This window comes from Lontra canadensis, unplaced genomic scaffold, assembly GCF_010015895.1.
Source record: "Lontra canadensis isolate GAN:19392208 unplaced genomic scaffold, GSC_riverotter_1.0 scaffold50, whole genome shotgun sequence".
Lineage (NCBI taxonomy): Eukaryota > Metazoa > Chordata > Mammalia > Carnivora > Mustelidae > Lontra > Lontra canadensis.
This window is the reverse complement of record NW_022631044.1, coordinates 6,391,545-6,463,633: the sequence shown is the minus strand read 5'-3', so window position 1 is coordinate 6,463,633 and position 72,089 is coordinate 6,391,545. Positions and strand designations below refer to the sequence as shown.

General features: G+C 39.3%; 1 pseudogene; it reads left to right on the top strand.

The window, feature by feature from the left end:
- Positions 1-33,655: 33,655 nt before the first annotated feature.
- On the top strand, positions 33,656-35,727 carry LOC116877091 (annotated as a pseudogene).
- The last annotated feature ends 36,362 nt before the right edge of the window (positions 35,728-72,089 follow it).

The window sequence follows — 72,089 nt, the reverse complement described above, 5'->3', positions numbered from 1 at the left end:
TTTTCTGTGTTGCATCTTCAGAAAGGGAAACCTCCACTTGTTTTGGCACCCTCGCTCCATGTTCTTTCAGTTCTTCCTCTAAGTCCTCTAAGTCCTTGACCTTTGTCCTTCTCACCTTGTCCTCAGTACTCATAGTCTGGTATGCTTCTTGGTCTGGTCTTAGCAGCCTTCTTAGCTCCCACAATCTCTCTCATGATTCCCTAATTTATAAATTGAGCCCACACTTTTTTCCTTTTCTCTCTAAGTGCCTAATGGGCTTCTCTACTTGATTATCATAAATACATTTTAAGCAAAAAGTTGAAACCCATAATCATCAAATTCTCCTTTCCAAACCTGGTCATCAGCCTATATTCTCACTTTCTCTCTCCCTGGCCTCCTCCCTGAGCTCCTTGGCTTCATTTTTGTCTCACTTATCCCCACTATATACAGTATATGATAGGAGTTCAGTAGATGTTGAATTAATGAATGAATAAATCCATATGTTAATGGTAAGTCGAGAACAAAGACTGAGGGGTGAATACAAGAAAAATGTGAGCAGTTAGCGTTCAGCTAGGTGTGGTAAGCACATTTCTCTTCCCTTGCCAGCTAGGATCCAATAGTGCTGATTGTCTGAAGCACTATGTTTTAGGGATAAGATGGGTTCAGCAGGTTAGACTACAGCAGTCCAATAGGAGGGCATAGGAGAAGAATGCTACAGCCCTCTTGCCAGGAATTTACCACTTCTACTCTGTGGGCAGTAGGATTTCCTCCAATTTATAGAGTGCTATGAGGAACATGACACTGAGAAGTATCACAGATAAACAGTTGTGTATAGGGTGGGTTGTGGTGGAGAAAGACTGGAGTGAGCTTTTATTGTGTGAATATGTGTATCAGTGTGGATGTTCTTGTTGGGTACAAATGGAAAGGATTCCTTCATCTTGATTCCTGTAATGCATAATTATCATGTCTGTATCCCAGTTAGTTCTATTGTTCCTCACTTCCTAGAAAGTGGTCATCTTATTTCTGAACATTTGTTAATGAAAGTTTTCTTGTGTTGTTCCCTCTTCGCCTTAGTAGGTGACTTTAGGATCAATGGCTCAGGTGGACTGCCCTACAATAGATTCTCCTAAGAAACTTACAAAGCTAGAAATCCCCTTGCTTTATTACTTATGTCCCCCATAGGAATTGGTAGAAAGTGAGTCTTTGTAAACAAAGATGTAAACAAAAATCTTAATATTATCAGAGGTTACCCATGCATCCTGAGGCTAGAAGTTGTGCTGCAACAGAATGAGTTCAAATGGTCTGACATATCCAGAAGTGTGAACATTTACACCCTTATTGTATGCACAGAGATACAACATATTTTATTTGCACTGTAGCCCTGCCAAGAGCATTTGGACTGTGTATGGGCAGAGTCACAAAATGTTGCTGAAACACAGGACAAATCAACACCAAACCTTGGTTTTCCTCTTCTTCCTACCCTAAGAAACAATTTGCCTCCTTTTTAAATAAAATTGCTCTCATGTAACTCATCTAGTTAATACTGGAGGGAGTAAGCGTCCTCTGTGCTTGAACATAGAGAAGAGAGCAAGGCTTGTGTTCCTAGGGGATCTGGGAACTGTCTCTCATCTCTTAGGATTTATAGAACTTTACATTTTTAATATTTACACTGGAAAATCTGAGGATCCAGAGAAGCTCAAGGTTATGGGACTGGGGTATGCTGCTGGTTGAAGGTCAAATAGGGTAAAACTAAGAACAGTCATCTGATATTGACAAAAGAGTTTACTGGTGGCCTGAAGACATGTGACTACAGAATATGCATTTTTGATATGAGAAAGTGTCAAGTATGTCCTGTGCCATCTTGGTGTATAGGCTTGGTATAAAGGCTAGACATCTACTGCTTTCCATCTGAAATTGCCCATTTGGAGATCAACACAATTCTACACACTTCAGCATAATTTTGAGGTAACTCTCATTGGAGTAGAAGTTAGGAGATACAAATTGTATCCCAGATGCTGCTCTGCTTCTAATTTATTTAGAACAAATCACTTAATATTTTATGTATATATGTCCTGATCTTTAAGATGGGTACAGTACCTACTCTATATACTTCACCTGATTATTGTAAAGATGAGGTGAGCTTTGCCTGTGAATGGGTAGTACATGTTGAGATGGACCTAGCCTAGAGAACCTGCAAGTATGTGAGTGGAGAACTAAGAGGTGCCTTAGTGGTACAAATGGAAGACGTGAGGAAATGGAGGCAGCTAGAGAAAGCAGTGTGAGCATAAGGCATGCAGAATATGGTACCACCAAGAAATCACATACCGTTAGAAGGATGCAGATATTTGCCCAACAATATTTGTTTCAGTCAGTCCACTATCCACACACACCATATTATTATGCAGCAGCAGAGGGAAGCAGGAGATAACTCAGTGCCATTGGTAGCCAGACTTGCCTCATTTTCTCCCATTCTAGACCAGTTCATGTGAACATTGGCTCTATTTCTGTGTGCTGGTTTTGACATTTTATTGTAGGCCTCAGCTTGACTCTGCATGCCCCTTGCAGGAATCTGACTTGGGCTTTCCATGGGGCTGCCTTGTACTAAAGTCTTGGCAGCTTCCTGTCGCCTATGTCCTGGCCTGGCCTGAGCTAACCTTGTTCTCCTAAGGAGTGAATTAAAAATCAGAACTACAGGAATTTAGCTGGATCCCTGAAATTTTCTCATCTGTCATTTATTGTGACTATATGGGAATGTTAGTGGACATTCATATTGGGACTTCGAAGATGAAGTGTTCTAGAATTTTGACATGGTGTAAAACGGGAAGGATTTAGGGATCGAGAGCAGAAGGAGAAAGCAAAATATGGAGGCATTGCTTGTTTTTGTGAGTTTTGGGGGAAAAAAAGAAAACCTGTGCAGCTCCTGGGAGGGGGAAAAGAGGGGCAAGAATGAATCTTTGGGGCATATGCTGGACTTGGGTCTTGGGTCTCCCTCTTGAGGCAAAAAGTAGCTACTCAGACACAGTAGAGTGTGGGAACCCTGATTATGAATTCAGTAGAAGGATGCTATTTATAGTGTACATATTTGTGTAGGCAAGGAGTTCACTGTGAAGTCCCACAGAGGAATTGGATTTGGCGTGGAAGTTCTGCCAGGAGGGAAGGACTGATGGAGGAACGTGGCGGGCTTTAATCAAGCAGGTCAGGGTCAGAAGCTCTATTCATTCTATTCATGAATGAAAGGGCAAGTATAGAAAACACTGGGACTTTGTTTAGGAGAGATTTTGCTTGTGGTAGCAGTTCCAGTAAAGCAGCTGGTTTGAGGTTTGAACTTGGCAATCTGAATGGGAAGTTGGGTCGTAGCAAGTTGGAGGATAGTTTCTACTACCTGCTAGGAATGTTTGTTTTTGTTTTTGTTTTTTAAGGGATGGAGAAGGGGATCATAACTGGAACAAGGATGAATCAAGGAATGAAAAAGTGAAATCATTTGTGCATGGCAAAGTACCATTAAATGAAGTGTTTTGGTTATGGAAATTAAGAATACTAGATCACTGGATTTATGTAAGCATTTGAGAAAGAGACACTATATAAAAATTGTTAAAGAAATTTTTGGTTGAAAAATGAGATTAAATGCTTTTAAATCTTAGTTCAAAGAAAAAGAAAAACTATAATTCTTTGGCTATTTAGACATTGAAATGAGATTATCACATACAAAAACTGTCAAAATTAAGACAAAGTTCTAGCAAGAGCTGCTTTAATGGATCACTAGGTTTCCAAAAATATTTTTCCCTGACTTGATACATTTTAACAGCCTTACTTCCTTCTGATGATTGGGTTGATTACCCTGGTAATTCACCACCTGCTGGTCCCTTAGCATGGAGATCCTGAAGTGACCAAATGGAAGTCATAGCTTAGAGTTTAGGGGGATTCTTTCTTGTTACCTAATGGATGGAAGCTTTTCTCTCCTGGGACCCAGGATTTCTAAACCTACAGAGCTCAAGAACAGGAATCACATATTCTCACAAGTGGGTCACTGTGAGTGATGGTAAGTGGTTTTACTCCTCTTTCAGTCATTGTATCTTGAACCTTTATATTCTGTCTGTGGAGATTCAGTGACATATACTCTGCATTGATTTAGGATGTATATTATATGCTGGAGAGGGTGTCCTGTTCTCTCAGTGTGTCATCTCCCACCTGGCATCTCAGTTGTACTTTCAAAAGGCCATCCCCTTGCTCTGTCAGGCCAATAACTTCTGTGTGGTCCAATAGGACTAGTGGATCTAATGACCATTCCTGCACCCAGTGTTGTGCTTTCTTTGCTGTAAAGTAGGTATGTTGGTCCACTGCGATATTTGTGAAACCTTCGTCAGCAGATCAAATATCGTATCCTAAAATAGTGGTACTGGCTGAAGCCTGTAGCCAAAAAAGACAATCTCATACCCAGAATGTGTTTCAAGTCCATTCAAGAAAATCAACATACATAATCATTGATAAAATGATTAACATAATCAGTATGCATGTCTGTTCCTGGTAAGTTAGACATTTGGTGGCAGCAGTAGCTAGATCAATCCTGGTGACTGGGAGCCCATGCTGTTAGGCCCATGCACAGCCCCTGTCCCTGTTTCCATGGCTGCTCTGTTTCTGTACACATTCTGTAGCACTGGGGTGGCTGATGCAGAGACTGGCTAGCATCATCTAGATAAGTCAGTCAGTCATCCTGCTTGCCTCGTTGTTTAGTCCTTTTTCTATGGTAAATACTCTCTGGTGTGTTAGTTAATATGACAAGTAAAGGTCTTCACATTTTGTGTTGACTTCTGTAGATGCATCTTCATTTTTCTTCTCCAGCGCTCTTTGTTTATGATCTTCTAGTCTTTTTCCTTCAGGTTCCCGGCACACCACATAAGCCTGATAACACCATTGGCCTTAAGTACGTATATGTTCTTACCTTGAGTCACTTCTCATTCAACAAAGTGCATTACCAGGTGCATCTTCTGAAGCTCCATTCTTAAGGAGGATTTTCTATACCATTGACTTTCTAGGTCACCTCTGAGTGGGGCTGTTGTATAATAGCTGTTAATTTTCACTCTGAACCCGTATATTGAACAGACACATCTGTGACCCAAGTTCAGCCATTTTTCTATTGTCATTTGGGCATTTTTCCCCACACCAACACCTCCAATTGCATAGTGTCTTCCTGGTAATATTGACTAAGTGGCAGGCCTGCATTTTTTTTTTACAACTTTGCCCTGCCTTGGAGAAGCCTTTCCTGCTCTGGGACATACCTGAAACTGTACATCATGTCACCCAATAGGGTGATCAGAGCAGTATTTTCAAACAGGGAAAATGCTGTCTCTAAAATCTGGACTACCAGGCATCATATGTCCTCCTTATGGACAGGAGGTGTGAGATGCAGAAGTTTGTCCTTTACTTTGGAAGAGCTGTATCAGCATCCTTGGATCTCCAAAAAATGTCCTGATATGGCAAGTCCCTGAATCTTCAGAGATTTTTCCCCACCTTTTGGACACATGTTTTCCTAAGACATCCAACATACTTAGTACTTCTTACTCATCTTGCCCAATATGGTGGTTAAGTGTAATATTCTGAAAAAATTCCAATAGATTCCTAGTTTCTTTAGGTTACAATATGACAGAGGTTGGGAGAGTTAACATAATACCAGGGCAAAACGGTGAATATATTCTTTGGCCTGTTGCGTTGTGAAAGAGAATATTTCTGATCCTCCTTCCTGATATGGATGGAAAACACCACATTTAACAGATCAGTGCCTGGTTGCCATGTATTTAAGGCCATGTTGATCTGTTCTGGAAAAGACATCACATCTGGCACAGTATCTGTAATTAGAGCTACTGCTAGGCTGAATTTAATGTCCTCTTCCAGGATCTGTCTGGTTTTTCTAGTAGCCAGACTACTTAATTAAATGGGAATATAATGGGGACTACTACCTCTGCATTCTCGGTCATGATGAGGTCTTTGGGGTGACAGTATCTCTATCATTTTCCCCAGGACACAACAGTGGTTTTATTTATAGTTTTTCATTGAAAAGGGAGTGTTTCAGTGGCTTTCACTAGATCTTCCCTACTATAATAGCTCTTACTTATCCCAAAGACCAAGGAACCCATGAGGGATTATGTCAACCACCAAGCATGTTCATTCCATTTATATATTTAGTGTCCAAGGACATTTTCATAGAATGGATCTGTGGACCCAGTAGAAGCAAGATTTCAAGCAAGATTAGGCCTATTAGTATTCTATTTATTACTTGGCTCTCAGAAATTCCCATTTTAATGGAGCCATGAGTATGTTTTATGTGCCCAGATATCAACTTTGACCCTTTGTATAATAGTCCTTGAAATGTTGGTGTATTTTACTTTTCCCCAGTATATGATCATCAGAGTAAGTGGCTGTAGGTCTTTTTAGAGAAAATTATGGGAATTATTATTGTGCATATTTGCCTTGGTGTTACAGAGACTTTCCTTCTGAGTAGCCTTTGAGTTAATGGTTTCCGGGTTAGAAAACCAGGACTCTTTGTTTGGTTCTATCATCTTCACCACTACCAGTGAACCTGATTTTTTAGTAGTATTTCCTTTGATTTGGCCTGCAGTGGACAGCCTCTCTTACCAGCCCATGCCTTATTGTCTTATTACTTTGGTAAATGGGTGTCCTCCAGAGTCTGCTGCATAACATTATCACCAGGTGAGATTTCTGGCCCTAAGAAGTATATCCACTCTAGTTGTTTACTTCCCTGGGCTTTTAAACCCCTCATTTTACCATCTGTTAAGGCACTTTTGGTATTTGTACTTCATTTAGTATGACCTCTTTCTTTTTCTGATCTTCCAAAAGCAATCCTAATAGTGTGCTAGTGCCATTTCATAGGCCAGGATATGAAATTAGATCCTCTAATGGAAGAGAGTGTCCTCATGCTGATGAACTCTTTCTTTCCCTCCTTGATGTCCTTTACTCATCTTGTTCTAGCACCCTCAGCATCCAGTCTCATACATGTGCTTCAGCTTGTATTAGTATAAGTTAAGCTAGGTCTTATGGTATCTTTGGGATATAGTTTCCTCCCTTTATAGGCCCAGCACATCATCATCCAGGTAACCTTGTCACTTGACTCTGTACATTGCTCTCTTGCCCACAGGGGATGTGGGGAAAGAAGTTGAGGGAGGGTACATGTTACCTTGCAGGACAGAAGCCTCTGCCTTATCTTTAAATAAGGGGTGCTGTAGACTACTAAGGAGCAGTGGGCCACTTCTACAGGCCCAGAGAGGTTAGGGGATCTGGACTGTTAATGTTTACAAATGTATTGATTCCAGTGATTCATTTCAAATTTCAGGGTCTCACTCCTTCCCAATCAGAGCCCTGAATTTGGTATAGCAGACTTACCAGGGCTGAGAATTCACTTTATCTGGAGCTTTGCAATTCGTATAATTAAGTCTTGGACTTGATTCTTAACCTCCTCCCTTCCCCAGAGATCAGGAATCGCAGCCTCTTTACATGCTGCCAGAGAGGTCCTCTGATTTTCACTCTTAGCTTTTAATTAGTGATTAATTACTGTTAGTCTTTTCTTGTCTCTCTCCAATGCATCAGTGCCACTCAGCAAGCCATTAGATTCCATTGTCCTTATAATTAGTACTTCCTCAGAACCTCAGAAACTTAAGCTACTGCACCTGCCAGTGCATTTTCTTCCAAGGGTATCCTATCCCCAGTTGTCACTGGTGAAAAGTTTTAGTTGCACTGCTTTAACAAACTTGTAGTTTCTACTGCTCCACCTACTGCTAAGAGTGGAGTCCTCATTGCCAGCTGGTTAGCAGATGATCCTGTTAGAAAACTGCATTTTAGTTTAGTCTTCTTCCTCAGATCACTCCTGACAACAGCTATCTTAGGACCGGTTCCTTGGGCAGTATATGCTGATATGGAGGCTTATATATCGGAAGTTTATTGGTAAGTGCTTTTAGGGTGAATAGCTTAGGGGGAGTGGAGGGAGGTGTTAGACTATGATGTAGTTTCCATAAGAACCACATCCATTTCCATGGGGAGCCTTGAAGCTGAGAGGGTTCTTTAGAGTTTCCTGCTTTGATGCATGGGGTCTGGACTTTGATACCCCTAACCTGCCCATCATTGGACAAGGACTGCCGGTGGGAAGAGTGTGACTTACAGCAAGTCAGCCCTCCTGCTAAGGGCAGTACCAGAGGGGAACTCAGGTTAAATCTGCCATCCGTCACTACCCAGCAGCTAGGGATGTGAATGCATAAGCCACAAAGGAGGATCTGAGCATCACATCACAACAGCCATTACAGTTCCTGTATATTACTGATAAGCCAATAAAAAGTATGAGAAAGATGGTCCCATCAATAATAGCAGTCAGAAATATAAAATGTGTTCATATAAATTTAATGAGACATGTTAAAGATTTATTTGGAAAGAAAACTTACTGAGAAATATCTCAATAAATGAAAGTATTTACCTCATTTCTGAATGAGAGGACTTAAAAGTTCTAATTCTTTTCAAATTAACAGGATAGAATATCTAAAAATAGACTTAAGTATATATAAGAATTTGCGTATGATAAGAATGGTTCTTAAATATCACTGGGGAGAAGGAAGGATTATAAATAAATGTTTTTATTTGTTTATTTAAATAATTTATTTGAGAGAGAGTGAGAGAGAGATCATGAGCAGGGAGAGGGATAGAGGGAGAAGCAGACTCCCCACTGAGCAGGGAATCCAATGTGGGGCTCAGTCCCAGGACCCTGGGATCATGACCTGAGCCAAAGGTAGACACTTAACTGACTGAGCCACCCAGGCACCCAATAAAATTTTTTTAGTTTAAAGATTTATTTATTTGAGAGAGAGAGGAAAATATGAATGGGGGGAGGAGCAGCAGGGGAAGGAGAGAGAGAATCCTTGAGCAGACTCCCCACTGAGTGTGGAGCCCTCTATGAGCTCAATCCTAGGACCCCAGGATCATGACCTGAGCCAAACCAAGAGTTAGACACTCAATGGACTGTCACCAAAGTACCCCTAATAAATGGTTTTGAATAAATGGCTGGCATTTGAGGCACAAATTAAGATTTCCTATCTCATGCCATATGCAAAGTAAATTTCATATAAATTCAATGTTTAGTAAGAAAGAAGAATCCATAAAAATATTGGAGGGGTGCCTGGGTGGTTCAGTGGGTTAAAGCCTCTGCCTTCGGCTCAGGTCATGATCTCAGGGTCTTGGGATCTGGCCCCGCATCGGGCTCTGCTCAGCAGAAAGCCTGCTTCCCTTCCTCTCTCTCTGCCTGCCTCTCTGCCTACTTGTGATCTCTGTCAAATGAGTAAATAAAATCTTAAAAAAAAAATATTGGAAGGAAATATGGGTGTTGTTAAAAAAAATAATCTTTTGTTGGGGAAGACATGTAAGACATTATCCAAAAGGCAGATCATATATAAGAAAAAATACATTTCATTTACTAAACAAAGGCTATTGCCTTATTAAAATAATGAAAATTTAAAAGCAAGTGAAAAATAGGAATAAAATACTTGTAAGAATAGGTCCAATATAATTATCAAGGTATAAAAGAACTCCTATATTTTAAGAAAAAGACAAGTACCCTAGAAAGAAAATTTCCAAAGGATTATGAGCAGATAATTCATAAAAGCAGAAAAATAAAGTCAATAAACATATGAAAAATATCAGTACCTACTAGTAATTAAATATATGCAACTGAAAGCAACAAATATCATTTTTTACCTGTAAAATTGGTTAAGATTTTTGGAAAAATTTAACTTGTGGAAAGTATACATGTTCATCTCCAGAGAATGTAACCTGGTATATATTTACAGAGAATATAAAGCCCTTGTGGAAGGGTAATTTTTATCTGTATCCTCAAATTTAATTCATACCTTTTTTAAAAAATTCATACCCTTTGACCTAGCAGTTCCATTTCCAGGACTGAGTCCTAAAGAAACAGTTATTGATATGCACAGAGATTCCCCTACAACAATGTTCAATATATGGCTTTTCCTAATACCAAATGTTAAAAACAGCCTATGTCTCATAATAGGCATTTGTTGAATTAATAATAGCTTATATATATCATGAAATAGTATGTTGCCTTAAAAAATAATGTTGTAGAACAATATTTAGTGACATAGAAAAATGTGCACAGAAAGATGCTAAGTGAGCTTAGCAAGCAGTAAATCAGATGCACAAATGATTTCCCCTTTTCTTTGCTAACACAGAGGGGAAAAGAAGCCCTTCATACATGGGTACAATGGCAGTGGTGATATTCCTTGTTGACAAGGTTTTGGATAAATTCAAATTTTTTCTTTTTGTTTTTGTGCATTTTGTACAGTGTTCTATGAATCAAGTTCACAATGAGTACCTTAAAAGAAAGTGAAAACAATTTCTATGTTAAGTTAGTCCTGATTCCACCCTGATACTATTCTGATGATTTTAGAGAAATGGATCTAAGTGAAAAAGAAAAAGAAAAAACCCCATAGAATTCAGATTGAGTCTACAGGTCCTTCTCTGATGAGCTCAGACTTTTAAAGATGTATAAAAATATAAAAGAATAAAACCTAAGCCAGGCATGCACAAAGTAGAATATGTAGTATTTTTTTTAAAAAAATGAGAAGAAAAATTTAAAGAAGCCAGAAAGCTGAAGCTCAGAGTGAATCTAGGCTTTCAGAAAAGCTTAGCATAGGGAAAAGGATTTAAAACTAAGCATGGAATAAGAAGAAAAGAATCCCTTTGGCCAAGTGCTTGGCAGCGCCAGGGTACTGTGGATGAATGGTCAGTACAGTGCAAACCCCATCAGAGCTATTTTACATTCATCTTTTCTGCCAAAAGGAATGATGCTGGGGCTGTAAAAGGAAGAACAAACATAAGTAGGAAGGAACTGAGACCTAACATGAATGAACAGATCCGGGGACCTCCCTGCTCTGGATGAATTCTAATTTCCTGGCTGGAGCAGATGCCTTTCTATGTTCTTGCACAAGAGAGAGCAGGTCACTCCCAGTGTTCATGGACCAACTGTGGCGGGAAGCAGATGGGACGTGGGCAAGCACAAATCGTTGTTCAAAAAGAAGAGGAAGGTGAGGCCTTAAACTTCAGTCAAGTGGGCAGGATTCTCAAATAAATCATTAAAGAGGGGGTTCTGGGGAGACCCAGAATAGGAAGCATATACTCTCTTAAATAAAAGTGAACTAAGTGGGAAAAAAAATAGTATAAATGAGAGGCATCTATGTTGACATTTTGGGTGATGAGAGATGAGAGCAGGTTAAGGAATAGTAACCTACACAGCTCGTGGGGTGCTAGGAGGTGGTGTATGAGAGAAACAGAGTAGAACAGGAGTTTTTGGTATAATTGTTTTCAGGGAAAGTGCAGGGGATGGGGCAGGGCTGTAGACAAATTCTGGCATTTCAATCAAAGATACAGAAATTGGTGCTTCAATACAGGCATCTAAGCTTAAGCAGTGAATTGGAGAAGTCTGGAGGGGTGCTCATGACTGTGGGCCTCACTGCTGTGCTGCTGCATTTGGAGTTAAGTTTGTTGATGGTCTGGTCCATTTGGGGGAAGCTGTTTTCAGTGGCTAATAGGAGAAAGTTGATGAAATAACAAATCATAAAATGAGGAGATGTTGTAACTTTTATAGAAAAGAAAGATGAAAGCCATTATAAACTCCCAAGTTTTAACCATTTTTCTTTCTTTCCTTCCTCCCTTCCATCCTTCTTCAAATACTTATTAAGCTACTACTAAACAAAGTTATGTTAAATACCAAGATTATTCATTCTTCTAACAAATACCTGAAAATGCTTACTAGGCACTGAAGATTTGGCAGTTGATTAAGACAGGCAGGGTTCTTGTTCTCATGGTGCTTAAAAATTGTCTAATGTGGTGGTGAGGAGGACAGGTGGGGAAGGGGCAGAGGCAGCATAAGCAAATGTCCCTGAGGTTTTGTTATATGAACTGCTGGTAGGGGGAAGGCTGTCTGAAAAGGTGACATCTGAGCAAAGAACTACAAGAAGGGAGTATGCGATCTGCAGGGAGAGATTTCTAAAGTTCCTACCTGAATGATGAATAGAAGATTGCCAGTAATCCAAATAAAATGGAAGAGGGAAAATCTTGCAGCCAGAGGGAATAGCTTGTGCAAAGGGTTATAGGTGGGAAAGAACATGACTCATCTAAATAACTGAAGGAGGTTTGGTTTGAAATGTGATGTAGGAGGGGCTAAAGATGAGCTTGGAAATGAGGGGTCAAAACAGCCTTGTAGCTCTACTTGGGTATATGAACCTCCTCTTGATGGTAATGGGGGACTCATGGATGGTTTTTTTTTTTTTAAGATTTTATTTATTTATTTAACAGAGAAAGATCACAAGTAGGCAGAGAGGCAGGCGGGTGGGGGGGGAAGCAGGCTCCCTGCTGAGCAGAGAGCCCGATGCGGGGCTCCATCCTAGGACCCTGAGATCACGACCTGAGCCGAAGGCAGAGGCTTAACCCACTGAGCCACCCAGGCACCCCATCATTGATGGTTTTAATCAGAGTAGTGATGTGATCAAATTTTAACTTCAGATGTGTCTGCTGCAAGAGGTGGTTGCTATTGGATATGGACAAGATGGGGATATAGGAGACTACTTAGGAAGGTACTGTGGTAATTGAGGAAAGAGCTGTTGGTGGCTGGAACTAGGCTGGTGATGGAGAGGCTTAAGAGGAGACAGATTGAGAGATGAACTGGAGGTGGGGGGAGAAGGAGGGGAGGAATTAGGATGACACCAACATCAAGTATGACATTGGGGTGGGTGGTGGTATATTCACCAAGGAGGCACAGCAGGTTTTGAGGGGGGAAGGAGGAGTTAGGGGCCGGGGGTGGTGGTGGAATGGGGTGGGGGGAAGAGCTCAGTGATGGCATTAGAATGAGTTCAAAATACATTTGGGCCACTAGGTGATAATGTCAAGTGATTTCTGAGTGTAAGACTCAGAGGTGACTGAGCCAGATATCAGTATAAGTTGCAAAGGCCTAAGCTGATGAGGCCTGGGTTTGGATCCCTGCTTAGTCACCTTCAAATGAGACCTTTGGATTAGATTTCATAGGTCCCTTCCAACTTTAAAATCCTATGGCAGGGATGAAGAATAAAAGTTTGTTAAGAAGAATGTTGTTTTTTTTTTCAAAAGATATTATTTATTTATTTGACAGAGATCACAAGTAGGCAGAGAGGCAGGTAGAGAGAGAGGGGGAAGCAGGCTCCCCGCTGATCAGGGAATCCCATGTGGGGCTCGATCCCAGGACCCCGAGATCATGACCTGAGCCGAAGGCAGAGGCCCAACCCACTGAGCCACCCAGGTGCCCCAAGAAGAAAGTTTTTAAGAAGAGTTTGTAGGAAGAAAGACTTTGGAAGCATTTTCTGTACAAATAAGTAATTTCCATCTTTGAAGTTGATGGCTTGAGACTAACATCAACGTATCTTTTCTGGCAGCAGAAATAGAACCAGGGTGAGGAAGGGTGAGTAAATACTTTCTATATAAATCACAAGGAAAATAAGCATAAGTACTGAAAGGATATGGCCAGGAGAAAGGGTTGTGAAGATGAAACAAAACACAATCTGTTGTGAAACATGTGGGCATCATTTGATCAGGGTATGGGAGTATAAAAGAGAATTTTTAAAAAGAAAGAAAAGGAAAATGTGGGGGAGATTTACCATCTTATGAGTAAAGATCCTCAGAGGCAATGAAAATGCAAACCCCTGTACATATAACAACAGTAATAAAGGTTGTAAAAGCGGCAGGACTGATCATAGGAGGGGAGAAAAGCTTTAGGGAGAAGGAAAGAGAAGGGCAGTAGATAGAAAGATCTTTTGAGGTTATGGGCAACTGGCATGTAATGTTCATAGAAAAACTGTTGGTTTGCTTTGCAGTATTAGGTTGACTTTAAGTACACATCTTATTATGGGCTTTAATGCCTATGAGCATCAAACATAACAGCTGAGAGTTCTTAGAATAGTATAAGGTTCTATACACATGTGAAGAATCCTTAAGCTTTTTCAGTTAGAGAAGAAAAATATTCTTTTTGATTAGGTTGTATGACTTGATCTTCCCCACTTAAAACCACAAAGGAGTAGATCAGACGAGTAAAGGTGTGTTTGTATCTCACACAGCCCCCAGAGAAAGAGGCATGTTCATGTGTCTTAAGTGGGGGGAATTTGGGCAATTTATTCCAGATAATTTAGGACAATGATATTCAGGTTCCTCCCTGTGTCTTAGCTGTTCTACAGGGAACTGCTGCATCTGTCAATTCTGTTAAAGTCTCAGTTTGAAGATTGTTTAATTCCTGCGAGGTCCTTTGATAAATCAACAGGTGTCTTAATACTCTGTAGACACGAGCAAATGTAATTTGAAGAGAAATAACATTGGGAGGTAGAATTTGGAGAAGATATCATCCTCCTTTAGGATGTTCCCAGCTGACATTGACTCAGGCCAATTGATTGAGAGAGAGACAGATCGATTATATTCACCTGAGGAAAGAACATATTTATGAATGAATTTTTCCTGTTAGCAGTGATTGCAACTAATAAATTCTTGATTTTTCTTCTTGGCCTTGCATAAACTCCTTCAGGTCCACCTGGGTGACCATCAACTTGGGTTTTTCCTTGTCACCATGTCTTGGGGCCTGACAAAGCTAGTTTCTGTAGGCTGAGTCATGGGCTGCCATGTAGCATTATTTATGGGAAAGAGAAAAACTGATTCTCTGCTTCCAGGTTTTCCCACATAGGTTTCTCTTAGCTTCTCCTTGCTTTCATGTTGTTTTCTTTTCTTTGTTTTAACCTATATTTTTCTAACAAAAGTGGTGTTAACAGCACTGTAAGAACTTTTTCTGAGGAGTATCTCTTTTAGAGAATATATATCCCTTATACCCCTGGCTATGCTTCTGGAAGAGAACAGTCTTGCTCTCTTTTCTCCTTTCTATTCATTATTTTCTGTCCTCTTTCTTTCTTTTTCTTCCCTATGCATAGTTGGATGGTCAAGACTGGGGAAGTCAGTGTTACATTAATACCGGCCATGAATTCATTCTTGATCCTTCTCTTCTCTCCTCTCCCCCTTGGATCTCTGAGTCAAATGTCTGGGCTGTAAGAATTTCCCTGGAGGAATTGTTGAGTAACATTCTACATGTGGCAGGCACATGACTGCACATTCTGCCTTTGCATGGGATTGGATGTTGATTGACAAGGCACCAATAGCAACTTTATTTTATATTCCCAGAGCTCAGCTAAGCCATATTCCTCACCAAGTGGCAAAGGCTGGACTGAAGGCCTGGAGAAACTGGGAGTGTCTGAGTGAGTTTTGATATTTAATTTTCTCTGATTCATTTGAGAGGCTAAAAGGGAAGACTGTGGGTGGTACAGAGCCTCTGGGGTGTAAGTGACACTCTGAAAGCATTCCTTCCTTTCTCAGTGGCTGTTCCCTGATCTAATGGAAACAGAGAAAACTCCTAAGCTTTAAAATTTAACTGGTGTGTTTGGGGAATTGAGGGAGGGGTGCATTCTTCCAAACTGGTAGAAAGACCTCCAACATGGAAGTAAGAAAAGCCCTTTAAAATAGCTGAAGACATATTAAAATAAATAGGGCCACCTTGTCTTTCCCCTTTCTGACTAGAGTTTTCATGTAGCCGCACAAACATGATCACTGTGCCTGGGAGTCTTGGGGACTCCACAAACAACTTGTGAATTGAAGGCAGAGGCTTGGAGGGCTGTGCTGATTGTGGCTAAATCCCAGAGAAGAGATGGTAAAGTATAGTATATTCCCATGTATTATAGCCCCTCTCCCAATGCACAGTATTTCATTTCATCTAAGATGCCATCAAATATAATAGATGCCAATATTTTATTTTCTATTAAGAAAGGAAAAAAGTTATCAATGAAACTATGCTATGTTCTGACTGTAAGATGCATCTTGATTTTAAAGAGTTTTAATATGTGAATAGTCTTAGGTATAGGTAAAATACAATAATAAAAGATTGACAAATCCCAGAAGGGAAGAGAAACTCTTTACCCCTCCTTCATCCAGTTCCCTTTACCAAAACACTGAGCCAATTCCCTTCAATTCCTTGGGATTCTCTTTAGTAGGCCAAGTAGACCTTAACTGGTTTAGCTTGTCTAGCTGGTGAACAGGAGTCACTTTGGCCTTCTGCATATCTTTTACACACTTCGGAAAGTTAGAATTATCCCCTAAGCCCAGAGGTGAGTAAATTTGTGAAGCAGATGGTGTATGCTTTTCAGATGTCTCTATCTTTCTTAATCCAGTTCATTTTTGTGACATTTATTTATTTTTTTTATTTTTCTCCCCAATACTGCATGCCTTCATGTCCTGTAATGACTGTCTAGGCTGCACTGTGGAAACCTGTAAGGGTGTGTATCTTTGGAAAGTACCCCAAATTCCTTTATTTTTCATTTTCCATGTCAAAACTTACCTTTCCTGGATACCATTCCCATAGGCCCTTATTAGGTGACTAACTAGTTACTCTGAAATTGAATTAGTGATAAGCTAATAATAGATTAGGTTATTCTTCCCAATAAACATATTTTAAGGTGAATTGAGACCTTGTTGAAGATTTTTAATTCAGGGTGATTTTAGAGATCAAAATAGTAGAGAATATTTGGCCTTTAGGATAGACTATCTTCTTCAAATCTGAATACAGGTGACTCTTGAACAACATGAATTTGAACCGTGTGGGTACAGTTCTACTTGGATTTTTCAATATATACGTTGGAAAAATTTTTGGAGATTTGTGACAATTTAAAGAAAATTGTAGACAAGCTGCATAACCTAGAAGTACTAAAAATATTAAGAACAAATTAAGTATGACAGAGATGCATAAAATATATGTAGATACTAGTCTATTTTATCACTTGATACCATAAAATATATATAAATCTATTATGAAAAGTGAAAATTTATCGAAACTTACAAACACAGACTGTACATGGTGCCACTCATAGTTGAAAGATTAAATGACTGTGAAGATACAGTATTAAATCATAACTGCATAAAATTCACTGTAGTACAGACTGTACTACTGTAATAATTTCATAACCACCTCCTGTTGGTATTGTGGTAAGCTCAAGTGTTGTGAGAATGTGCTTAAAATGCCATGTGATGCTAATCACCTCCACGTGAGCAGTGCAGTTCATCTCTTCAGTAAATTGTGTATCACAGTAAAAAGTGATCTTTCGCAGTTCTTGGCGTATTTTTCATCACGTTTAGTGCAATACCATAAACTTTGAATAACACCATGGGACCCATACAGAGTGCCACGAGTGATGCTGAAAGTGCTCTCAAGAAGCAGAGAAAAGTCATGACATTACAAGAAAAAGTCAGATTGCTTGATACGTATCATAGATTGAAGTCCATGGCTGAGGTTGCCAGCCATTTCAAGATAAATGAATCCAGTGTAAGAACCGTTGTGAAAAACGAAAACAAACCAAAGCAAAAGGAAATCTGTGAAGCCATTGGTGCAGCTCTACCAGCAGGAGCAAAACACATTGCACTTTTTGCAAAATACCTTTTTATCTCATATTGAAAATGCAGCTTTTATGTGGGTGCAGGATTGCTACAAGAAAGGCATACCTATAGACTCTAATTAATCATTTGAGAAGAAGTGAAGTTATTACATGACAACTTAAAGGAAAAAGAAGGTAAAGGATCTAAAGCTGGGGGATTTAAAGCCAGCAAAGGATGGTTTGATAATTTTAGGATGAAATTTGGCTTAAAAAAATGTCAAGATACTAGAAGTAGCTTCTGTTGACCAGCAGGCAGCTGATGAATTCATACATACCATTAAGAAAATCACTGAGGCAAAAGGATATCTGCCTGAACAGGTATTTTAATGCAGACTAAAGTGCTCTATTCTGGGGGGGAAAAAGCCACAAAGGACATTTATTAGTAAGGAAGAGAAGTGAGCACCACAATTTAAGGAAGGAAGTGATAGGCTAACTATTGTTGAATACAGATGCATTCTGCTTTAAAATAGGACTGCCTGCCCTTTTCTATAAAGCTATTAACCCCTGTGCCTTGAAGGGCAAGGATAAACACCAGAGGCCAGTCTTCTGGCTGCACACCAAGAAGAAAAACTGAGACAATGAGAACCCTTTTTTTTGATTGGTCCTGTCCATGCTTTGTCCCTGAAGTCAGGAAGTACCTTGCCAGTAGGGACTGCCTTTTAAAGTTCTTTTGATATCGGACAGTGCCCCTGGCCACCTGGAAGCCCATGGGTTTAAATACCAAAGGCGCTGAAGTGATCTGCTTGCCCCAAACACAATATCTATAACTCCACCTTTAGGTCCGGGGGTCATAAGGACCTTTTAGGCTCATTACACATGTTACTTCAAGGAAGGATTATCAGTGCTGTGGAAAGGAACTCTGATAGAGCATCATGAAAATCTGGAAAGATTACACCATTGAAGATGCCATTGTTGTTATAGAGTAAACCATGAAAGCTGTGAAGCCTGGAACAATAAATTCCTGCTGGAGAAAATTGTATCCAGATGTTGTGCATAACTTCACAGGATTTATGAAGGAGCCAATCAGGGAAATCATGAAAGAGATTGTGGATATGGCAAAAAAGGTGGGGTCGGGGGAGAGGTAGTGAAGGATTTCAAGATTCAGATCTTGGAGAAATTCAAGAGCTAATAGACATCACACTGAAGGAATTAACAGAAGACCATTTGATGGAGATGAGTGTTTCTGAATCAGTACAGAAAATGAGGAAGAAGACATAGAAGAAGCAGTGCTGGAAAACAAACTGATGTCAGACAGTCTTGCAGGAGGAGTCCAGTTCTCAAGACTGCTTTTGACTTCTTTTATGACATAGACCCTTCTATGGTATGGGCACTGAAATTAAAACAAACAATGGAAGAAGGATTGGTACAGTATAGAAATGCTTTTAGAGAAATGGAAAAGCAAAAAAGTCAGACAGAAATTACATTGTATTTCCATAAAGTTACACCTAATGTGCCTGCCTCTCTGCCTTCCCTTTCCTTCACCTCTTCCACCTCTGCCACCCCAGGACAGCAGGACCAACCCTGCTACCTCCTTCTCATCCTCCTCATCCTCCTCAGTGTGAAAACGATGAGGATGAAGACTTCATGATGATCTGCTTCCATGCAGTGAATTATAAATGGTCATCATGCTGTGCAGCTAATAAACTTATCTGTTGTATATGCGTGTGAGTGTTATGTGAAAATCCACATGTAGAGTAAGACCTGCATGAAACTTTTGTTGTCATTATTGCCTAAGTATTCATTGTGGAGGACATTGTATAGAAGTGAACAGCCTATCCTTACATAGGCATTAGGTGAGTGATATTTCATATAAAAATAATGTGTTTTTGTGCTATTTTATAACTTTGTTTTCAAAGAATTGCTTTAATGTACAGTATGTCTCTTCATAATTGGAAAAACTACAATCCTATCAGCATAGGTAAGTGGCTTTTTTAAAAATGTAATGAATGAATATGACTCTAATACTGTATGTCATAAAAATTTCATGATGATTAATTCATTAGTGTATAGGCTGGGCTACCATGAAATATTTGTATCAATTACACTAAGCTACCATAAAACAAACAAATCACTGCTTCTTCATTATCAGTGTACAAATCATCATAGCTGTAAGTAAATATGAATTTATTTTTCACATTAACTTTTTGTTTTTGATGTCTGTTCTTAGTAATATGTATAACCTCTATAGTGTTTTCTATCATATAAAACGATATTGACATAGGTACTGATAGATGATTCATCTTGCAAACAGACTACATAAACTTACACTATCAGTAAATACACAGTACTCTCAGTGTATTTTTTCTTTTCTACGATTTTCTTAAAATTTTCTTTTTTCCATGTTATTTTGTTGTAAAAGTCAGTATATAATACATAGAACATACAAAATATGTGTTATATGACCCTTCATGTTATTGGTGAGTCAATAGTAAATCAATAGTAAGCTGTTAGTAGTTAAATTTGGGGGAAGTTAAAAGTTACATGGTGAGTCAGTGGCCCTAACTCCTGTGTTGTCTAAGGGTCAACTGTATGTGTGTGTGTGTGTGTGTGTGTGTGTGTGTGTATGTGTGTGTGTGTATAGTGTTCTAAGGCTTAAATTTACCATGTTAGTATATAGACCGATGAAAGGATCTAGTGAAGGTCTAGCAAAGATCAAAAACTATTTTATACCCCTGAGCCTGTGGTACACACTCTTATCTGATCACAGCGCACTTCTTACTGAGCTTAGATATGACCTCAGAAGCTGTTGTAACAGAACTCTCATACCAAGTGATGGGAGTTGACACATGGAACGAAGTCTACTTTCTAGCACTGGTATAAGTCTTGGGGGTGAGGATATTTATCAGCTCACATATATTTCTCACTTATGAGCACAGCCAGTTCCTTTTTGCCTGGGATGTCTTCATCTAGTAGGTTAAGGTGAAGGAAACAGTAAGGATGTATATGGAATCTTGTTCTCAAAAGTATGTCAGTGTAAATGCAGAGCATTTGTCAGAAGTATTAGAGAAGGTATTTTTGGAAAATAATGTGTACTTGTCTGAGGCTCTCCTGGTTAATGTAGATACTGATAATGAGGGCAGGTGCTAGGCTAAAGAGAACAAAGGGAAAAGATTGAAGGGCTGGGAGGGCATCTGTGTATGCAGTGTTGAAGCATGGACTATCCTGAAAAGAGCCCGATGGGTAACCTGGAGTGGACATGTAGTGTGGTAGGAGTGTTGTTGTGGAGAAGGGTGTTTGCCAGCTGTGTTCCATCTCACTGAAGATGATGGCTCTCAGGACGGAAGGAAATACAGGGTTACTTAAAGGAGGAGCTCCCAGGCCAGCCCATACAGGAAAGCATGTGTTGAGTGGTTAGCATGTAGTAGATGCTCTTGTGTGGGGGTGCCGATCTGTGGTTAACTTGGGGGCTACAGATTTCCTGCTCTCAAGTAACAGACTAGTGTGGAAGGAGACATCCTCTTAATAGTGAACACTTACATAGTGCCCCTATGGAACTTGTAGGCACTATGTATGTAGGAATATATATTAACTTACTGTCCCCAGTTTACAAATGAGGAACAAAGGCTTGGAGAGGTTCTGTAAATTGCTCAGAATCATACAGTTGGCCGTGATTTATAAGCTACTTAGATCCAGGATTCCCACCATGTAGTTGGGCTCCAGAATCTTGAATCATAATACTGTGCTATCTTTCCAATCTCTCTCTCATTCATCAGAATGAATTAATCTGGAAAAAGAGAAGTATGAAAGAGACAGACCTTTTCTGGGTTACCTAATTTGAGCTCACTGGGTTACAACTGTGGCCACTGAGAAATTCTCACTCATGAGCTATGTGGAGTTTTTCTTTCTTTTCTTTTCTTTCTCTTTTTTTTTTTTGAAAACTTTGAGAGCAGCACTATGGCTACATCCTATTTGCATCCCCAGTGAAAAGTGTAGTCTTTGATAGGAAGAATGAAAGTTTGAATGAATGAATGATTACTTCAATGTATGCATGTATGAATGTATAATTGGATAGATGTATGGCTGGATAGATGTATGTATGTTTACAGTTTTTGTAAGCTTAGTTTTGGAAGATAAACTAGGGCAGAGAAAAGAACCTCTCCAGTTAAGGAGGGACATACCGTTCTATCCCATGGTTGTATACAATCTGTCTAGGCTTAGCAACAGCCAAATTCAAGACTGTTCCTTCTAATGAATTAAAAGATCATGTCTTGCTAAGTAAGACCTTATCCATTACTTATTCTCTCCACAAAGATCTCTCACACTTACTTCTTCCATGCCAAAAGTCTGATTCTCTGCTGTGTCCCTCAGCCCTTCTGTATGCACTTTGTATATCTAATATGGACTGCTAATGAATTCTAGTATAAAACGAATTCTGTGAGGTTGCACATTAACTCTTCAGTAGAGGTAATAGTTCATGTCTTATTTCATTCCTTGCTTAGTGTTTTGGTTTGACTCAAAATGGGTTTTTGAGAGATACCATTTATATTAAGTAGATTTGAATATTTCCTCCCAATATCCAGCACATGAACCAGTGCTAGGCCCAGAAAGGGGACTTAAAGAACCACACCAGGATTATCATAATACCTGCTGCTGACTTTAATTGTTCAGAAAACAGAAATCTGGATTTTGCTGCTGTGATATTAGTTACCCTGTATAATAATAACTGCATTTATTGACTCATTCTAGTGCAGAGAATATAATCTGGGCCTCTTAGTTCTTAATCTTCTGTTAGTTCCTCTAAACCAATATTCTTTTGAAGACTAATTTAAAAAGTCTTGGTAAATGATAGCAGTCACGAGATAACTTACTGATCGCTAATAAGTTAGAGTCTTCAGGGAAACTATCCAAGGCAGTGGTTCTGAAAATCTAGTCAGTGGGTCACGTGCCATCCTATTCAGCTTGAGTTCTTGTTAAAGTGCGTGTTCCTTCTCCTCACAACTACTGAATCAGAATACTTGCAGGCCAGCCCAGGACTCACATTCATCATGTGATAAATCAATGGATTTAGGGGACCAGCTGGTCAAATGTTTTCCTACAGTAGAAAACAATTATTGACTAGGCTTTTTCCATAAAAATGGCCTTAGGAGATGACTTTAGTTCCATTCCCTTTAGTTATTTTTTTAAGGGATTTTTTATTTTTGTTTGTTACTTTTCATCTTTCCAGACATTTAAAAAAATTTTTTCTGATCACTTTATTTTGACCTTATGACCAAAGAGAACAATACAGTGTAACTGGGAGAAATGAAAAACAGGAGCCAGGAATCTTTCATCACCCACCCATTCCTATAAAATGACATTTAAAGGGAGTAAAAGAAAGGGTGCCTGGGTGGTGCAGTCGGCTAGGCATCTGACTCTTGGTTTTGGCTTGGGTCATGGGATTGGACCCCCATGTTGGGCTTCTCACTCAGAGTTTGCTTGAATTTCTCCTGTTCTCTCTGCCCCTTATCTTCACTTCACTCTCTTTCCAAAAAGAAAAAAAAAAAGGACTAGAAGAAAAACTCCAATTTGGGCTGGGTTGTGTATATGTACATAAAAATTGTTTTTATATAAATATAAGTTGTTTTCAATTTGTTAGCCTCCTACACTATGATGGACAAAGTACAGGTACAAAGGGTTGCCCTCTAGAAGTTGGCTCACTTAAAATGGGTAATCCTACATAGAAGTAATTTGGAAAAGAATATGTTTAGAAGAAACTTTCTGTCTGAACCAGTTTCTTTTTGAATGATGTTTTAATGTCATTTCCCACAGCCCCTTTCCTTTCTTTGATTTTTCCATATGGCTTTTAATGTAAATTCTGAGATGGCTTCCACTCAGAGCAGAATTTGCAGAGAAGCACGACAGCCAGTAGTCAGAGGTCTGGGACTGAGAGTCTGAGCCCCTGTTCAGGCTTCTTAGATTTCCCACTCAGGCTCCAAGGGCGTGACTCCTCCCTTTTCCTCATTTTTTAGGCTCTACCTTGCTACTGTAGGTGCATAATGAGATGTGTAAGACCTCTCTCCAGGCCTCTATTTTGTCATCAGTATAAAAGCAAAATGTACATTCCATCAAAAACATCATCAAAGGTACTGCAAGCTTATTTTATAAAAAAGGTATATCTATAATATGCTGATAAACAGGAGTTCCCTTGGATCAAGAGGGTAAAATTTCTGCTAGGAAGATATCAAGACTGACCTGTTGCCTTGTTGAATCCCATTTTTGTCCCCCCACCCCCTTGGAGACAGTTTCATTTGTGATTAATATATTGGAATTTCAAAACTTGAGGCTTTTTTGGCTAAAAACAGATACTAGAATCCAAGGGTGTAGTGAGTACTCTGAAGAACAGAGAGATAAAAAGGATTTTCCAAAGTTACATAGCTAATCAGTGGCAGAGCTGTTGAATCAAGTCTTTCAACTCTTGATCCAGTGTTCAACTTAGAGTAGCACCGGAAAGAGGCCTGTCTCTTCTGTTGCAGATCTTTTCTGCATGCTCATTAGCATGGTTGAAAAGTGAAAGAGGCCACAGCTGGATTTCCAGGCATCAATGATTCAGGTTGAGAGGATGGCATCCCTCAGGCAAAAGTGCACCTGGAGTCTTTTTTTTTTTTTTTTTTAGGACAGGCAGCAACATTTTTTAAAGTAAATATTGGCTGTTACACAAATCATACTATCCTTGCAAATTGCATTAATGCTAAAAAATTAAAATATAGATGTAGTTTGTTTTTCACTTGCATTGCTGTGTGGTTCTCCAGTTAGAAAGTGACAGCCCTTCCAATATTAACTGTGTGCCATTGGTACAGCAACCTACCCTTCTGTGTTGTTTTTTCTCTCATCTTTAAAATGGTCCTAAGATGACTTGCTCTGCCTAGTTTCTGACATAGTTGTGTAGAAGAAATGATACAACTCTTATGATTATATTTCAAAAACTAGAAGAATTCCTGAATCGTATTACACATTTCAAGACAGCAGCGGCCACTGAAAGACTAACGAGGCAATGAAAAAAAAAAAGACAAGAATAAGAGAGATGGAACTACCACTCATCCTCCCTTTACAGCTTTCACAAGCTGGCCAGCCATTCTGAAGTCTGCATTTTAGGTGAACAGGTGGGTGAGGTGTCCATACATCATTCTCAGTGGTTTCTTGGGTCACACTTATTCAAAATTCAAAGTCACATCATCTTCCTATGATATTTCCTTCCCTCCTTCCCTGTGGTTTGAGTGGAAAGCTCCAGAAAGGTGCAGTGACTACCCAATGATGTAAAATTTTCCAAAGATTAAGAGAGCCAAAGTCAGCCCAGTGAGAAAACAAATAATGAAAATACTAAAATAACATTGAGGGCAGAGGCCCCCATAGAACCTGCCAAAAAGATATGAAGTTTGATTAGAATAATTATTTTAATTAAATTATCATTTTAAATCAATTAAGGGGAAGGATTTCAATGGAAGGATGCCAAGCCCTACGCATGGGATCCATTTGTTGGGCAGCATGTTGGGAGCCTAAATAATTGTACACTCATGCCCTCTTTAATAAACACTCACACACATTCGCAGAACCTCTCACAATTGATCTTCACACCCAGGACTGCAGACCTCATCTCTGCTGAGCCCTGTAATGGGATAACTTAGGATGATTATGTGGTTTAGTAAATATCCATAAATTAAGGATAGTGTTTGAAGGCTGCCAGTAACGACCTCAGTTTCCTAGCATCCCCCAGAGGAGTGAATTAATTCTTCATAAGAGTTTGGGGCAAAGGGAGTAAGGATGGAGAAGATTAGCTCCTTCTATTTCTCCCCTCCCATAATTGGTTACCTTCCTGGTCCCTCCCAGGACACTGGAAGTGTTTCACCAAATCTCTGGATCTCAACAGTAATGTACTTCGAAAAGGAGGCTGATTACATTGACTGAAATTCATCCTGGCAAAAGGCTTTTGCCGCAGCTGGTTCCATTTACATTTTGTATTTTTGGAGCTTGTGCCTGTTCCAGGGAGGGATGGGATAATTGATTTAAATCAAATTATGAAATGTGATACTTTGAATTCCTAAAAACATGTTTCCTGGCACTGCATTCAGCAGTGGAGCCCTCACAGGTACGGAGGAATGGGATGGGCGAGGCTGAGCTTCTCTTTCACTGCACACAGGGGTGTGTGCATGTGAGAGAGAGAGAGAGACATAGAGGTAGAGAGAGACTGAGAGGCGGAGAGGGAGAGACTGACTTCCACACTCTTCCTTTAGAGATTGGGCTGGGGTCTCTGCCTGAAATCATGAAGAGAGTCTTGTCTCCCCTTGTAGGTGAGAAGCAGCCATCATATTGCTGCTATACCCCTTGCCAAGTATAGCCATTGATTTTAATAGTGAGCTTCTTGAGTTGCAGCTCTTTGATCACGGAGCTGAAATTAAAGATGGTACATCCTGTAAATGACAAAGAAAATAGATGGGCGCTTAGGAAAAAATGCTAATAACTTTAAGACTTCACTGTGTCACACATTCATTTCCATTTGGAAAGACAATTTGCCTCCTAGATTTTAAAAGCTATTTTAGAACAGTTTCAAAATCAAGATCCTTAATGTTGCTTTGCTCCCATCTGTAGCCTAAATTATTTGTAATTAAGTTAAATAGCTTCATATAAATAGTAGACCTATGCAGTTGGGGGAATGATTGTTTCACATACTTCCACGCTTTGTGGAATTGTGAGTAGCAATAGCATGTTTGGAAAGCAGCCCCCAGTCTCTTTGGTGCAGAACTTTGATATGGAATTTTAGAAAATTATTCTTCCTCCTCCAAATATTACCAATGATTCATTTTAGACCCCAAGTGCTGTGACGTAGTTAGATTTGAATTACATCTGTGTAACTTACTAGTTTGGAACCTTGAGCAAGGTATTTAACCTCTTTGTGCCTCAGTTTCCTTATTTGTAAAATGATGATCATAGTAATACCAACGACATGAGATGATGCATAAAGTGCATAGAACAGTTCCTAGTCTGTAGCAAGGCTGTTCTTTCTCTTTTTAGTCATTACTGAAGAAATAATAACATCCATCCTGACAATCTATAATTCTTGGAATGCTTCCAGCCATTTATTTGAATGGCTTGTTGAGCCTTGACATTTTCACTCACATGGGTGAACACTCTTCCGGAGACTCAGTCCAGCCCAGGGAGCAGCTTGGGAGGGATAGAAGGTCTTGCAGCCTTGCAGGCTACTTTGAACTGTTGGACCTTGGAGTTTTATCTCGCTGGAGATGAGGCCTACTGAAAGGGTAGGTCTTTTTGAATCTCTGTCTTGACTGACCTTATAATTACTTATGGGTAAACTGTGAACAAAAATGGAACTCTCAGACCAGGAGTTAATTTCAGAATACCAGTGCTTAATGTGTCACCAGGCATTATAACTCATTCAGAAAAGTGTATGGCTTCTTCCAGCTTCTCCCCAGCATCTGTCCCAGGTTTGGCTCTACAAGGGGTTTGTTCTTTTTAGGTGAGTCAGACTTGATGACACTGTTTCCTTCCTAGGGAAATCCAGACATCTTTGCTCAGGCTTACCTTACAGCTTCACAGCCCCACCCCCTCACTTCCCTGGGCCTTGGGAACACCAGAGAAGTCCAGGAGAAGGCTCAGGAGATAGGATAGGAAAAGATTTATACAACTTTGCCTTTGTGGCAGGAATTCAGTGAAATATGGGGTGGGGGTGCTAATCTAATGCTAAACTCTTTTAAGATTGAAGTACCACAAAAAACTAAGTGCTTAGAGTCACTATTAAAATTAATTTTAACCTTAGTGATATATACATATAGTTAAAAATCAAATGGTCCTAGTTAACATGTAAGAAAAAGAGCAGTCTGTTGTTCTCATTCTCATTTCTGTTCCCCTAGAGAAATCTGTATACTCTAAACTGTTTCTTCTGGTGTTTGTCTACATATTGCTAAAATAATTTTTTTACTATTTTTTCATTTGCCACATTTAGACATTATATGCTGGCTCTTTTTATGATAATGATTGAGCCTTACTTAAACTAACACACTTCCTCTTCTTCCAGCCATTCAATATGGTCATATCAAAAATTCTAACTGAATTAATAGACTTTACATTATCACAATGATATAAATATTATCAGTATAGAATTAGTAGTATACTCTGATTCTAATAATTGCCCTGTTTTTACACACATATGGATTTCTGTATACTTGTCAGGAAGGGTTACATTTTGTTGGATAACAACACCAAGATACTGTTGGCCCAAAACAACAGAGATTTATTTCTTGCTCATGTTGTGTCAGCTATGGGTTGACAAAGGGGGTGGAGGAGGGACTCTACTCATTAGAGTCCCTAAGGGTCCTTGCCTTTTGGGGCAGCCACTGTCTTGAACCTAGTCAGTCTTCATTTCAGAAAGAAAAGTACTCTGGAGGGCAACAAACCAGCATTTAAATGCTCTGGCCCAGTTGTGATGCGTACCACTTTAGCTTACAGTTTGTTGGCCAGATCTACTCACATGGCTCCACAAACCACAAGATGCCCTTGAAGAACAATTCTACCATGGTTCTGAAAGGCGGAGAGCTAAAAATATTTGGAAATATATTTTCCAAATATATCAAATAAAAATATTTGAAAAGCATTTAAAATTACCTCTGAATCTTCTCTTAATTTTTCCCTGTTGGTCTTTTATATACAATTATTTGTGTTCCCCAAATGCTTAAATTTGAGTTGAAGACCTTCTGCACAGCTGCCACAGTGGAGACTTTCTTTTGCCCTTCTCTGCTTAAATGTTTTTCCTTCCTTGTTTATTCCTTTTTGTCAGTCGAGTACTATTTCAGTAGCTTCCTAAGAAAGTATACAGGGGAATTAAAAGATGCAAGAAGTTATAGCTGAGTCTTTCATAGCAGTCTTCCCTGCTCTTACCTTGAACTAATTTTTAGTTTTGCTGTGCAAAGAATTTTGGGTTGGAAATCACTTCTCCCTAGGAATTTTTTAAAAGATTTATTTATTTATTTTTAAAAAGTGTATGAGCAGGGGGAGGGGCAGAGGGAGAGGGAGAGGGAGAGAATCTCAAGCAGACTCCTTGCTGAGCACGGAGCTGTGATACAGGGCTCGATCCCACGACCCCAAGATCACAATCGAAGCCTAAATCAAGACATAAAGTCAGATAGCCAACCAGCTGAGCCACCCAGGTATCCCCTCATTAAAAATTTTAAAGTAATTATTCCCTTGTCATCTAACATTTTATTGCTGTTGAGAAGTCTCACATTATTCTGATTCATGTGACTTGGATTTTGCATGTGACCTAGATCTTCTGAGTGCAGTCTTTTTAAGAGTTTTCACTCTTATTCTGAAATTGCATGATGGTGTGCTTTGATATGGATCTTTTAATAAAATGATGTTTTTCCTCAGTATTCCATGTTCACCTATGGTTCTAAGAACATGGGGCCATCAAAGATTCATAATTTTAGTTTAGAGAAGTTTTCTTGTGTCTTATATTTTATCATTTCCATTGCACCATTTTTTTTTGTTTTCTTTTTATGGAACATTTATAAATTAAATATTGGATTAACCATGTTTATCATCCATGTCTCTTTGTTTCTTTCCTATTTGCCATTACTCTTCCCCCCCCCCCTTTTTTTTTAGGTTTGCATGATTTTATGTTCTAAATTTTGTCTTGATTTTTTGAAAAGTGGTTTATCTTGGCTCCTGGGTGGCTCAGTTGGTTGTCTGCCTTCGGCTCAGGTTATGATCCCAGGGTTCAGGGATCAAGCCCCACATTAGGGTCCTTACTCAGTAGGGAGCCTGCTTCTCCCATGTCCTCTGCTTGCTGCTCCCTCTGTTTTGCTCTCTCTCTGTCAAATAAAGTATTTTTAAAAAATGGGTTTATCATAATTTTAGTTTCTAAGAACTCTTGTTTTTCTCTGATTGTTCCTCCTCTATAGCATCCAATTGTTGTTTTATGGATGTGTGATATCTTCTTATTTCCCTGAGGATATTAATTATGGTTTGTGAAACTTTGTTTTATTCCTGTATTATCTATGTTTCATCCAGGTCTCTTTCACTCTGTTGATTGGTCTCTTTTATTATGGAGACTTTCCTCAAATCTGGTAATCTCTGAATGTTCATTCTCATTTAGGAATGGGGTTGAAAGATTTGTGAGCCTGTTAACAGGGGAGCTTCACTGTAATGTCATTGTATAGACAGTAGCATTTTCTCTGGAGAAGGCCCACATATCAGCCTGTGGATGTCTGGAACTATTCCCCATCTCCAGCAAAGAATCTGACAGCAATAACTCTGAGAGTGGGGCATATATTTTGTTTGCTGTAGGTGTTCTTGAGACAGGACAAGTAAAGTAGGCTAGTTAACAGGCTTACAAAACTTAATCCTCCAGTTTTTACTTCCTCATTCTACCTATCCCTTTACTATGGCTGGAATCTCTCTAGTCGGGGTGCCTGGGTGGCTCAGTGGATTAGGTCTCTGCCCTCAGCTCGGGTCATGATCTCAGGGTCCTGGGATCGAGTCCTGAGTCCTGAGGGCTCTCTGCTTGGCAGGGAGCTTGCTTCTGCCTCTCTCTCTGCCTACTTGTGATCTCTGTCAAATAAATAAATAAATAAATAAATAAAATCTTTAAAAAAAAAAAAAAGAAGGGCACACAGTCTTTTTGCCTGGGGATTATGAGGTGTGAGGCAAGAGATTTAGATAGGCAACTAATTTATATGCGTATTTTTTTACCCTTCCCTATCCCTGAAATCTCTATTTGTTTATTTATTTTATTTTATGTTATGTTAGTCACCATGCAGCGCATCTTTAGTTTTTGATGTAGTGTTCCATGATTCATTGTTGAAATCTCTATTTAGACTTGAGCTTTACCTCGGCCTTATATGATACCCAGCCCTGTTAGTTCATGGGCCTCTTAAGGATTCTGTAAGGGATCATCACTCTCTTCCCATTGTCGTAGCTCCGTTTGCAAGGATGTCTGGTTCTAACTTTTCCCACTCAACTAGATTGGTCACCACTTCTCCTTGATATGTTTTCTTTCTAAAAATATATTAAATTTCTCATCTGCTGGTATCTCCTCTCCATCTTTCTTGTCCTAAGGACTTACATTGTTTTTATTCCTTAATCATTATTTTAATGGGGACTCAGGAAGAAGAAAGGTTAAATGCTTGTGATCAAGATGCCATATTTAACTGGAAATCTCTTTAATAAAATAACTTCTTAGCTTTGGTGCCAGATTGCTCACCTTCCCATATTGTTCAAAACCGTTTTTTTTTTTTTCCCTAGGCACTCTGAGCCCCAAGCAAGAAAAGTCAGCCTTTTCTCAGGAGAATTTAAAATTCCAGACTTGAGACTATGGCAAGGGTAGCATTGCTTAGTTGTTTTAAAGAATGGGTGTCAACTGAGAAGGCTTGGGTTTGCATTTCAGTTCCATTGCTTTCCAACTGTGTGACCCTGGCAAGTTTCTCATTCTTTCTAAGTCTGCTTTCTCAGTTATAACATATGGGCAATCGTAGTGCCCACCTCCTAGGGTTGGTATAAGAATTAAGATAATACATGACCTGTAAAGTACATAGCATGGTGCCTAGCACATAAAACTATGCAAGGATAGTAGTCCTTATTATCCTTATTTGAAATATTAGTATTTCTGGTTGTATTGTGCCTAAAATAAAAATTTGTAGCTCATTTCAGAATTCTCAAAAAATTGCAGGCTGAATCTGTGACTTCAGATCACTCTCAGCAAGCACTGCTCTTGAATCTGAGTTTAGTTCATTTTCTAGAATCTGTATTCTGTCCTGTTTAGGTAGTAAGCTTATTTTCACTTACAAGTTTAATGTAATACTTAGTGATCTTTCAAGCTCAGAAAGGCTGAGCCATATCCCAAAAGGTTGAAGTTAATGTCAGCCCATAGTGTAGAGCAGCTGTTGGCAAACTTTTCCTGTAAAGTACCAAATAATAAATATTTTAGTTTTCTACACAGTCTCTTTCTTAGCTATTTGTTTCTGCCATTAGAGTGTGAAAGCCTCCATAGACAACATATAAACAAATGGGCCTGGCTATGTTCTAATGAAACTTTATCTACAAAAAATGGTGGCAGTTGGGTTTGGCTATTGGTTATTGTTTGACAGTCCCTGGCCCAAGGCATAGTGGGGAAAAGAGGGAGGTGGGGAAGGTGTAATCAAACGAATATAAGCTCACTTTTTGGTGAGTCAGACACTGTACCAAGTTGAGTTGTCACACAAAGAAAACATTTTTTTTTTTTTTTTTGCAACAAATCAGGATATCAAGGGAAATGGCTCCCAAAAACTGTGACTCCCTGAGCAAGGGCAGATGGGTTCTTTTTAAATGAATATTTGGATAGGAAAACCTTGTCATTGGATGTAGAGGCAGACTTAAGGTTGCACAGGCACCTTAAGGTAACATGCCTACACACATTCTATGTTATATAAATGAAGCTTGTACTCCTCCTTGGGCTTATATTTTAGTATTATAATGAAGTAAAAGTAGTTGTTGGTCATTCTAGAGGTCACTCCATGATCTATCTACAAGCATGAGTCAGGGGTTAAACTCCAACTGATTTCGGTGCTCTGGGCTGGCTGGAGGTCTTGTCAGGGCAGTCGCTATTGCTAGAGTGGTGGTTTTACTTTCCATCTGCCTGAGTTAAGAGGTAAACTGGAAAGAAGAGTTTAAGGAAAAATCTAGGACAAAGGTTGGTGAGTATAAGCAGGTGGGCAGGTTTAGGGGTCTAGTTGGTGACAGTGTGTGGAGAAGAGAAGGAAACAGAAAGAAAGAAACCTTACCTCTTGAAAGCAATGTGGTTATTTAAAGGAAGCTTAAGAACGCTGACTTTCATGAAATGCTCCTACTTCTCTATCTTGTTGCCTTCTTAGGGGTGACTCTTAGGAAAAATAAGATGAAGGAAACCTTTTTTTTGTTAAAGTTTTTATTTAAATTCCAGTTAGTTAACATGCAGTGTAATGTTACTTTCAGGTATACAGCATAATGATTCAGCACTGAAAGAAATATTTTTGAGCTGCAATATAAGGATCTTCATGCTTTTCTCTTTTCCTCCTCATTCTTCTTTGACACCCCTTCCTTTGGTTATTGACTTCAACCTTCTTCCCCTCTTCCTAGCAGAGCCCATTAATATGAAAGGGTAAATTACTAGTAATAGTTTGGATTATGACTCCTTCTAAGGAATTCGTACTTTAAAAAATAAAATGAAAAAACATGATATTTCCTCTTAAGAAATAGTTTTGTTTTTGTTGTTTTGTAATGTATGCAATGGACACACCTCATTTCTGAGCCTCACCCCATCTATAATCCTGTCTGGGGGTGTGGTTCGAAGATTGGGTGGGGATCCTGGTTTCTCTTGCAAATATTACTTGGAAATAAAAACAATGCTTCAGTAATTTCAGTTGTTTTGAAATGATCATGTCAAAATATCCTTTTTCATCAAAAACATAAGCTCAACTTTCTAACAGTGATTTCATTGGATAACCCCAGGGGAATATACTCCAATAGAAAAAATACGCAAAAAAAAATCTTAAACTTTTTGGTAACCATATTAATGGTGATAGTGCTGATATTGCTATCCTGCTGTTGTGTGTATATGGGATAATTCAAATGAGTTTTAATTTTGGTTTGTTTTAAGTTGACATTTTCATAGTAGTTTATTTAAAGAAATAATGATGAGATCAATGAGATAAAGTAAAAATCCCATAGTCCTGAATTTGAATCAGAGGAATCAGTGTAAAACTGTAATATTCTTTCTTTAAAAAGAAGACATATTTTCAAAAAAGATTTGGAAATAATATTTACCCCACTATCAATGTGTACCCCATGCATCTGTAGTCTGTTCACTAAGTACCATTTCTTACCAAGGGATGACATTTCCTTAGGGAAATGGATAATTCCATGCATGGGGAAAGAAATGTATATGATTAGCAAGGAATATCTTGTTAGACCAGATAGTAAGAAAACTCTCAATATGTGGATTATTTTTTAAAAAGACTCAGGACATAATTTAAATAAACTACTTAGAAAAGATGGAACAATTTTAAGCACTAATAAAGATTGAATTCAGTTAAAGACATGGAATATGTTTATTTAAATCAATGGGTTCATAATGGTACTTGGTATGTACAAGCACACACACACACACACACACACAAATACCCTCAATGCCTTACTCGTTGTCTTTGGAGATTACTAGGAAGCTACCTTATATTAAAAACTGGTAAGTAGAGAGAAAGTCTAACATGTATCCTGCTGTTCCTAACGATAACCAGGTAATGATAAGAAGTTTTTCTTTATAAGAATGTTTCAGTTAATAAAAATGAAGAAATGGTAGAATTAGATTAGAAAATCATAATTTTTACAAAATGGATGAGTCCGCAAACTTTTTCTGTAAAAGACCAGGTAGCAAATACTTTAGGCTTTGTGGGCCCTATAGTCTCTATTGCAGCTATTCAAGTCTGCCTGCAGTGGAGTGTGGAAGCAGCCATTGACACTATGTAAACTAATGGACGTGATTGTGTTTCAGTAAAACTTTATGCTTAAAAGCAGGGTACACTGGTTGGATTTTGTCCATACTTTGTAGTTTGCAGACCCTTGATCTGGGTAATGATCATGTGTATCTGATAACATCACAATGAAAAAGATGATCAGGTTTTATGCCTCCTAATGGAGGTACACAGTTTTATCTTGGAAAAAGAGAAAAGAAAATTAAACCAGTATCTGATCAAGCATCTGGATTTAATGACCAATTTTCAGAGAATAAAAGGAACAGAGGAACATATTAAAGAACTTAGGGAGAAGCAATCAACAAAATCTAGACTCTGGGAAACTCTAGAGAACAACTGATTTCTTTCTTTCTTTCTTTCTTTCTTTCTTTCTTTCTTTCTTTCTTTAAGATTTTATTTTTTTGAGAGAGAAAGAGAACACGAGTAGAGGAGGAGCAGAGGGAGAAGCAGACTCTCCACTGAGCAGGGAGGCTGATATGGGACATAGTCCCAGGACCCTGGGATCATGACCTGAGCCAAAGTCAGATGCCTAACTGACTGAGCCACCCATGTGCCCCGGGAAAAACTGATTTCTTAAATAAATTTTTAAAAACATTTCAAAAGGAAAACTAATATGGAGGAGTAACCTATAGGTTAAAAATGACTTAAGGGGTGCCTGGGTGGCTTAGTAGGTTAAAGCCTCTGCCTTCGGCTCCAGTCACCATCCCAGGGTCCTGGGATCAAGCCCCGCATTGGGCTTCCTTGCTTAGCAGGGAGCCTGCTTCCCTTCCTCTCTCTCTGCCTACTTGCGATCTCTGTCTTTCCAATAAATAAATAAATAAATCTTTAAAAAAAAATGACTTAAGAAATATATCAGCTAGGGACACCTGGGTGGCTCAGTTGGTTAAGCAGCTGCCTTCGGCTCAGGTCATGATCCTGAAGTCCTGGGATCGAGTCCCACATCAGTCTCCCTGCTCGGTGGAGAGTCTGCTTCTTCCTCTGACCCTCCCCCTTCTCATGCTCTCTCTTTCTCATTCTCTCTCTCTCAAATAAATAAATAAAATCTTAAAAAAAAAAGAGGGGTGTCTGGGTGGCTCAGTCGTTAAGCATCTGCCTTTGACTCGGGTCATGATCCCAGGGTCCTGGGATCGAGCCGCGCATCGGGCCCCCTGCTCAGCGGGAAGCCTGCTTCTCCCTCTCCCACTCCCCCTGCTTGTGTTCCCTCTCTCGCTGTCTCTGTCATATAAATACATAAAATATTAAAAAAAAAAGAAATATATCAACTAGCTTATAGTCCAGGCCCTATTTCCTTATAGCAGCTCTATATTGCTGGAGGGGGAGAAAAGTGCCCCGATCATTTCAGGATTAATTTATTCAAAAGAAATAATAGAAAAGTACTCAACAAGCAAAAAGTCTTGTAAAGAAAATGAGGGGAAACCACAGAATATGCCAGAGGTGGAGGCAGACCCTCCTTCAGAATATGTACCACAAGAGGCAGAAGAAGTCCTTAACCTTCCAAAGGTATAAGCCAGGAAACAGAAGGAAACCTTAGAGGAGGGCTGACCCCACCTCACTAGGGGTTTAAGGAGGAACTCCTGTGAGGCATTTGGACCCTGAAGAAATGGTAAAAGGAGTAGCTAAGTCAAAAAAGCTTGGGAAAGAGATGAAAATAAGGAAGAAGTTTGTGATGATGCATTTGGAAGCAAAGACATTCATGCAGCTGCCCTTATCCTGTGTCTTTTAGGCATTGAATTCTTTTTTTTTTTTTTTTTGGTCTGATATTGAAATCCTTTCCCTCCTTTCTTTCTATTAGTATTTTCTGATGTATCTTTGACCTTTGTTTGACTTTTAATCATCTGGTGGAATTTTGTTTTAGATCATTTCCTTGTTACTAGCATCTCCCTGGATTCTGTATTTGACCCCTTATGCAGGTCTGTTTAATTAGAAAGTTTTACAGATATGCATGAAAATATATTCATTCTATATTGTAAAGTAAGACATAACAGGTTACAAAGCTGTATATTTAGTATCAGCTCACATACGTAGGATTAAATCTCAAATTGTATATATGCGTACATGTGTGTATGCATACATACGTATATCAAAAGCTTAACTGCTTATTTCTTTGTTGTGTGAGCTTTTTTCTTTTTGCTTATATATATTTTTTCATGAATATATGTTATGTCACACACAAAGAATTAAAGTTTTATAATTAATAGTTGAATAATTTGCAACCAGCTTATAAGGGTAATGGGGGCACCTAATTTTTTCATAGGATAAGTATAAAAAAACATATAAGCTTCAAATTCTAGATCTCTTAGCCAGGGGAGTAAAACTGGCAATTATCACAGATTTTATTTTATTTTATTTTATTATTATTTTTTAAGATTTTATTCATTTGACAGACAGAGATCACAAGCAGGCAGAGAGGCAGGCAGAGAGAGAGAGGAAGGGAAGCAGGCTCCCCGCTGAGCAGAGAGCCCCATGTGGGGCTTGATCCCAGGACCCTGGGATCATGACCCGAGCCAAAGGCAGAGGCTTTAACCCACTGAGCCACCCAGGCGCCCCTATCACAGATTTAAAAAAATACCAAATAATTTCAGTGGGTAGGTGTAGTTGTTTCCCTGTAAAGATGGTTACCCATAATTTCTCTGGTCTCTAAACAATCATGTCCTACTCCTTTTGAGCCTGGATTGATTCTAACTTACTCTTAACAGCAGAATATGGTAGAAATGACATTGTCCTGGGCTTGAGTCTTAGGCAGTTTGGCATCATCTGCTTTTGCCGTCATGGGACTCTGCGCCACTAGGTAAAGAGATACAGCTAACCTCTTGGATTGAACACATGTGGGGAGAGAAAGAGGTCCCAGCCTTCTGGACATTCTCATCAAGACTTTCAGCATGAGAGTAAAGCCGTGGTTATTTCCAGTCCAGTCAAGATGCCAGCTGCCTATAGCTATGTGAACCATGAGATGACTCTCAACCAACGTTGGCTTCTTAGCTTATTATGGAATTAACCTTCATGACTGAAATCCTTCTCAATCTTTCAGGTCAAGTTCAAAGTCTCTCTCCCTGTGTAGTGTTCCTGGATGCTCTCTAACTAAATAATAATTACAACAAATATGGTAATGAAATGCAAAGAAAGAATTTTCATGCCTTTATGTTTTATCTTCTGGTTAGTTATCGATTTTTATTTCTTTGGAGATTGAAATCTGAAGTGAGTGGTCAAAACTGTCCTGATTTTTGTAGCTCCAGATTGCCTAGCAGGTTATGTATTGTGTGTTGATCCTTAATGAATATTTATTAAATTATAGCTGTTTCACCTTCAAAGTCCCCCCTCCCCTGGAATTGAGAAGCAGCCACAGCTTCATTCTAATGTGGCATAAAAAGCCCTCAAAAGGCTTTACAGTCTATTTTACCAGAATGAAGTGCTACCACCTCATATTTCCTTTCTTATAACCTATAAGTGCCATGGACCTGCTAAGTATCTTGGGTGCTTCCTTATTTTTTGCCTCCCATCCTATCTCTGGGGATTTGGCTCATTGCCACTGGTTGCTTATAAGGTCATGTCAGAGCACTCCTTCAAACATGGGTCAAACCAAAAAGTTTTTTTTTTTCACATTCTTTGATTTCATCTTTCTACCAATTTATTGCAACTAAACTAGGTACTGTGAAACTCTTTTCTACACGTTTCATTTTTGTTCCTTCTCTTGTATTTAAAAACATGGGTGATTGCCATTCTATATCTCCTTTTTCCTTGAAGTTCTACAGCTTTTGCATTTCATCATTCACTGCAGATTTTAGTATAAAAAGTTGATCTTTGTTTTTTTCTGAGCTTTCTGAAATGTTTCTGATTGTAACATAATAGACCAGTAATTAAATACTGATTTAGGGAATGATTTTCTTTTGTCCCATTTCATCATCAAGGGAGGAGAACAGTCCTATCAATCCATAAGGCTGTATGGTGCTAATATAAGGTTTTGATTAGAAGCTTTTCATCCACTGGTCTCAAACCATTTTATCAGCCCTTGGAATTTTCTCTAGCTTTGCCAAACCTTCCCAGGGGAATTCCTGCCATGTCTTCACAGCTTGGAGACAGACAGAATAATGCTGCACACCTCAGGGTTTCCTTACATTGTCACGTGTGCCCTCCCTTACAGCCTTTGGGTCCAGGTAAAACATTGGCACGGGTGGCCGGTTTGAAACGTGAGCCTTCCACACATCTGCTGAGGACACTGACTATGGTGGAGAAAGTGACCCTCTCCAAGTTTTATTTGAGTCATAAAAATTCATGCTGTGCACAAACTCTTTAAGAATCTGTGCCATTAAATGTGGCTAGATCCAGAGTACACTCTGGAGGAAGCCAGAAAGGACATTAAAATGCTTAGTCTATGACACACTTCCTTATTTTTGTCATTTTGACATTTATGTGTTGTTTCATTAGGGATTTTTAAGAGAAGACCCTTTTTCAGCAAGAAGTTTTCCCCAGATCTCCATAAGAATCAACAGTTTATAATCAAACAGCTGTCTGGTTTGCATTTCAACTGAGCTGGACCACCTGCTGGCTGTTAACCTCTGAAAGGTTATTATGATACAATTGTTGTTGTTGTTTGTTTAAAAAGTTTCAGAGCTCAAGGAAAATATTAGTAATGAGTTACTTAACCTGCAGTGTTTACTGTTCCCACTCAACTTGCAGATGGTGTTCCAGTGGCCAGCAAGAGGGAGGGCTCATCTGAGGCCAAGACTATTTTGCACTTGTTTTGGAGATGAACCATAAAAATAGGCTTGGCAATGAGGAGGACTGCCCTTGTGGGAGGAGGAGGGGAAGCAACATTACTAAAGCCTTTTAAAAGGAAACACAACCATTTCTGATGACTGAGGTTGAGAGGCACAGTCCCAACATAACCCTTAGTTCAGCGCACAGTAAACTTGAGGCTGTAATCAGTAGAGCAGTGTATCTTTTGAGCACGTGTGGTTTAGCCTCTGCGATTTGAGGCTTGCTCACCATCTGCTTTCTTCACTTAAATGCACACCCCTCTGACTAATGGAAATGATGGCTGCAAATTCTCTCAAATGGCCATGTGGGTACCATTTTTTCTGTAAAAAATCCAGTCCCTGGACATCTTCACAGCAGCTCTGATTACAGAATGGGCTGCCTCTCCTCAAGACTGGGGGCCCAAGAGCATGAGCATCATTTGCAAGAGGTAGGGACGTCTTGGTATGAATGGAGGGGGCTTTTTTCTGGTTATGGGTATTATGGACAGAGAGGACAGGGACTTGCTAGAATACATATTCCGTGAAGATCAGGATTTTGTCTCTTTCATTCCCTTCCTCATCCCCAGTGCCTACAACAATGACTAGCACATGGTGAAAATCTACTAAATATTTAGTGAAAGGCAGAAAGAATGACTGAATATCACCTTTTTATTTATTCTGCATGTAATAATGAACAGTGGTCAGTAAATATGGTTTGCATTCATATCACAAAACTGCCCAAACTCTTTCTGACCAGAGCACTGAAAATGAAGATTTAGGCAAGATAGCTTTCAGGAGCTGACTTGAGATGATTTGTGAGGCAGAATGTGGAGAGAGAAAGAATTTAGACTTCGGCTACAGACAGACTTGAGCTTGGAACTGATATAGATCTCTTTCTTGCTCTGTGACCTCGAATATATTAGCTCCTCTGGTTCTGTGTTTATGTATAAAATGTGAATAATGATAGATATCCTATCATTATTTTTTTATATATATTTTTTATATTATATATATATATATTATATTATAGGTTTTTATATTATAGATTATATAGGTAAAGCCTGGTGTAGAATAGAGGGGGCAATAAATGATTATTTTAATTTCTTTTTTTTTAAGTTTTTATTTTAATTCTAGGCAGTTAACATACAATGTAATAGTAATTTCAGGTATACAATTTACATACAACCCCGGTGTTCATCTTAACTAGGGCACTCCTGATTATTGTTAATATTTATATATTAACATTACTATGCTATCAATACTGTTATAATACTATTATAATAATATGCTATCAGTCCTATCATAATACACTAACTGACCGTCAAGGAATGAATTCCCTGTGCACCACAATATTTTGTGTCAAATTGCCCAGGGTTTGACAGATTCTAGTCCTTTGTCCACCGGTAGCTAGTTTTATAATCCAGGACAAGTCATTTAACTCTTGTGCCTCACGTTTCTCACATGTAAGGTAAGGGAAGTAATTATACTGACTCTAACCGGGAGGGAGCATTCAAGAAAGAGGAACTATGAGAAGTCTTTTATAAGCAAAAGTCTTTATAACCCTGGAATAATTAATGTGAGGCTCCTTGGTCAACTGTTAAATATCATACAAATATCAGTTGTTCAGTTTGTTTCAGCTCAACACATACTTCTTGAATATCTACTGTGTGCCAGGTACTGCGCTAAGTATAGTTAGGTACAGAAAAAAATAAGACACGATTCCTGCTTCCTGAGGAGCTTTTAATCTGGTGGAGAAAATGTTCACATGAACAGAACACAGTTATACAACTGTGATGATGAGGTTAATGGTTTGTTATTTTGCTCATTTGTTGGCACCTTTAAAAAAAAAAAAGGATTTGGTGAAGATAGAAGTTGGAATACCGGGTATAGGATTTTTTCCCTTCTCTTCCCTTGGTACAGAGCTTTGGCAGCAGGTTGTGCTACCTTATCTCTGATTGCCTTGGAACTATTGAAGGAGACTCCTGAAGTCAGTTCCTACATCATCTCATGTCTTTGGTTGGGGCAGTGGCAGTGAATTGCAGTTTCTTCTTGGAAGTGTCCCATTAGTCTTAGCATCCACCATGCAGTCATGGAGAGGCTGCTCAGAGGGAGCTCCAGTGTAGCTTGTAATGAATGGATGAAGAATGTCTTGGGATGAGAGTCTATGTCTTCTCCACATATACAAATTCAACACCAAGCACATGGTGTACCACTTGGAAGGTACTGAATGAATGAATGATATAAACTGAACTGACCCAAACTCTCTGGAGTTCTCTTCCTTCCAAACCTTTCTATTTTGCCTTCTAGAATCCCCCTTTTGGGGTAAATTCTTACACATTCTCATCTCTTCCATGAACTGAAATCTACTTCCTATTTAGCTTTACCTGGCTTTCCCCTGAGCACATGGCTTCTTCTGCAGCTAGTTTTCTCCACACCACATGCCATGACACCAGTCTAGGATATACTATTAGCATCTTTTTGACTCCTTCAGGGTCTCTTTTAGACTATGATCTTGCTATTTTTATATATATAATCACTTTTCTTCCTTTGAGACTCATGACATCCAATTTACTCTCCTCTGCCTCTCCTTATTGTACATTTTCACCTTCTGTTTTCTTCCTTTTTTTTTTTTTAATCAGTTAAGACAATGGCATCTATACCTATCTACCCAGGATCTCTATCCCAGGATCCATCATTCAGGGCACAAACATCATCCACATGATGACCCAGTAATCCCCTAACCACTTAGTTCCTTTATAGCTTCATTTCCTCACTTTAACTTCCACTTGGTTTGATTTACCCACTGCTATGGCTATACTTTAGATTTTGGTGTCCTTGCTTATCCTGGTCTTGTGGTCCAATTTCAGCCACTCCTTTGGAAGCTTCTCTAATTCCTGGGGCTCACTATCCTTTTATCACATATGCCAAGTAAAACCCCAACCATGGGTTCTTGATCCACAGTCTTTTCCATGCCAGGCTGCTGAGTAAATGGGGCCACTAAAAATTCAAGGTCTCTAAATCTCAATGTACTTAACTTTTTTTCCCCCTATTTTCTGAGTCAACTCTTTATATCTTTGTTCTGTTTTTCATGACAGCTATGAAAAATCTCCTCTATCATGTTTACCTGTGCTAGCCAGGAATCTTCTCATTTATCTTAAGTCCTACAGCTTCCTGCAACCAAACTTTTCTACCTGCAACCATGCTTGTCTTACCCCCACCAAGCCACCTTCTTCACTGCTGCCAGAGAAATACTTATTTCTAAAGTTCAAATCTGATCACATGGCTCTTTGTCTAATGCCTTATTTCTTCTTATGCCTATGGAAAAATCTCTAGGTTCCTTTATAAGGCTTAAAATGTTTCTTAATGATCTAGTTCTGATTTGCTTCATAGCTTCATTGTATGACTAACCCACTATCCCCATATCAACCTCCACTTTCCAGCTGCACACACTTTTTGAAATTCTGTGCATTTTTTTTTTTTACTCCCAGCCTTTGCATGTGATATGCATTCTGCCTAGAATTCCCTCTCCTCCCCTTCACCTTACTTGTCCAGTTAATTCCTACTCCTCTTTAGTGTTCCATCTTGTTGCCTTAATGACACCAAGCCCCCAGATGTTAAGTGCTTTTCATTTGTTCTTTTATTCCTTGTTTCAGAACTTATTATTGTGTATTTTAATTATCTGCTTGACTATAAAATATAGTAAGATCCTTGATGGCAGGGGTTGTTAGTTATCTCCCGAGCACCTAGAAGAGCACCTGCTACATGCAGACACTGAAAAAATATTTGAAGAATAAATACTGAGTGAACAAGATAATGTCTTAGCTGAATCTTAAAAGATTGCAACTTGAAAGGTAACAACATGAACTATAAGAAGGGCATGGGTGACAGTAGGAATTAAGTGAGCAAGATAACTCATGGTATAATGTCTCAGGAGAGGACACAAATTTGGGGAGATGGATGGGTAGGCGCCTAGAGAGTTTTTGAGAGTTATAAGGTTTTGAGCTTCTGGATGTCACTGGGCAAAATTTAACAATCATTTCAGTGAACCAACAACAGATGGTTGACTGGATTAATGAGTTGTCTAATTAATTGGTCAGTTCAGTGAAATAGTACAATTGGCTGTGAACCTTAGATTGTAAAACTCAGTGATAGCCCAACAAATGCCCATCAATATTCTTAAAATAAGGAACAGTTAAGAAGCAGAGTATTAAATCTCTCTCACTACCAAATATTTCTTTAATTCTGGAAAACTCACTTATTATTTCTTCAAATATAGGTTATGTGCCCTTTCCTCCTTTCTTTCTTAAACTGGGGTTTTATATCAGGGATGTACAAACTTTTATGTGAAAGGCCAGATAGCAAACATGAATAGGCTATGTGGGCCATTCTGTTCTTGTTGCAATTACTCAATTCTACCATTGTAGTCATAAACAAATGTGACCATAAAGAATATGTGAACAGTTAAGTGTGGCTATGTTCCTACGAAGCGTTATATATGGGCTCTGAAAATTAAATTTTCATATAATTCTCATGTGTCATGTAATACTACTATTCTTTTGATTTTTTTCAGTGTTTAAAAACAGTGGGAACAATTCTTAGATCACAGGTTGTACAAAAACAGAGGGCTGGATTTGGCCTATGGTCGTAGTTTACTAACTCTTATTTTAATCTATCTCAGTCTATAATCTATAATTTGTTCTGGAGAGATTACTCAATAATGTCTTCCAATTTCAGAATTCTGCTCTTGATTTTGTCCAGTCTACATTTTAACTTGTCTATATAAGTTTCTTTTATAATTTTAATGACCATATTTATTTCTAGCATTTCTAATAATGCTTTTCAGACTCATGTTCTTATGTTATTTTTGCCTGTTCTTGTTTCACAATTCTTTGTTCCCTTTTAAACAATGACTATTATTTTATTTTCAATTGAGTACCTTAAACTTAAAGTCTTTTATTCCATAAAATCAATTCTGTCTTGCTTGAATTCACATTCCTAGTGCTAATGTCTTAAGTGTCTTTCTTAGCAGTAAGATTACCTCATATATTTTAAAATTTTGTCATATAGGCTCATTCTGAATGGGTTCTTCCCACCCCAGCTATATTTTTCTTTTTCTGTGATCACCTCTCCTTGTCTAGTGGGTTTGTGGGGTTTGTGGTTGCCTCTACCTTACCTTTGGCTCTCTCTGCCCCAAGTTCAGGATTGGGTCTTAAAATAATAGCATTTTTTAACTTCTCTTTAAGATGATATTCAGAATGTGGCAGGTCCGGGCACTGATTCAGTGGATGACTGAGCTCAGTTTTTGTTTGTGAAGCCGAATATACCCCTATCCTGTTCTTTAGAGCCACAGCCACAGAGGCAGGCAAAATAGGGCAGAAGTATCCCTCCCACCCCTACTCTTGATTTTATTTCATCATTAGGGAAGTCTCCACTCAGTTCTATAATTTCAACCTCTCATTTTATATGGAGTTGAATTCCTAACTCTAGTGCTTGCTTCCACACCTAGAGGCCAATTGGCCAGTTGCTCTAGCTAAGGGTCTTTCTTTGCATTCTGGTTCAGGAATGTTTAACTATTGAGCTCAATTATTACTTTGTATTATTTCCATAGATTTAGAGAGAGGGGCTGCATCAAAATATTGTCTCTCTTCACCATCTTGACTAGAAATGAATTTACTCATATGCCCTATGGTTTAACTGCCAGGATGTAAGCATCTTGAGGGTAGGGCCTCTTTCTATCCTGTTGGCCACTATATTGTGGGTACTAAGCACAAAGTGGCTGCTAAATTAATGTTTATGGAAAGAATAACTGTTGAAGAAGTGATATGGATAATGGCAAACAAACAATCTAGATGTATGTTAAAATCAAATCTTGTTCTTTATGCAAGTTGCAATTTTATTTGATGACAAGCATAATTAGCACCATACTCACCCATCCGTTTATTCCATGTATCCAATGCTTGCAAGAGATATTTGTGGAAGTCGGGCATGGCTGTGTATTCATAAGTTATTCTTCCTCCTTTTATTAGCATTAGTCTTTGCACCTGTGAGCAAAAATAAACAGAACTATATAAATACCAAGTATTATCACTTTTATTACAACATTATCATGCTACCAGTGATATCAACTGTAAGGTAAAAATAAAGGGAGTTGAAGCAATGACAGAGGCATTTCTTGATATTTGTTTTAGCTCTTTTTGCCATCTGGGAGGCATATTCAATATACCAGTGGACACCTTAACGGAAGCCCTAGCACTTCTGTGGCTTTTATAAAACTACTTTCTGCTTTAGTTCAAAAACATTTGTTGAACATACATAGTCAAGTCCTGACCCCTACCTCAAGACTCCTAGGAATATAGAAGTCCTAACTGTCCATTTGGGTAAATGGTCTCCAGCCATCCCCATGGGAATGTCAGCCTTGTGCGATTCTAGGGGCTAGAAACCTGGTAGACCGGCCAAGAAGAACCAAACATTAATAAGTTTAAGACTCACTGTGGTTCCTTCTATGATTTAACAGGATTTCAGGGACAGTAGCTCGCTCTTCTGAATTTGGCTCTCTTTGGGTCCCAATGGCTTGCCACTTCCCAGCAAATCGAGAGGCAGCTGCATTCTTGGGGAAAGAGATACAGTCTATCTAGTATCTCTGCTGGAAGTGTGTGGAGCTTGTTAAGCACGTCACAGGGAGATTTATCTAACAGAGAGAGAGGGAATATGTGTTAGGTATTGTTATTAAGCACTAGTTTGCTCCCATTCCAAGCCCTGCTAAGGCTGGAGAACAATTTATATTGCCAGATAGAATAGTAATATTGGGAGATTACTGAGATGACAGAGTAATCTTGTTAGCTAGACTACTTTTCTATATTGAAAACATAAAGTATTCTGCATCAAATCATATAATCTACATTTTCTCTTTCTTTAATTTGATTATGAACTATTACTGTGCTTTGCCATAAAATATGAAAGTTTTACATTTTGATAGTTTTTCAAATGCTGATTTTACTTTCTGTGCAAATACTTCATATCTTTCCAGCATAATTATTTAGCAGCCTTTTCGGGTTAATTATTGTCATTAACAATATGAGTCCTATGAGGGAATATCAATTAAAATATGCACAGCTGAACTTTCAAATGAGTAAATAATTTAGTTTTGGAAAATGACTGGAAACAGCAGGGTAACAGTCAAAAGGGGAACAATTATTTTAATGCTTATTTGACAAATGAGTCATTTTTACAGCAAATTAGATTCTTATCATAGCACCCCTACTGGTTACCACAGGAAAGCTGTTAACATGAGTTTTTAAAATAAAAGCTGTTAAGTTATGCATGCAAAGTTAAGGAAATCATTTGTATGAAGAAAAGGTGATTAGGATATGCATTGTTAGCTGATGGAATCCTGCCACTGGGATCTAATTAGGGCCATAAATCACACAAAATGATGTGTGTATATAGGGCTTGAAGCATCAGAGTGATGCATGCCATTGACAGTGAGATGGATGATTCTTCCAACCCTGACTTTCATGGCTGTCCTTGTCTTTGTGCTAACTAGACCCTAAAGTCTTACATAATGATGGGGTACGATAGGGGCTTTAGTCACAGGAGGTTACCACTGTAAAGGATGCTGGGAAAATTCCAAGATGGATCTCCATTCTTTTCCATTAGCAAAAAGCCCAGGAAACACAGAATGGCAGTCTTCAAGTACATAGCCTTGAGATGAGTTCCAAATTGTGTTTTGTCAATTTAATATAGTTTGTTCTTTTTAATTTTTAACTCAGTGATTCCAAAAGGAAGGAAGAAAAAGAGGGAGGAAGAAAAGAGGGAGGGAAGGAAGACATTTATAGAAACCATGTATTATTTCTAAGATATAATAGTACCTACTCCAGACCCCATAGAGTTCAGCAAGGGTTGAGGCAAAGCCTTCCTAAAAGCAGATAAACACACGCGTCATTTTCCCAGCTCTTTTGAAAGTATGTTTGAGTTAAATTGCTTCCGTGACTCTGCTTTCACTATCATGATCTGGACCACTTTCTACTGATTACAGAACTGATACCACGTTTCCTCAGCCTGTGTGGGAAGTTACCTCCTCTCTGCTCTGGATACAGTAAGTTGGACCAAGGCAGCCTACCAGTCATCAAAAGTTAGACCTCAATAAATGATGTAGGGAAACAGACTCCAAGAAATAATCTAGGCCATTCCCAGATCTTCCCAGCATTCCTGGGAAATTGTTGGAATTACAAGCTCTCTGGCCCCACCCCAGATCTACAGAGTCAGAATATCTAGGGCTAGGGCCCCAAATCTGTGTTTTCACAGGTTCTTGTCACATGCACCTTTGATGCATGCCTAAGTTTGAGAAGCACTGATTTAGGCTAGTGCCTTGAAGAACTAAACTGATACTAATACTTTCAGGTGATTACCAGAGTGATTCCAAGAAGTCTCCAGAAATTAAAAGCCCTTATAAAACATCAAACTTTGTACCTTGCAGTTCCCCCTGCCATTCATTGTTAACTACAGGGGTAACCATGTATCTTCAATTTAATGTTTTCAGGGTCTTAGTTCTTCATGGATAAATAATGATGAAACTACGCCTATAGGGAATCAGGAATTTGGACAGATTAATTTGTAAATTACCTGCCAGTTCTTTGATCTCTGAGTTTTAATATGGCCAGGAAGATTAAAACAAGTAAAAATACCTTTCAAGAATACTCTTTTATTACTTTTCCTTGAATTCTTTGAAAATTGATACTTCTGAACTATCTTTCCATGTACACATTCTTTGTAGAGAAGTGCAAATTTCAGAATTCTTCTGGGTAAACATCTACTAAGCAACTATACTTCAGGTCTGAAGAGTCCTTTCAGGGTCACACCTTATATCAGCTTTTTAGAGCCCTTGGCCTCAGAAAAAATATTTCTGGTTTTTCCTCCTCATACTACCAGACCCAGTGGGATTCTGACTTCATCCCTTATCATCATCATTGAGAAATATGTTTGTGTCTATCTTGAAATCCTGTCCAAATCACATCTTTTAAAATTAATTAGCTATACTCTTCCCCTAATGCTAGACCTCAGTGGTTTTCTTGAACCCTCTAGTGTTTGATGGAATGAACATCCCCACTCACTTACCAAACCGATTCTTCAGAAGGTCATGGGTCATTGGGATGGGGTTAGGGGAGCGGGATGGGAGAACGATAGAGGGGATGGGTCAGATGGAGTCATATAGGCTTTTTAACAACCATTAAAAGGGATGGTCTGTCAATGAACCAGCAGGTAAGGTGGACATGGAATTCACACTTTGGAAATACCATGTTTAAATTTCTCCCTTTGGGTGAAGTATTTAACTCATATCTAATTGAGGTTTGAAGAAGGTCATCAAGATGATCTTTGTTTGAGACTTCCAGAAGGCATCACTTCCATCACATGACCTCTGTGGTGATCACAATTTCTCCAACTTCTTTCAAAAAGAGTATCTTCTACAGAAGAATCAGTGTATTTCTAGTTGGGTAGTAGACTGTCGGCTAGTTGAGGATTTTAGTTTAACAAGTGAGGAAACTAAAACCTAATGGATGAAAGGATAAAACAAAGACCACAGGGCTTATTTATGACAGAGGTGGGCATAGAACCTAGGCTTTTGAATTCCTGGCCCAATGCACCACAAAGGATTCTAGGACCTTGCAAGATTTAGTCACCACCAGATTAAATATCACTTAAATTACAGAATCCATGAACTTTCCTATATATAGGTAGCTCTTTATTGTTTGCATTGTACAGATGAAGAACTGAGGTTTAGCCATCCTATAGAACTTTTCTTTGTTTACATAGGTGGGTGACCATAAAGCTTGGATGCAGACCCACAGCTGATGTGCCTGAAGCTCATTCATGGAACCATTTCACTGTGCATTGATGTGGATCATGGCTTCTTCATAAAGTGGGCACTGCAGTTTGCTTTTAAAATTTATTGTTAATTTCCAGGACTTAAAATATACGTGCTTACTCATGATAGTAGGTAGAACATGAAGGGACTCTTTCAAGGGCAAGAGTTGTAGAGATTACCATGATAAGAGATTAGCATGGTTGGAACCTCTTATATACATGTAAATAACGATAATAAAAAGCTGTCTTTTCTCGTTGCCCAGGAATTTTCCTCCCTAGTTGCGACCCCAGAGGCCCCAGGTTTTTATTTTTGCAGAGTTCTTAACTCACACTGGCCCCCTTTGGAAGAGACTTGGTATCGTCACATAAATATAGTAGGCTACATAAGATCTTCCTTTGGTAGGGAAGTTAGGATTCGTAGAATTCTGGTTTCTGTTAAGATGCGGACTACTGCTAAAATCATTAATTTCCAGCTTTTCAAGGAGTTTCTGAGCATATCTACCCTAAAGACCTTAGTGACAGAAGTAGTACCCAGGCAGTAGTTGACAAAACTAATAAATACTGGGTGGGAGAGACCCTCTTTGGATTTGGGGAAGGCACCCAAGGTTAGAACCTTAGACTGGCCATGAGGAAGACTGGATCCATATTTGTCTACCTTTTGGCTCTTGCTATCAATTTCTACTCAACTCGGGCCATACCTTCCCCCAGGAATACCTCCCAGATCATATGAATACTATGACTGGAACACCAGGTTCCTATCTTTCTTCCTCCTTCCCTTTCTTTCTTTTTCTTCCTTCCCTTTCTCCTTCTTTCTGTCTTTGTTTCTCCTCTCTCCCTCTCTTTCCTTGTTTCTTTGTTTCATTGGCTTTTCTTCAGGGGGTTCTTTTTTTTTTTTTTTTTCAGTTTAGTATTGAGAAACCGTTTGTTCCCTGAATAAGCACTCTCAGTGATGTGCGTTCAGCTCAGTGAAAGGTCGAACTGTAGATATAGGTTCACTGAGGAATAAAGGTCAGCTAAGAGAGGTACACTTAAACTAACCATGTCTTAGTAGTCCAGAGGAGTGAATGCAAAAGTTTGGAGTGAAACAAATAAGTCCACTGGGTGCCTCCCATCTGAGGTAGATGGTCTGTGTATTTGAGTTAAACCAGTAGTTTTTGAAGAATAATCAGACTTTGTTCCTATCTGGAGGTTTATACTGGGTTGTCTCTTGTAGGTCCTGGGAATTAGATTCCCACAATTTCCTTGACTACCACTTTCATAATCCCAAATATAACACATCTGTGTTCCCAATGCTTTTTGTAAGCTGATACCTTGTCCCTCTAATTCTTTTTTTTTTTAAATTTTATTTATTTATTTGTCAGAGAGAGTGAGCACAGGCAGACAGAGTGGCAGGCAGAGGCAGAGGCAGGGGGAGAAGCAGGCTCCCCGCTGAGCAAGGAGCCTGATGTGGGACTAGATCCCAGGATGCTGGGATCATGACCTGAGCCGAAGGCAGCCGCTTAACCAACTGAGCCACCCAGGCGTCCCTTGTCCCTCTAATTCTTAAGTCACTTTCTTTCAGCACCTTCCCTTCCCCTCCCCTAGCTCTTTCTGGTTCTCAGTCTTTTCATGTTCTTGCCTTCCAGAACCTCCACTGGCATGCCATAATTAGCCCTACTGCCCTTACCAGTGTCTCTTAGTCAATCAGAACTTACTCATCTTACATTCTTTTCCTTAAAGCCCTAATGGGTAACTAAAACCAACATGACAAATCAAGCACCATGTGGTGTTAATGATGCCTGATTGCTGTTTGTTAACAACCCACTATATCTTAGTGAGCTGCTGCAGTAGATTCCTTGACAGTTCAAGAAAGAAGAGATCTCCAGCAAGCAGACCTTCCTATAGTGTCAGAATTACAGAGTGCACCATCTGGGCTGCCATATTATTCTATCTAATTGCTAGAACTGATCCTTGTAAAGCACTAGCCTTTGCTGGGTTTTGTTACTTGCTTGATGGCACCTGCTTTAATGTAAGAGTCAAAGCAATTCCAGTTCAGCCTTGTTAGGAAGATTTTTGAAGAATGTCAGAACAGCCTTTATGTTAGCTCTCTGGCAGTTACAGGTTTATGTTGACTTTCTCTGGATATGCCCCCAGATTTTCCAATGCCTGAGACTGGGATGGGTAGAGGAATTCTTGATTTGATGCTCTGGGACAAGCGAGAGGTCATCCATCTTTCCAATATATTTGATACCTCTTAACTGATTTTTGCCTGTCAGTGGTTAACATTCCTACATACGGAACAAGTAGATTTCCAAATTTGTAGCAACTAGGTACAGTGTGAGTGCATGGACTAGGAACAGAAGTTGAATGAAAATTATTTGCCACTACAGAGGCTTTTTCTTTTTTTACCCTTAAAAGATTTATTTATTTGAGAGAGAGAGAGAGATAGTGACAGGGCAAGAGAGAGCATGAGTGGGGAGGAGAGGGAGAAGCAGGTTCTCCACCGAGCAGGGAGCCCACTGTGGGGCTTGATCCCAGGACCCTGGGATCATGACCTGAGCTGAAGGCAGATGCTTACCTGACTGAGCCATCCAGGTGCCCTTTCTTTACCCTTTTCAATCAGTCATCATTCAGTCATTCAGATAGTCTATGTATCTTGATTGAATTCTCACTTCACCAAACTCAAGTGATCAGGTAAGTCATGTGAAAGCAGAAGGCAATGTCAGATACTGCCCTTGCTCTCACCCTTAAGGATCTCATAATATGATCAATGCAAGAATTCCCAAAGTGTGGTATGAGGTAAAAGAGGGGTGACCACTCACCAGAATCACCTAGAAAGCTTTTTCAAAGTAGAGTTGTCTTGAAATCATGCTGTCTCTTCTGAATAGAGTTAACAGGAGCAAAGCAACCTTGATATCTGCATGTTGAAAATACTTGCCCAGGTAATTCTGATGCATGCCTCTGTTTAAGGACCCTTGGGTTAATGAGATAAAGCATGCAGTCATGTGAAAGTTATATAGAACATGAGCCATGAGAAAGACTGCCTAGTGCCAAGTGAAGGTGAGTGGAGGACAAGGTGAAAGCATCATGGATTGGAGTGGTCTGAAGGCCTCAAACTCTATGAGTTAGGGTTTGAAAGACAGGTAGGTTTTGCACAGAGCAAGATAGGAGGAGGACATTTCTTCCTCCTTACTAGTCATCATATTTCCCAAATTTGTTGAGCTATTAAAATTACATTTTGTGAAAAGGCAAAACCCCAGACTTGATCCCAGAACTAAAGGGATCCTGGAGTAGATACTGGGAAACTATAATTAAACAATCATAATTCCAGTAGTTAAATAGTTTTGTCAAATACCGCATTTTATCTTGACTTCAGGAATCTTGTTGGGATTTTCATATTGTGTTTGTGAAGAAGGAAGTAAAACAGTATGTTACCAATGCTTCACTTGAGAGGGGTAGGGGATAATGATGAGAGAGTTGTTAGGGTTCACCATATGGTATGAGCTTTTCTTCCATACCAATTCATAAATTTTGAATTTCATGAGAATACCTTTAAACTTTTTTGAGTAAGAGAGCACAAGATAATATACTATTTTGCAGTAGAGATTGAGTGACTATCTAGCCTGATAGAGCTCCCATGGGAAGAGGTGAGGACAGGGAGAAAGAAGCTTGCATACCCCAAATTAGTACAGGGAAACATGTGTGTGATGTGAAGAGCCCAAGAAAGAACTATAAGTGTTTAATATACAGCCTGGAACTTATAATCAGAGGCTCAACCCTGGGATAAGCACAGCTGCTTTTATCTGCCAGTCCATGGAGACACCCATGGGTGGCTGAACACAGATAGACACTCTAGGAGTCCTGTTCCAGGAGAAGAACTCTGCTCTCCTGTTTTTTTTCCATTTTTAAAGGTACTTTGGGAGTGGGCGGCCTATGAGATTGAGGGCTTTTGCTGTCATGAGGGGCCCTGCTAGAGAGGGGGAAAATTTTGTTGGTAGTGTTACCTGCTCAGAGAAGTGACATAGCTGTGCTAATAACACTGGCAGACGTGGTGGGAAGATGAGACAGCTGAGATGAGCTGGAGAACCTCTGAACTAGCTAGCTCTTTGCTAGGCAATTCAGAAAGAGCTGCCAGAATCAGTCAGGGATAAACCTAGTTATTCTTCCTAGAACAGTCATCCAAGTTTGGGAGGGATAGGTGGGCTGGGAATGGAATGTGTACTTTTTCTCTAATGCTTGTCCTTAATCTAAATGTTAGGCAATTCTGTAAAGGAACAATTAAGGAGGAAAACTTTCCAGGAAATCCTTCAGTGAAAGCCCCTTTTCCCACTTACCTCATGGGTGTTTGAACAGGTAGGACAATCTCTTTTTCGTGAGAGGAGGCCGCACCTTCAAGTAAGCCACTCTTCAAATTCTTTCCCAGGCAGACTCATCACTCTGTAAATAAACTTGTAGTCACTTTTACATAAAAGTATTTAATATATTAGTGTCTTCTGTGAAGATTGGGGCTAAAGAAAATAGAATCTATTTCCGTCAGTTAGGATTGTGTTCATCTGCATGCTACAAAAAGCTGGATTTGGTGGCTTAAACTATCCAGGAGTCTGGTTTTTTTCTTTTGTTTTGTTTGCTTTGTTTTGTTTTTCAAGAAGGTCGGAGGTAGGTGGTAGCTGAAGTTGTTTCAGAGACAACAATGTCAAGGCTGACACCTTTGGGGTCCTCTTGGTTGGCTTTTTTCTTATGGTTCGTGGCAGGTCCAGCCGCACATGGGCCTTCAAAGGAGAAGGAGGGTAAGCAAGGAGAGGTGCATTAGGCACATTCTCTTTTTATCAGAACAATGAAAGTATTGAAGATGTCTCTTCCTCTAATCCAGCAGACCTCTGACCTTTGACCCAGACCTGGGCACGTGATCTTTAGTGAAAGCTGAAAAAAATGAGTCATCTCTCCTTCCAAGCTGGAGGGGATTAGAGTAGCAAGGGAGAAGGGGGCTGGAAATGACTTTTGCCAAATATATATATATATATATATACATATATATATATAGTATGCCTTACTACTCAGGTCATTAAATTAAAGTAGGGATTTTTAACCCGGCTGGACATTAGAATCAACCAAGGGAACTTTAAAGATCAGGTGCCTGGACCATATCCCCAGACCAATTTCATTTAGACCTCTTGGGGGTGGGACACAGGCATCAGAATTTTTTAAAGCTCCTCCGATCAGTTTAGTGTTCAGTGAAGATTGGAAACTACTAACATAGTCCGCTCCCCAGGATGTTTTTTTTTTTTTTTAATAACTTCCCTAGATAATATGGGTGTAGGTGACTCACAAGGCCTTTTGAAAAACATTGTTAAACTCTCATTCATTGGCAACCTTATTTACTAACTCAGAAGTACCTACTGAATGCCTCCCATGTTTATGGATATAGGATATATCCAGATTTATGGATATATCCCATATATCCCAGATATATGGATATAGGATATATCTAGATATATGGATATATCCCATATATCCCAGATATATGGATATAGGAGAAAAATAAGAATGGATTTATCTTTATGCTCTTTGGTTACCTCTAATGTCTTCTGATAGTATAGTACTTCACAATGACAGCACTTTTATACAAAATCTCATTTAGGCTTCAGAGATAGACTATGAGGCCCTATAACAATACAAAGAAAATTGATACTCAAGAAGGTGAAGTGAGTTTCACCAAGTCATTTTGCTTTGAGCTGATGTGTGCCAGCTGATGTATGTCTGTGGAAAAGAAGTTTTCAGTCTTTGCATTTAGTGGTCACATAGACTACAGCTAAGACGTGCAAACTGAAATACATTTTGCAAATATACCCAAAGTGAGTGATGCAGAAATATGACAAGCATTGACCAGTTACTATCTAAAAACAATATTGTCGGTGCTGTACTGTATACACTTTTAGATCTTCATAACAAGGCTATTGTTGGGTGCTGTTATCTCCACATGATTTATGAGGAAACTGGAGGCTTAATTACTTGTCTAAGGTCATACTGTTGCTGGAAAGAGGAGATAAGAGTTGAACCCCTGCATCTAGTTCCAAACCTGTGCTCTTAACTAAGAGCTACCTTATATAGATTTTTCATGGATAAAGAGGTCCAGCCAAGAGCACTAGTGGGAACTGAAATTCAGTCCAATTTTAGTTTGCCATGCCTCCACTCTGGCACAAGGCTGTATACTCCGAGAGGGACAGTGTTTTCTGTAATTCCTTTGCAGATAACCTGTAGAATATATTTGTTCTAGTCTTAACCACTACCCATTGCCTTTCATGACTTCATTTCATTCATTCCTCTGGTCACTTCCCCATACCCTTGTTCATAAATATTTATGGCAAACCTTCAGTGCTAGGAATCACTGGGAGATGTTGACCAATATAGGCCCCAGGCTGTTCTTGCCAACATATGTACATATTACTCATTAAAATTCAGTAGCCATACACCAAGGGTATGATTGTAGGAATTTTTTTCTTCTTCCTATTTTTCATCAAAGCAATATATTTATACAATAAGAAGCCAGATAGTTCAGAAAAGTTATGATGAAAGGCAATAATCTCCTAACTCTACCCCGGCCCACCCCTATCAGAGGTTTTTCTGGTTTTACACCTTGGTAATTTACAAAGCATCCTGTGCCTTGAAGTTGCTCTCAGGCTATCTACCCAAGTCCTCTTTGGCCAAGGGAGACCATTGGGGTTGAATCAGAATGTGTAGATCTGGCTTTAACATACTGAGAGGTACTGTAACTTTCTATCTCTTCATTACTTTACCCCTTTTCTCTCTTTCTCTAGCTCTGCTATGCTCTTTGTATGTAGAGTGGTGTATTATACACAGTAGGCATTTAATAAGTATTTGTGAATGAGTAAAGAAAGGATAGCAATTATGGCTAATATTTTTGTAGCACCTGATAGCTTTCAAAGTACTTTTACATAGCTAATATCATTCTATCTTAATGACAAGTTTTGGATTTAATGTTATTATTAATACTGAATCCATCTTCCGTATATGGAAATTGTGTTTTGGTGATGGAAAATAACTTACCTAGATGGCAAAATGGTGGGCAAGTGCCTGAACTGACCCTCCACTGAAAACAGCTAATTATGCTAAGTAGAAACCTAAGAAATTTTTATGTAATTTTCCATGAACTTGTAAGAAACTAGGGAATATTCAGGCACAGAACTGAATGAAGGAAGGAGTCCATTTACTGTCAGGGTTTAAAGACTGTCTTCCTTGTTTGAATGGAGGTTTCAGTCCTTGGAATCCCCGTGAGAAGATTTTCTTGGGGATCCATGCTCTCATAAAGACAGCCACAAGGGAAGTAGCAAGCACAAAGCAGTTTATTCAAGTGAAAGTATACTCTCAACATGGGAGATTCAGCAGATTCTGTGAAGTGGAACCTACTGTTATGCTGTTTTGGAATTGGATATTATTGGGTTTCTCTGGGCTGCAGGAGCTATGACTGCAGTGGAGTGGTTTCTAAAGGAGGCTGCTTCCAGTCATTTGGGAAACACCTCACACAGGTTGGGAGGGGTTTTTTGACCCTACAAGGTTTGCACCAGAACACAAGACAGCCTTTCTCAGTGTGGGGGAGGGACTGTACCTGCAATGAAAATATATTATAATGAATTTAGGAGTTACTGTGGGGCAGAGGTGGAAGAGGAGAGTGCATGTTCTGCACCTGTGGTTCTTTGGTCTGTCAGGCCAAAGGTCTTGGAAGCCACAAGGTCATTGACTCTAGCTCATGTCCTCAAGGACTTGGGACTCTGTCTCAGGGCATTCCTTCCACTGCTCAGGTCTAACTTCAACCTAACAGTACCATGAGGACATATTTCTGGGTAAAACTAATTATTTTTCAGGTTCTCATGGGGCTTGGGATTTGGAAGACAAAGCTCAGGGCTTACACAAGGTAGGGAATCCAATAAGAACACATTCCAGAAATGCGGAGCTCCATGAAGCTGCTCCAGCAGTGCCAGTGGGAATTAAAAATAAAACAATTGATCCACTCAGAACTACAGGAAAAATCGGCTCAAACTTTGGCAGTGAGCTAATGAGGGAAAACTTTTCCTTGAAAATTGGTAATCATAAGTCATCTGTCATGAAGCTTTGAAGATCAAATTCATATCATCTGGGTGAAGATATCTGGGTGAAAATATCTGAAGCTGGTAAATTTTTTTTGAAGTTTTTTAGTATTGGTAATGTCTCCATTCATAGACAGAAGCAAATGGTGATCTCTTTTTGAGGAATCCACCTCTATCCTAGGCCTCAAAGATTTTCCACAGCTAAAATTCTACAGGTAATTAGCTCTTTATAGTAAAAAAATCATTAAACATACAAAGAAATAAGACATCATTAACAGGAGGCTGCAGAAACAACAGATAATAAAATAAGACCTTAAAAAATTCAGGTTTTGGCAATATGGGCCACAGAATACAGAATAATATGTTTTAGCACAGCAAAGGAAACAGTCAACAAAACAAAGAGGCAACCTATGGAATGGGAGAAGATATTTGCAAATGACAGTACAGACAAAAGGTTGATATCCAGGATCTATAAAGAACTCCTCAAACTCAACACACACAAAACAGATAATCATATCAAAAAATGGGCAGAAGATATGAACAGACACTTCTTCAATGAAGACATACAAATAGCTATCAGATACATGAAAAAATGTTCATCATCACTAGCCATCAGGGAGATTCAAATTAAAACCACATTGAGATACCACCTTATACCAGTTAGAATGGCCAAAATTAGCAAGACAGGAAACAACATGTGTTGGAGGGGATGTGGAGAAAGGGGAACCCTCTTACACTGTTGGTGGGAATGCAAGTTGGTGCAGCCACTTTGGAGAACAGTGTGGAGATTCCTCAAGAAATTAAAAATAGAGCTTCCCTATGACCCTTCCATTGCACTACTGGGTATTTACCCCAAAGATACAGATGTAGTGAAAAGAAGGGCCATCTGTACCCCAGTGTTTATAGCAGCAATGACCACGGTTGCCAAACTGTGGAAAGAACCAAGATGCCCTTCAACAGACTAATACATAAGGAAGATTTGGTCCATATACACTATGGAGTATTATGCCTCCATCAGAAAGGATGAATACCCAACTTTTGTAGCAACATAGATGGGACTGGAAGAGATTATGCTGAATGAAATAAGTCAAGCAGAGAAAGTCAATCATATGGTTTCACTTATTTGTGGAGCATAACAAATAACATGGAGGACATGGGGAGATGGAGAGGAGAAGGGAGCTGAGGGAATTTGGAAGGGGAGGTGAACCATGAGAGACTATGGACTCTGAAAAACAATCTGAGGGTTTTGAAGGGGCGGGGGGGTGGGAGGTTGGGGAAACCAGGTGGTGGGTATTGGGGAGGGCATGTATTGCATGGAGCACTGGGTGTGGTGCAAAAACAATGAATACTGTTACACTGAAAAGAAATTAAAAAAAAAGAATAATATGTTTTATAAGATGGAGTGGAGTATGGGTAAAGAGCAAGCAGATTGATACAAAGAGTTTCTAGAAATAAAAAATACAATATTTTTGTGATGTATGACATTCTATTGATAGGATATTTGCTTGATACAGTTCTGTTTCTCTTTTCCTAATGTTTCTATTTGGATATCAATTTATACATGATCATGATGTCCTCAGTCACAGACCTGTAGCCCTGGGGCAAATAATACATTACATGTTAATTTTTAAAAAAGGAAAGAAAGACACAACCACAGCAAAAACCAATGCATATTTCTGTTTAATGACTTGATAGTTTTCTCCCAGAGGTAGCTCAGTGTGTGAATGTTTATTTACTATAAGCTCTGGTAAAAATACTATTTTTGTGTGGTTGTTCCAAGTAGAGAGTAGTGATTAAGACCTTGCCTACTGGAGTCAGACTGACTGGGCTCTTATCCTGTCTCTAGCACTTACTAATTCTGTGATCTTGAGCAAGTTTTATTCTCTCATGTGCCTCAATTTCCTCATTATCAAAAAGGGGAATCTGGTAGTACATGTCTCTTAGTGTTGAAGGGGTGAATGAGACAATGTATATGAAGTGTTTTGCATATGGTTGGCACACAGTGGGTGTTAACTATTATGATTATATTGTGTAGTAATGTCTGGTACATAGCAGGCAGCCCATAAATAACATTCCATTAAGTATTATTTTTAATCAAAAATTATATGAATTTATTTTGTTAAGGATGGCATCTGTTAATTTTAAGCCAGAAAGCATCTTATATTTCAATTAGTCCAGTCCTCTAATTTAACAGGCAAAAAATTTCCGAGAGGTGGAGTTTGAGTCAGAGGCAGTCTTCCTGTCTTCTAAATCTGTACAAATGGCAGAAAAGGAGAGAGAAAACAATATATAAAGATCTTAAACATTAGTGGGTGAATCAAACCTTTATTCTTCTGCAATAAAAAGACATATTTGTGTTTCTCTCATGGAGCAGGACTGCCAGTGGGGCTGCCTGGAATTGCCCAGAATAGGCAGAGGTTTTAGGAGATGCTGAATCTGGGAGCTGCTCCCCTCCTGGGAGTATGGCTAGAAGCAGGCTGGGTGGTGAGCCCAGCCAGTGAAGTGCAAGCAAAGCCAAACATTGAGAAAGGTTAAACAGAGAAAGGAGAGGTTTATGAGAGACCAAGGAAAGGGAGGTAGAGGAGGAAGAAGGAGGCAGAGGAGGGGGTGGGAGGAGAAGGTGAAAGAAAAAAAAAAAAGATGTTTAGACATTCTATATTAGAAGAAGAGAACTCTGTGGCCAATTTATTAATATTACTTTTAAAATCACGTCATTTTCATATTCTTCTAGAGGCTGTACGCATAGTTGTTGTGAGTTTGAATGGATTGTAAAATGTGCCCCCAAAGCAGTGTGAACACTCCCCTGTCATGAAACCAATTAAGTTTCTGTCAAAAAAAATGGAATAACTTTTCATTATAAAAGAGATCTTCTCTGTATAAGGGATATAGGTGCCTTTGGAAAGCAGTTTCTACACTGCTTTTTTTTTTTTTCCATTTTGTTTTGTTTTGTTTTTTTAAGCATCATTGAGACAGTTTACAAGGCTGAAAGATCTGAGTGTATTGCTAAGGTAGTTGGGAGCTTGATGTAACTAATTAAGTCCTCTATAGAAATTAGTTTTAACAAGTTCTGCCAGATGCTCTTATTGGAAATAGCTGCTTGGGGATTAGGAATGTTAGGACAAAAATGAATAAAGTGGAAACTTAGCTACTTGTAGTTGTAGAGAAAGAGAAAATAAGGTTTGTGTACTCTCTGTTGTCACATGAAGAGAAAGGAAGAAGAAGCTCTGAGCACTGAATTCATTTCAACAGCCTGGATGAGGTACCTAGAATACTGGTTAGTGAGACTGAGAGAGAATATATGGATGTTAGCAAAGCCCAGAGGGCTGTTTGAATGTGAAGGAACGCAGAAGTTTTGGACAAATTGCTGAGAGGGGACTTTGATGTCAAGCTTGGCAATTTAGATAAGGTGATTTAAAGAAAAGCCAAAAATTAGTGTAAAAGGTACAAAGTTATACCTTAGATGTTAATTTCTTTACAGTTTGCTCTAAAATATAATCTTTGAGATTATTCATTTAACATGGCAATTTGTATCATATATGGAAGGCAATTCTGTTTCTACTTAGCATTTTTATTCTGAAGGAATTTATGCTAGAAGACAAGGAAATATTAGGTGACTGTAGATGTACCTCTTTTTGATGTATCAGTGGTGGGAAAATAAGGTGGTAAAGAGGCCTAATAAGTCTATAAATAAAAAGGTATTAGTAGAGATCTACTTCTGAATAGTAGGCAAAACCAAAGGTTTTTGTTTGGCTCAGGTGACTATAGCAGGACTGCCACTTGGTGGCAGCATACTTAAAATGTGCCTACTGGTTTTTGAGTTGGGGTGATGAATAAAAAGTTCTTTTAAAAGTCGAAACTGTGAAATAAAGGTTATGAAGTGACAAAGAAGTTATAGCAATAGTGCTTGAATGGCTTAAATATGGCCAAGAAAATATAAAGTATCTCTTGTGTTACTAAGAATGTACACAGGGCTAGAAGATACAAATATATATATTTAGTCATATTCTGTTCAGTTCTTGAAATTGTATCTATTTATTTTGGGATTTTGCCTTGAATTTTTTATTTTGTATATCTATAGACCTTATATTTGAGTTATTTTTGAAGCTGTCACTTTCCTTCCTTTGTGGGGGCAGCTAGGAAGAAAAAAACCCTTGAGTTATGATTAATTGATCTTTTGTAGACCAGGGAAGTTATTCTCTCTTGGCTCTTTAATCACTGGATCACAAAATTAAGTGAGCAAAAACTATGGATATTTACTTTTCTTTACTCTAGAGGAGAAAAATATTTCTATGTCAGAGAGGGATTTTTTTGTTTGTTTGTTTGGTAGCTTGTTTTTATTTGTTCTTAACATGAAAATCCATGAGCTGAACTAAGTGAACTACTGGCTTGTTTTATGCTTAGCTCAAAAAGTATTCTGTTGTTCCAGATTTGTCTAGTTCAGTAATGTGGGAAAAATATATAAGGTCAATACTAACTGAACCAAGGTATAACACTGAGTCTAAATTTTGGGAAAAAAAAAATACTTCAGTTGGTAAGTTCACTGTAAATGTTAATATTTGTGTTTGCTGCATTTTACCCTGGTTTTGTCTTCTTAGTTTGGTAGATTTAAATTCCTCATAGGAAATTATGCAAATGTAGGAAATATAAATATAGAGATATAAAACATATTTAATTTATGATATCCTGAAATGATTTTATTTTTGCTGCACTTACTGAAACATACTTAGTGCTGCTCAGCCTTTTTCTGTTCCATACCACACAATAATTTGTAATTCTAGATTTACCATGCTCATCTAGTCCCTTCTCTCTAACAGATGAGAACCTGAGGCATAGAATGTCAGTGCCTGGCTCACTGGCAGCTGCCTTCTTCAGGTGGCTGCAGGATCTGGTTGACAAAGTCTGTCCATGATTCAAACATGGAATTATGATCTAGAGCTAATAATTGAGTAACAATTTGTTATAAGAACGTGGTTGGTCTAGAGTGGCTTCTATATAACTATTACACAATAAAGTGAGAACCCAAAGTCTCTGTCTGGTCATCTTCAGAGGTTAGGCTGTTGTGCCTCAGTGACAAATGTCCTCTAAAAACAGAAGGGAAAAATTATCATTTACAGCCAGTACTGACTTGAGCGTCTTCTGCCCATGGAGGAAGGTGGTGTAATTCACATCAGTGAGATCAGGAATACTGACACTGTGTCCTTCCTGTAGTCCATTCAGATGGGGGGCCAGAATGCGTGAGGCCTGGAGCAAATGTTCCAGGATGTACATTAGGCTTTCGGTTTGGCCAAAGCACAGCCTGTGGGTGGGGACTGTAATGAGTAGACTTGGTCTTCAAAATGGAACAATTCTTTTTTTTTTTTCTTTTCTCTTTTTGTTTTTGAGCAGCTAGAGGTCAGGAAGATAGGGAGAAGAGAAGAGAGCCATATAATGTGACATGAGATTTATTCACAGAGAGACTAAGAACTGCAAGAGAAATGGCGGTCAGACACTAAAATACACACGATTTGCAGTGCTGTGCTATAACCATCCTTCATCACTCTGGATCTTCAGTGAAGTCCCCGACCCATACACGTTCTTTGTGAAAGTGGTTTTTGGTTTTTGTGTTAGTTTTGTAGCAGTCAGGAACAGTGCTGAGTTCTCTCCCAGGGTTGATCTAAAACATGCAGGAATGGGACAGCTGTGGATGCGGGCTGCTGTGGGATGGAGGATGTGGGATGGTCAACCCTGGCACTCAGCTCACAAGTGCCCACTTAAACCCATGTTTAATGTGCAGCCATTGTGGGGAGGACAGGAACTAGAAGCCCTGAGCTTTAAGCTTTGGTAGATAATAAATAGGTAGATAGGTTATTTCTACCAGTATGTGACTGCCATGTTAGGTACCATGCGATGAAAGGAAAAGAATAACATGTGGGCCCTTCCCTGAAGAGACCGTGAGCTCAACTGGGAAAGGCAGTAGATCCTGTATGTCATGGTAACAGTATCATTTCTTATGTTTTGATATGGTAAAATAGTGCTAAAGCAGAGGCAGCTTGAAAAAAATTAAGAAGGTAGTATCTTTGTGGCTTTCTTCTAAGTAGAAGTAGAGTCTGTGAAATTATGGAAAATTTTGTTCAGGGTCATGAATGAAGCTTTACATCTCTGAAGGACTTACCTCTTCCCCCACGCTTCCTTAACAAACTCTAGAAAAGACCACTGAGAGTTAGCAGTAGCTTCAGATGCGGAGCAACTGCCATCTGATACCAACCCAATAATGACACACGCATAAAACTAACACTTGCTTGGAGCTTGGTTATCCAAGCATGTTACAGTTATTAATGCATTTAATTTTCACAAAAATATCTACGAAGCTCAAAGAGATACAGCAAACTATTAAAGATCATACAGCCAGTTGACACCTAAAATTTAATGGTTAGCCCTCTGGTTGGTCAGTCTATGTTGGTATTTTCTGGGTATAGAGAATGAAGAAATAATTAAAATCTAAAACTCAGACTATCTAAAAGGAATTATGAATGCTCTGTGTCTGCAATGAAACTAGATAAATTTTGGAATCAAATTGATGGAGTATAATAAGAGGCTCTGAAAGTTTGTGAACTAAATGTAAGGCAAATTCTTTTGGGGTGGGGGAGTTGTTTTATTTTTGAATCCACCAGACTGGTCTTTTGTTCTCTCAAAGGCAGACTTAGTTGGGGGAGAGTCTCTTCTTCTTTTGGAATCCTGTCCAAGTTATCAGACAGGCTTGGGTAGATCTTTTCCTTCGGGCTAAGGAGAGGCCTGGTTAGTGTGGTAACCAGCAACCCCTGCTTCACTAATAATAGTCTAAGGGTTTAGTCACCCCTGAGAGCATATTCTCCACCCTGCTTAAAAATATAGGAGAGGGGAAAGAAAAGCATACAGTAGGAGGTAAAATGAAAACCCCATTTCAACAAATGCCCTTGTAGCTTCTCACATTCCATATTACAACCCTCACTGGCCCATATATATGTCAAATATATGCTGAACATCCACTTCATGCTAGACACTGTTTTCTACCTGTTGGGGATGGGAGTGGTAGGTTAAAAACGTTTGTGCCTTCAGAGAGGTACAATTTAGGGTAACCAAAGACAGTAGACCTGGAAGCAGATGCCCAGGGCAAGTGCAGATAGGGAGAGGTACAGGGAGGAAAAGAAGACAGGGCAATGGGAGTGAATGAGTGTGAATGGGGCTAATTTGGATTAAGTGGTCAGGGGGTCTGTGGAGATGAAATGAACTTTGAGAAAATTTGAATAGAAAGGAGATGGGGATGCAAACATCTGGGGATGCAGTGGTCCAGGGATGGGCAACAGAAAGTGCCATAAGGTAGGAGTGAGTTTGATGTGTTCAAGGAACCCAAAGAAAGGCTGTGAATCAGAGAAAGTGGGATAAAATGAATGGGGAGACAAAGATGGGCCACAGAAAGAGTCTGATGTTCTAAAACTGCAGTAAGAAGCCATTGGAGGACTCTAGGCAGGGAATATTATGATGGAACTACCCTTTCCTGAGATCAGTTTCGATGTAAATGCATAAGGAGGTTGTGGTGTGTTCATGGAATACACTGCAGAAGAGAAAACAAATAAACTGTAGATCCATGCTAGTAATAATATGGATGAAACTCAAAAACGTAATGTTAAGTGAAAGAAGAAAGTCACAAAAGAACATATGCAGCATTATTCCATTTACTTAAAGTCCAAAAGTAGGCAAAACTGATCCATAAATTTTGGGAGACCACTTTGGGTTCACTAAAACATGAAAATAAATAGCACCTTTCTTTGGTATATCCATGTATGTAAATGCATAGGAAAAGGACTGCACTGATAAAACCCCAAAACTTATGACCAGGGGTCCCCTAGATGAGCAAAATAGAATGGGTCAGAGGAGAGGGGATGGTTAAGAGGTACTTAAACCTTACCTGTAGTTTTTGAACTTTACACTGATGGTGAAGGTACTAGTTTCCTGTGACTGCTGTAGCAAAGTACCATAAACTTGGCAGCTTAAGACCACACACATTTATTTTCTCACAGTCTGGAGGCCAGAAGCCTAAATCTGTTTCATGGGTCCAAACCCAGGCTGTTGGCAGGCCTGTCGCAAGAGAATCTGTTCCTTGCTTCTTCCAGCTTCTAGTGGCTACCTGCATTCCCCAGCTTGTGTCTGCATCACTCTCATCTCTGCCTGCTTCCATGCTCACATTCCCTTTTCCTCTTGTGTATATGCCTTGTGACTCTCCTTTTCTCTTCTAAGAAAGGGTGCCCACTCACAAAATCTAGGATCATCTCTTCACCTGAAGATCTGTAACTTCACCACAGCTGCAAGGACCCTTTTCCCGATTAGGTCACATTTACAGGCACAAGGTTAAGACATGGATGTCTTTTGGGGGGCTATTTTCAGCCTCCCATAGGCCCTTTATGTACTTGTTTACATAATTTAAAAGAAAAAACTTTCTGAAAGTGGATGGAAAACAAAGCCCCTGGCTGCTGAAGATCACGTGGGAGGTGATTGGGCTTGCCTGGGTGAGGGGAGACAGTAGCCTGGGTTGGGAGGTGGCGGTAGAGATGCGAAGAGTAGAAGGAATTGAGACACAGTGTGGAACTCAGGTTTTGGAATGGCCAGTGGGTCAGATATGCAGAGGAAGAGGGACAAAGGAAGAAACAAGGATGACCTATGTTCTTGGTTCAAGAAGCTAAGAGGTGCCATTTACAGAAGTGAGGAACAGGTTGGGGGGGGCAGGTTTAGAGAGACAATTGAGAACTTCTGGTATAGCATACTTGTAATATGCTAAATATATTTTCGGCCTTTTATTTTCTTATTTACTTATTTATTTTAAAGAGGTTTTTAAATTTATCTGACAGGGAGAGACACAGCTGGAGAGGGAACACAAACAGGGGAAGTGGGAGAGGGAGAAGCAGGCTCCCCGCCGAGCAGGGAGCCCAATGAGGGGCTTGATCCCAGGACTCTGGGCTCTTGACCTGAGCTGAAGGCAGATGCTTAATGACTGAGCCACCCAGGAGCCCCTATTTTCTCTATTTTCTACCTTTTAAAAAATGATCAGAATTACTGAACTGGGAGAATTTAGCATTTAAATAAATGGAGTGATTTCTCATTATGGGTTATCAAGGCCTGGGAAGGAGGTTTAGTAAGATACAAGGAAGGCAAATGTTGAGTAGATAGTGCACAGAGCACAGGGCTCCTTCAGCACCTTGAGTGGCACAAAGAAATATAGACAGTGGCTGCTCTAATGGCAGCAAACGAAAATGGGCAGGTCTTGGGCTCTGAGGCCTACGGATCGCTCCCATGCAGCTGACCTCTGATATTTGCTCTTCACAGTGACTGGAGCTCTTGTTTTGTGGTTTCTACCTGTGTATAGAACACTAGGACAAAGGAATATTTTATTTGCATCTTCTCACCTTACCGCTAATAGCAACAACACTGCTTATAGAAAACGAATTGTTTTATTTTGCAAATTTTGTACTTTTCTCTGGCCTAATATGGGCTTTGGAGTCAGACAGATGAAGTCCCAGGTCTGGAGGCCAGGCCTGCCACTTACCACATGACACTGGGCTTGTTACCCAGTCTCTCCAGGCCTGCACTTCCTCATGGGGTAGTTGTGAAGGTCAGAGTATGTGTTCAGTAAATATTTGATATTATTGCTATTACCAACTTGGCTTCATAGCCTTCGGATGTCTCCCTGCAGTTTACTTTTATTGGGAAATGCTAAAATGTAACATTTTCTTCATAATAAAAACAAGCCAAAACCAATTCAGATACCTTTTCTCCTCCACCCTGTGCAAAGGCTACCTTTAAAGAATGTTTACATATGAACAATTGTGGTATTCCTTCCAATAGCTTTGAACATTTTCTGTTTTGATAGATATTCTTTTATTGCTTGTCCAGATACACTCAACTGCAGTTATCTGGAAAACGATTGCAAAATAACCTACCTGCTTTAATAACAGACCTTTAGATCCCTGAGGCGAAAATGGGGATAATTACTAAGGGGGATTGTCAGGGAACAGTGACACCTAACCCTTCTCAAGGATTTCCTAGTGCAGACTTTATAAACAAATCAACAGAGAGCTTGTGAAATTTCATGTGGTTTGAGCTTTCTTTGTTTCTAATGCTAAATAATATCCTGATAATCTCTTTAGCCTCCAGCCTCTTCCCACCATTTTTTTTTTTTTAAAGAAAGCAAATTTAGCAATCAGATTCCATGCAGCCTCAGCCATAGCTATAATATGAATTACCAAAAAAAAGTCTGGTCTAAGTTTGCAAGTAAAGACAACCTGAACTGAGTTTGGAAACATCTTATTCGTAAGCATTAAATGGCTGAAATACATGACAGAGAGTTGCCTAAAGATAAAAGATATTGTCACAGAAGAAGAAAGAGCCATAACATCATGGACTGTTATTTCTGGGGTTTTCCTCCTTTTTGTTCTTCGAGTGAAATGAGATTTACCCCCCCCCCCAAAAAATATGGTGATGTTAATAACTTGGTGCTTTTTCTCTCAGATGTTGTTTCCCTTCTCAGTTAAGACCACTGTCCTTCCCCTTGTCATGCATTGAGGGCACTGTGAAGATAGAAGGCTCCTCTAACAGGGAATTTCTTCCTTAAAATGAGCTCTAGATCTGGCCTTGGAGAGACCTAGGCTGGTCCCTTTTTCTCTCACACTTATTTCCCATGATAGCTCTGATGGAGTCCAAGAACTCAACATCCTTTAGGTCATAATTTAACTGCATTTAGAGACTTAGTTCATGGGGTCTCTAAATGCAGTGCCAGGACCAGCAATATCAATACCACCCAAGAACTCTTTGGGAAGGCAAATTCTTAGGGCACCTGGCTGGCTCATTCAGTGGAGCATGAGATTCTTGATCTTGGGGTTGTACATTTGAGCCCATTGTTGGGTGTGGAGATTACTTAAAAATAAAATATCAAAAAAAGAAAGAGAGAGAGAAAGAAGAGAAAGAAGGAAGGAAGGAAAGAAAGAAAGAAATAGAAAGAAAGAGAAAGGAAGGAAGGAAAAGAAAGAGAAAGAAAGAAAGGAAAAGAAGAAAGAACAGCGAACTCCTGGGCCCTCCTCCAGACCTCGTGAATCAGAAACTCTAGGGCTGGAGCCACTGTGCTTTCACAAGCCCTGCAGGTGATTCTGATGCATGCTGAAGTTTGAGAGCCACAGGTCTAGTGTAGTTCTTGCAAAAATTCAGATAAATGTAATCAAGTTACTTATTTTCACAATTCCTCCCAGTTCTATTTTTAGAGATACTCCAATTGGACAAGCAGAGTCAAATGCCAGGCAAAGTGTTTGATTCTGGCAGGTTCCTTAAGGCTGGCAGAAATGCCCCTCTTGGGGTCCGACCTCTCCATAAAACAAACATCTGGAAACTTTCTCTGTCTTTAGCCTGGGTGAGTGGGTGGTAGAAAGGAAAGTAACCATTCCTTTTCTGTTTGAAAATATTTAGGTTGAATGATGTGAAGATTTCAGTAGATCTGTGACAAGATCAAAGAGCATAAATTATTTAACAGTGGGTCTACTTTTGTGGAATTATTTGAAGTATCATAATTGCAGTTCAGCTTCCCAGCCTTCATTTCCAAGTCTGGAATTCTGTTGGGAGCTATCATAATCACTGAAGAGTATAGTATTACAGGCTGGGTATAAAAATATCTTTTTAATGACTAGTTAATTAGCAAAATGTCTTGACCTGAGTGGAGACCAAATAGAAGACAGTGTTTTTATGAAGGGGGAAACGACTAAACTGTCACCACCTTATTATTCTTGTTGAATTAGCCACTCCTTAAAATGTCAGTTGATTAGATAAAATTTGGAATGTGGTGCATCAGTATGAGCAACAAAGGGCCACGTAGCATACAGAAGTATCTTGGAACTTCTGTAGTTTTGTTTTGATCTTAATTTTAGCATGCATTGTCTGAAGGTCAACCTCAGGTTATTCATTACAGTGATCCCAAGACTTTTCTTACCTGACCAGGACAGTAAGACCAGAGCTCATAGACGCTCTTGCCTCTTCTCCACTGGAAAAGGAAGGGGGAGGTAGAAAAAAGCTTTCCAAGACATTAGGCAGATGGGTCCCTTTACAATTTTCCAAGGGAAAATCAAATAATTAGTTGCTACACCTATTTTCCTGTTTGTTGTAACTTCTCTAGCATTTAACCTAAGGAGTCATAAATTAAGCTGTGTGGATTTATGTTTCAAAATAGCATGTGTTCTGTTTATAGCAAAGGCAGAACAGGTTTTGCCAAGTTTGTAACTTCACAAGTTTAAAATTTTGAACCCAAAACTTGAAATTCTTGTGGGGTCAAGACTACTTGCAAAAGCAGCTGAGATTCTAAAGAGATGAGTCTTGACATTGTTAACTCTTTCAGAACCAGGGTCTTATGAATTATTTTTAAACCAATCAACCACAGATGTACCACAGTTCCCTTGGAACACATGCATTCAAAGTGAAGGGTCAAATACATCTAATTAACTCAGGTGTTTGAGGCTTTATGGACTCATATTTACTTTGTAAAAACTTAGAAATAACTAATATACATGAAATTTGTCTCAATTTATTTTACAGTCTATAAAATGCTGTCGGTATTATCTTTTAATCCACCATGCCTATGGCTTGTGCAGATTTATTCAAGGAAAATAATTTGTGCTAAAAGTTGAAACATTTTGTTAAATTTCTCCCAAATAGTTAGACATTGTCAGGCAGATGGCTAGTTGTTTCTTTGAGAGGATTACCCCAGTTCCTGCCCTGGACCTGCAGATGCCCTGGTTCTGGAATGAAGGGCCACTCCTGCCTACCTTCCCTCTTGCCCTGACACTCTTCCTTGACTAGCAATAATTTCTCTGTTAGCCACAGGTAATCCCAGGAATCCAAACCCATATGGGTCTCGTAGATCTTGAGGCAGGCAGAGTCAGTCACATGATTCTCATACCCATGTGAGATGATCACAGGCTCCCAGGAGAATAGGGACCTGGGAGTTCACCCAGTTCTTTCGGTCCATTTAAACTAGCTCAGAAAGATTATCCAGAGACTTTGAAAGCCTTTGGTGACTCATTCCCCAAGAAGGGCTTGGTTTCTTTACCCTCTCCTCTTTTACAACAGTAGCTCTCTTAACCCACATCATCTTAATTAATCCCTCTGTTTATATATTTCAATCAACTAATGGAGCCCAGATTTAGAACTAGGGACTTTGATTCTAAGTTTGACTTCCTGCTATGCTCTGTTGCCTCTTAATAAGTCCTAAATTCATAACAACTACTGTTTTGAGGGTGCCTCCCAGTTCAGGGGCACTTTCTCATATAGAATCTGATGGACATTACCCTCACAAGGGCAACATGAAGTGGGTGTATTAAATCTCTTTTATAGATTAGACACTCAAAGCTTGAGAGGTTATGAACTACTTGCATAAGATCACCCAGCTATGAGGTGAAGCTAGAATTTGATTCAGCTTTTCTTATGGCTATGGCAAAAATCATTTTCCTTCCACGTTTATATAATTTTCTTGATGCCTAACCCGAAGTTTGTCTGCCATTATTGTTTATTCTTGTTCTTTCTTCAGATTCACTCAGGATAGAAATTCTGGGGGCTGAATGTACACTATGTGTTCATTTAGTAAATGGATGGATTGCATATATTTATGTGTATCAATTCATTAACTATATCACATGTATAAAATGAGGTAATGCATTTACTTCCAGCAGTGCCTGGTGCATAGTGTACACTCAATAAATATTAGTTTCACTCATTTATTTGTCATTTATTAAGTTCTTGCTCTGGGACCATCACTGAGAAATCCCTCTTGGGAAAACCAAATAAATAATATGTGTTACCTTTGACTTCCCTAGCATTCCATTTGTCTCTCTTATCTCCTAGATTATAGTCTTTTTATGGGGTGAAGGACATATCTGTATCATACCTCTTTGTATGTCCAGTGGCCAGAGCAGGGCTTGATGTATTTTAAGTACATGAAAAATATTTGTTGAACAGATAAATGAATGCTTAGACATTAGATATTTGGTAAATTTTTTTTATCATCTCAATCTAGAAATTAAATCATGCCATTCAGATTGGGTCATCATGATTATTTTCTTTGTTTTGTTGGCTGTCTGAATGGCATCTGTTCAGTGTATCTGATGAACATCCCCTTCTTTCTATGCTTCTCAGACTCACACTCATCCTTGGTAAGGCTCAGGATGGTGGCCTCCAGACCTAAATCCCTAAAGTTCCTTACAGACGTAGGAAGCTGAGGCGGGTCCAAGTGTAGCTAGGGCTTAAGGAAGTCTTCTCAGGGCTAGAAGGGCATGCCTAGGAGTAATTTGTTTGTAGTTTCAGTAACTCCCTAAAGGTCCTGCTCCAGCCTCCCGGTCTGAGATGTGAGCTTCATTTCAGATGTCTCCCAATGGTTGCTTTGTAGCCCCAGATTAACAACCCACCCCTCACCCCTCACATTTCTCATTTTGGTCTCTCTTGGTGGGTGGTAGTACTTTGACCCTTGTAAGCTGGCAGGTTGGTGGGGGTAGGAGTAGTGTAGGGTGTAGAGGGAAGAGGTATTTCTGAATGCTTTGACATACTTTGCAATGGTTAGCTTCAAGTAAACTGAGCAGCCAGAGTGAAGGGTTGAGCACAGCTGCTGCCTTTGAGTATTGGAAGGGCTGGAGTCCAGCTCTAGCTTGTGTGCCTCCTTTTGTATGCTGCAGTCCTTGCCAGCAGGGCTCCAGCATGCGCAATGATGCGCTGCTGCCTAACTTGCCCAGAAAAGAAATCATAAAGGCAGACATTAGCCCAGGGATTCCTTCTCAAGTGTAGCATGCAGCAGTGAGCATGGTTTAAGCAAGTGAGGGAGGTGTCAGCCTCACCATACAGTTAGAACATGCAGCACAGAGAAGGAAAGTGGCTAGTGCACCCTGGCTCAGGCCAGGGTGGAGGCCAAGGAACATACTCTCTAACCTTAGCATTATAAGAGCTGCCATTTTTGAGCATCTACAGTATGCTATGCCCTTTATGCAGACCATGTCATTTAATCTTTTTCCCAGCCCTATGGAGTTTGAATTGAGAATACTTACCTTTTGTGTGATTTCTTTTTTATTTTTTAATCTTTTTTTTCTAAGATTTTATTTATTTATTTGACAGACAGGGAGAGATCACAAGTAGGCAGAGAGACAGGCAGACGAGAGAGGGGGAAGCAGGCTCCCTGCTGAACAGAGAGCCCGATGAGGGGCTCGATCCCAGGACCCTGAGATCATGACCTGAGCCGAAGGCAGTTGCTCAACCAACTGAGGCACCCAGGCGCCCCTCTTTTTTATTTTTTAAGATAAGGCAGATAAACCTTGATGAGATTAAATTCCCTACATATTATAAAGAAAAACTGGGATCTGAATTCACTTTTGACTCCAGTGCCCTGTT